This window comes from Ascaphus truei, chromosome 3 (assembly GCF_040206685.1).
Source record: "Ascaphus truei isolate aAscTru1 chromosome 3, aAscTru1.hap1, whole genome shotgun sequence".
Classification (NCBI taxonomy): Eukaryota; Metazoa; Chordata; class Amphibia; order Anura; family Ascaphidae; genus Ascaphus; species Ascaphus truei.
The window spans coordinates 321,692,411-321,764,499 of NC_134485.1; the positions used below are offsets into that span (position 1 = coordinate 321,692,411).

At 42.8% G+C, this 72,089-nt stretch overlaps 2 protein-coding genes and 1 long non-coding RNA gene across 7 annotated transcripts in view; 2 read left to right on the forward strand and 1 right to left on the reverse strand.

Moving 5' to 3' along the window:
* The first annotated feature begins 1,892 nt into the window (after positions 1–1,892).
* On the forward strand, positions 1,893–22,408 carry SPMIP11 (sperm microtubule inner protein 11). Its single transcript, XM_075591210.1, has 4 exons — positions 1,893–2,097; positions 5,493–5,609; positions 7,507–7,651; positions 22,141–22,408. The coding sequence occupies exons 1-4, from the start codon at positions 1,995–1,997 to the stop codon at positions 22,187–22,189; spliced, it is 414 nt and encodes a 137-aa protein (XP_075447325.1). The 5' UTR covers positions 1,893–1,994; the 3' UTR covers positions 22,190–22,408.
* Positions 22,409–39,654: 17,246 nt separating this feature from the next.
* Positions 39,655–45,321, forward strand: LOC142489799 (uncharacterized). The gene is made up of 2 exons (XR_012799950.1): positions 39,655–40,496; positions 42,517–45,321. It is a non-coding gene; the product is annotated as an uncharacterized LOC142489799 (long non-coding RNA).
* Positions 45,322–66,660: 21,339 nt separating this feature from the next.
* ADCY6 (adenylate cyclase 6) overlaps positions 66,661–72,089 on the reverse strand; it is a 153,073-nt gene continuing 147,644 nt past the window's right edge. For all 5 annotated transcript variants that reach the window (XM_075591215.1, XM_075591216.1, XM_075591212.1 and 2 more), the window contains exon 23: positions 66,661–72,089. This exon is cut by the window's right edge and continues 2,443 nt beyond it. The gene's annotated coding sequence lies outside the window, so the exon portion shown is untranslated.

The window sequence follows — 72,089 nt, forward strand, 5'->3', positions numbered from 1 at the left end:
TAAGCCCTGGTACAAGCAGGCCTTGCTAGTTGTTGATATGGGGTTTTCCCCCTCCGAGGTGCTGCACTTGAGTGACAGAGGGAGGCAGTGACATCAGGCCTGGGCATGACCAATCCTGACATATACCTGGTACCCTCTTCCTGGCTGTACTTAAGGGCAGGTACCGTCCAAATTCAGTAGTGCCTTCCCCCACTTGAGGAAGGCAGGTCACACATTGGAGGGTATTGGGCATTTTCCAGTCCTCTTCCCTCCGGGGATTAGTGAGTGTGGACCATACCTCTGCCAGGGAGGCAGGGAAGAGCTAGGACGGCTTCGGGTGCCCTTGGCCTGTGTTGACAGTCCAGGGACCATCCTTCAGTGGTAGCTGAGTTACTGAATCGGCAGAAGCCTGCCTTGTGACTGTGCTGTACAGAAGAGATAATAAACTGTTCCTGTTATACCTCCTGTCTGGTGCGTGACCTTACTGGGGGGAGAGGTAATTGTTCAACGTGGGAGATCACCTTCAGTTCCTGGAGCCTACGGCAGATGGAGGCGCTGCACTACTAAATAGATATGTAGGGTATGAACCCCAGAAGCCTAGTCCTGTGTCCCCACTACCACCGGCGGATGTCTCAGACCTCCTGTTACCAGCAGGTATCATGCACCACACGATCCGTAATGGCCAAATCTCCCACTGGGTGGGGGAAACACTGTTACACATATATTGTTTTTATCCTAGAAAAGCTCCATAGCATCCAGTGAGATTTCTTATTTCGATAGATCTGGTGCTATTTGTCGCACCCTAAATGGACTCCGTTTTGCACCTGGGAGAGTTTGATACATAAAGAGCCATATAAAAACACAAAAGTATTTTTACAGCATAAGTTACTAAATGATTTCCCATTATTTTTTAACGCACACTCTGTGCAAGACTCTGATAAATAAACATAAGGGAGTGTTTTAAGCAAAGTGAAAAGCGCTCTACTCATAAACACAAAAGCGTGAGATTTGTCCTTAAGAGGGTTCGGATGCTTTGTATCACAAGGTATAAGATGGTCTACAAAGCAGTGCAAACGTCTCCGGATGCTTCATTTAAGATCAAGATGGCAAATCAAATCTTTAAACAAAACTTAAAAAAATAAATAAAAATTATATACAAGAGAAATGGCTTTTTTAAGCACAGGTTTAGTATATGTGCACCTGCTAATCTTTAAAAAAAAATAATGGAAAAATCTACATTACGGTGTTAAGAGGCACATAAATTACTACAATCCTAGAGCCTCATCTACTCAACACCAGACCCCTGCAGATCCTGCCTCCATTAACCCCATCAACGCCAGACCCCTGCAGATCCTCCCTCCATTAACCCCATCAACACCAGACCCCTGCAGATCCTCCCTCCATGAACCCCATCAACACCAGACCCCTGCAGATCCTCCCTTCATTAACCCCATCAACACCAGACCCCTGCAGATCCTCCCTCCATGAACCCTCTCAACACCAGTCCCCTGCAGATTCTCCCTTAACCTTCTCAACAAAGACCACTGCAGATCCTCCCTCCATTAACCCCATCAACACCAGATCCCTGCAGATCCCCCTCCATTAACACCAGACCCCTGCAGATCCCCCTCCATTAACACCAGACCCCTGCAGATCCTCCCTCCATTAACCCTCTCAACACCAGACCCCTGCAGATCCTCCCTCCATTAACCCTCTCAACACCAGACCCCTGCAGATCCTCTCTCCATTAACCCTCTCAACACCAGACCCCTGCAGATCCTCCCTCCATTAACCCTCTCAACACCAGACCCCTGCAGATCCTCCCTTCCTTGGTCCCTTCTAAGCTGACCACGTGCAATGGGCGGGGCTTTTATGTCGTTTCGACCACGACCTCTCTTTCACGTTTCAGCCCCACCCCTTTGCGGTCTCCATGGTAACGGCGCTCCCGTTAACTAGCGATGGGTTGTGTGAGCTTCCTATCCCCGTTTCCGTGGTAACCGAGGGACACACCACACATGACTTTTTTCGGGATCACATGCCTCGGGTATCAGGACCCCTTCCAGGCCGCCCGGATACAGGGGCAGCGGGGTGACCGCGGGGCAGCGGCAGGGGGCAGGGGCAAGTAATACATTAGCTGCCGATGAGGGAGGCCTGCAACAATAGACAAAGCAAAGTGTATCTGTATGCACAGCAGTGTGTGGGTATATGGGATTGGGTACTGTATGTGTATAACTGTATGTGTATATATGCATGTATATGTGTATGTATACTGTATCTGTATGCACAGCAGTGTGTGTGGCTATGTGTATATGTGTATGTATACTGTATCTGTATGCAAAGCAGTGTGTGTGGGTATGTGTATATCTATGTGTATATGTGTATGTATACGGTATCTGTATGCGCAGCAGTGTGTGTGGGTATATGGGATTGGGTACTGTATGTGTATATCTGCATGTATATGTGTATGTATACTGTATCTGTATGCGCAGCAGTGTGTGTGGGTATATGGGATTGGGTACTGTATGTGTATATCTGCATGTATATGTGTATGTATACTGTATCTGTATGCACAGCAATGTGTGTGGGTATATGGGATTGGGTATGTGTATACAGTAATGTATGTGTATATCTGCATGTATATGTGCATGTGCATATCTGTATGTGTACATATGTATGGGTGTACCTATATGTGTATGTATACTGTATCTGTATGTGCATATCTGTATATGTAAGTGTATATCTGTATGTATATCTGCATGTATATGTGTATACTGTATCTGTATGTGTATGTGTATATCTGTATGCACAGCAGTGTGTGTGTGTGTGTGTGTGTGTGTGTGTGTGTTATATGGGATTGGGTATGCGTATATCTGCATGTATATGTATATCTGTATGCACAGCAGTGTGTGTGAGTATATGGGATTGGGTATGTGTATACTGTATGTGTATATCTGTATGGGTGTACCTATATGTGTATGTATACTGTATCTGTATGTGCATATCTGTATATGTAAGGGTGTAGCTGTGTGTGTATGTGTACATCTGTATGTGTATATCTGCGTGTGTGTGTATATGTATGTGTATATCTGCTTATGTATATGTGTGCATGTGTATGTGTGTATATCTAGGCTGTGGTAGAAGTGTTATAGTACAGGAGGGGAGGGTATGGAGTACCCGTACTTTTATTTACAGACATGTACATTAATGTCCTGCTCCGTTTTTCTCTCCCTTTCTGCTTTCTAAGCAGAAATGCTGTATACATATCTCTAAATGATGGTGTAAAAAAAACAACTGCTTTTTTAAGCTATTGTCACTGATGTGTGCAGGGCTGCGAGTGCTAGAGCTGCATGTGTTTATTTATAAAATATTTTACCAGGAAGTAATACATTGAGAGTTACCTCTCGTTTTCAAGTATGTCCTGGGCACAGAGTTAAGACAAATAATACATGGTTACAAATACAGTTACATAAGTGAACAGGGTATACATTATATACACGACATTGCATGCACAGGTCAAGATAATATATATTATAGGCATATGTAACAGTTACAGACCAGATTAAAATGTGAGACAGCCTTAGTTTTGAAAGAACTTAAACTGGTGGTGGCTGTGAGAGTCTCCGGTAGGTTGTTCCAGTTTTGGGGTGCACGGTAAGAGGAGGAGGAGCAGCCGGATACTTTGTTGAGCCTTGGGACCAAGAACAGTCTTTTGGAGTCAGATCCCAGATAAGTGCTGCATGTGGTAGGGGTGAGGAGCTTGTTCAGATAGATGGGGAGCTTGCCCAGAAAGTATTTGAAAGCAAGACAGGAAAGGTGAACTTTGCGCCTAGACTCAAGTGATGACCAATCTAGTTCTTTGAGCATTTCGCAGTGATGTGTGTTGTAGTTGCATTGGAGAACAAAACGGCATATTGAATTGTAGAGGGTGTCAAGTTGGCTAAGGTGGGTTTGAGGTGCCGAGCCATATACTATGTCTCCATAGTCGATAATTGGCATTAGCATCTGCTGTGCGATACGCCTTCTGACCAGCAGACTTAGGGAGGATTTGTTCCTGTAAAGTACACATGGTTTGGCATAGGTTTTGGATGTCAGGGTATCAATGTGCATCCCGAATGTTAAGTGTGAGTCAAACCATATGCTCAGGTATTTAAAACTAGTAACAGGAGTTAGGGTGGTGTTAGCATTGGTTCCACATATATATATATATGTGTGTGTGTGTGTGATTTATATATATATATATATATATGTAAATACAACTGTATGCTCATCTGCATGTCTTAGGCAGGTCTGCAACCCCGCCTTTCACCATTATCACCCAGCACACAGCACTTCCACTGCAGCAAGGGATTCTGGGAAATGACATGCAAATGAGCACACAGTGCCACTTTTTGCTTCAAAAACCATTTTTAACATGGTTCCCTATAGGCTTAAGCCTGGCTGTGCTCAAAGCTGTGACCATGCAGCAAGCGTAAGCCTATAGGGAACCATGTTAAAAATGTTTTTTGAAGCAAAAAGTGGCACTGTGTGCTCATTTGCATGTCATTTCCCAGAATCCCTTGCTGCAGTGGAAGTGCTGTGTGCTGGGTGATAATGGTGAAAGGCGGGGTTGCCTTTTATATATATACCATAACTTAACTAAGTGTGTGTGGTGAAACCTATCCTAAGCTTCAGTTTGCAAAGCCAGAATAACTAACCCCACACTGATGAGACCCATTAAGGTCGAAACGGCTGTCTGCGGGTGGGTTTACTGGCTATGCATCTTAACCCAGTCTGTGCTCAAAGCTGTGAAATGCAGCAAGCATAAGCTTACAGGGGACCATGTTATATGGTTTTGAAGCAAAAGGTGGCACTGTGTGCTCATTTGCATGTCATTTTCCAGAATGCCTTGCTGCAGTGGAAGCACTGCTGGGTGATAATGATGAAAGGCAGGGTTGCAGACCGGTCTAAGACATGCAAATGAACATACAGTAATATTTCCATTTGATATATATATACACACATACATGTATGTCTTTATTTATATAGCGCCATTAATGTACATAGTGGTTCACAGCAGTAATACACGTGACAATCATAAATAATAAATAATATAATAACACATAAAGGGGAGAAGTGCTCCAGTCATAAGTAACATTTTGGAAAAGGAGTCCCTGCTCCAAAGAGCTTACAATCTAATTGTGGTATACACACACACATCTGTGTGTGTGTTCCTGTTTATACCTCTCTCCCTTTACCGTGCACCACGAACGCCATTTTTTGGGCATTTTACCCGGTGTGTGCTGCCATTTTTTGTGTATATATATATATACAGTGGTCGACAAATCACCAAAAAATCTACTCGCCGAACAGTAGTTCTGCTGTGCTGCTTGGGCCAATAGGAGCTCGCCACGATGTTAAATCCAATCGCCCCTGGGCCTGTAAATGTATAGGTTTGTCGAACACTGTATATATATATTGCAGTGACTTCAGTTTCCTCTGGGATAGTAACATTGCTCTTTTTATGGTTTCTTTAGGAGAAAATGAGGAAAGTTATGTAGGTCAGATAAGGCTTCCTGCGCTTGTCCCGCCACCTCTGTACATCAGCCACGAGAAATATAAGGAGAGTGTGAGGAGGATTCAGATCACGACAAGTAAGTAAATCCTTCGGGCGTGGTGTATGAAGGACCTCGTAGCCAGGAAACAGCCCAGCGTTGAAATAATGGGCGTAATTACATCAGTGAGTACTAATTACCTGCTGTGTTAAAAGGGATTCACTCCAAAAAGATTATGCTTACTGGAGTTTTTATATTTATTTTTGCTACAACAAGTTATTTTTTTTATTATTCCTAGGTCCAACTTTGTCTATCACCTCCTCGCGGCCACATTTTCTCAGTAACTTTTTGATGAACACCCTGAAAAGCCTACACGCCGAGAACTATGGCCCATAATCAATAAGGTGTGAAGGTGCTTCTCCGCGTCCGGGAAGTCTCTGAGCTCAAATGCATAGGGCTCAGAGGCGCTTCCCTTTATGTGGAGAAGGAGCTTCACAGCATATCGAATAAGGCCTATGTCCCGAGCTGCTGATATGTAGACCATTTCCTGTAATGTCACTGTGCCACGGCTTTCTACATTTGACACAGGTCTCTTACGCACAAAGGTTAACGCCACCTTGGCCCCAGGCTGTTGAGTCAATGAAGAGATTAACTGCATTGGTTGGAGGCACATACTTGAATTCGTCTAATTAGAATCGTGTTCTCTGTTGTTCCTCTGTTTTAATTGATATCTAATTTGTCATTAAATCAGATAACATGAATGAGCATCGTTCATTAGACATCAACAGCCATTTTGCTGACCATCTGTAAAAGTTTCACACATCCAAGCTGATCTCTAAACAGTTCGAGCGTAAATAGGTTACAATTTCCAAAAAAAACATAGACTAAAAGAGCTGGTTAAAAGCTGATATAAACACGATATATGTAGGGCTGAAGGAGTAACTCACTAGTAGTGGGAACACTGCCTGTTGATGTGGAGGAACTTGTCTGAAATCCCACTGTCCGCTTCTTGCCATTCATTTTATCTCCTTGTGCGTCTGACACCAAAATTAGATTGTAAGCTCTTCGGGGCAAATACTTATTCAACTAAGCGCCAATAAAGGTGTTGGAGCTCGATCCGGCGTTAGTGGAGAGGAACTTATATGGCAGTTAATGTCAGATCGAGATCCCATACCCCGTACTGGAGCTTAGAAAATAACCCCATTGTCCCTGAAAATTTCAATGTATATCCCTGCGCTATATAATTACAACAACATATACTCTTGATAAATAACATTATATGTAGTATTTTCTTTGCTGGTAATGATCTGCATAACTTAACTGGATAACATGATATAGTGCAGAGATGCTCCTCTCCAGTCTTCATCCCACCCAACAGGTCAGGTTTTCACAATATCCCAGCTTCAGCACAGGTGGCTCAATCAGTCCCTGCTTCATCAAAGGTAGCTCAGTCAGTGGCTCAGTCTTTGACCGAGCCACTGATTGAGCCACCTGTGCTGAAGCAGGCATATCCTTATAACCTGACCTGTTGGGGGGGGCTTGAGGACTGGAGTTGAGCACCCCTGACATAGTGATGGCTGCTTTAAGCTTCATTCACATCAGCTCAAGGTTTGAAGCTGAAGCCAAGTTCCCACAGCGTGTAAAATCAGCTCTTAAAGACCTTCAGTGCAAACTGAAAATGATAGGAGTGCGGAGAACTTGTTGTGGAGAGAGAAGAGGGCAGATAGGTACGGGGACAAGGGAAGAACAACTTCACATTAGTATGGCTGGTGAGAACAATGCCTCTGAAGCGGATGCACCCGTTTCAAAATAGTATCACCTCTCAGCAAGTCACTATATCTCCCTGTACCACAGACACCAACAATTGTATTTTAAAATGTTTCTGCACAGCGCTGCGTACAATTGCCAGTGCAGATTATTATTAGACACATTCAGGGAGATAGGGCAGCCGGGAGGAATAGTTGAATGGTACATTATGTGTACGTTGCCTTTCCAGCTCCCAAGCAGACGCAGCGCATTCCCCTGACTGCAGGCCAGCTCTATGGCTGGTGGTTGCCACAGGACCCGAAGGTCAAAGCAGAATGTGCCTATCCCTGGATGCAAGGCCCACGTCACCCGATGATACGCAGTCCTATGACTAGGTGAGTATTTGTATCTCCTACAAGGAGGAAGAGTCAGTGGCAACCTCGCGCACAATTCTCCTGGTTCTTTTCACGAAAAGAGTTCACGCTGAATTGTTAGGAAATTAACATGGTGACCAAAGGTTATTAATAAATTCAATGTCACAAAAGTGTTGTCTACATTTTTTTGTTCTTTTTTTTACCACAGGTAGACTTTCACTTTCTTTTTTTTGTTGTAAGTAACTTTGCAAGGTTGCTGCGTAGATTATGCAAATTTTGCAGAATTTGGCAAAGACCTGCAAACCTCTGCACACGTATGAGTGAATTTTTATAACGGAGTATGGTATTGGCACTTGCCAATTGTTTTGTTTCTTTATACATACTGTGATGCAATCACTGTGTCTAGGTGTTGGAATAGGGCAGCTAGGGGACTTTCCAGCGTACATGCAGTTAATTTCCCCTGGATAAGCTACCCTCAAGTGCAGCTAATCAGCCTGGTCTGAATGAACAAGGAAGTGTTTTAAGGCAGACACAGGGAGCTGCTATGCTGAGTGAGAGAGACTGATTTTTTCCCCAGAGAACTGGGGAGGTAGAAAGTACTACCCAGCTAAAGAAGAGACTGGCACAGTTCCTTAGACCCACTGGACGGTGGTCGTAGAGTCTACTGGGACTGCCTGGGTTTGAATCCCAGAAGGAAGAATGAAGGAAGCGAGACCGTGCTGAAGCAGGGATGTCCTATCCATAATGTTGGAACTATAGAGGAGGGATTCTCTGAACTCTCGCAGGGTCCAGAAGCAACTACCTGGAGCCCCAGCAGAAACAGATAAGATAAACACTATATTGTGGTTGTTCAGCTATAACAGTACCTGTTTTGGGGTAGTAACTAGCTTAGCTGTCCATCCAGTTAGCAAGGGCTGATGCTGCATGTATAGTTAGTCTCTTAAGAGGAGTAGGCGTTTATTTTATGATTTGTTTTGACTTAAAGGGACGTTGGGCCTGTTAGTGTATAATTTAACCCTGTATAGAGAAATACTACGTTTCTTGCCTAAATCTGGGACTAAAAGAGACTGCAACGTGATGTGGGCATCACAATACCTATCGTTAATCCCACTGACCTGGTTTACTCCCGCTTCTGCTCTGTCTCTAACTCCTCTGACATGCCCTTTCCTCTCTCTGATCATCACCTCCTAACCTTTAACCTCACTCTACCTTATGCACATTCCATAACACCTACTTCTACGCACAGACAGAAATCTAAATACCCCAGACCCCCTCCAATTTTAAACATGTCTACAACCTCTCTTCTCTCCCATCTCTACCCTTTCCTGTTCCAACCTAGCAACCTCCCTATACAACAGTAAAACTCTTATCAGCTTTAGACAAGACTGCTCTCGCCATCACACGTCGCCGCTGACAATCCAAGCCACAACCGTGGCACACACCTTTCACCCGCTACTTCCAAAAGTGCTCACGCTCTGCGGAACGTTACTGGAAGAAATCCCGCTCTAAAGCAGACTTCCTCCGCTATAAATTTATACTCTCTTCCTATAACACTGCCCCCTCCCTTGCCAAGCAAACCTACTTCTTTTCACTTATACAAACTGTATCAGACTTGCCATCTCTTCATGTAAAGCTCCACATGCATCACCTATCGCCCCTCGCACACCTAAATCCACACTCAGCTCATTTTCCCCTGTGACTGAGGATGAGGTCTCCCTGCTCCTCATCATCATCTCACTCTACAACCTGTCCCCTTGATCCTTTTCCCCCACTTCTCCTTCGCTCCCTCTCTGGTACACTAAGTCGTAGCCTTGCTCACCTTTATAACCTCTCTTTCACCTTTATAACCTCTCTCTCACCTCTGGCACACTCCCATCTTCTTTCAAACATGTACACATCACTTGACTCGTCCTCCCCCTCTAACTACCGCCCTATCTCTCTTCTCTCCAAGCTACATGAGTGACTTGTATACAACAGCCTAACTCACTTTTTCTCCTCAATCTCCCTGCTTGACTCTTTTCAATCTGGTTTCCATCGTCTACACTCCACCGAGACAGCACTAACAAAAGTGACCCATGACCTACTCACAGCTAAGGGTAATTTCTCCATACTAATTCTCCTTGATCTCTCTGCTGCCTCCGACACTGTTGATCACCCCCTTCTCCTAAACACTCTCCACTCCATTGGCCTCCGTGACGCAGCCTTCTCCTGGCTCACGTTCTACCTTTCCACCCGCTCCTTCAGTGTTTCCTTCTCTTCACTCCCTTTTTCTGTTGCAGTCTTACAAGGTCCTATCCTTGGCCCCCTGCTCTTCTCACTCTACACCTCTTCTCTTGGTGAACTAATACAATCTTTAGGCTTTCAGTGTAATCTTTATACCGATGACACCCAAATCTATCTCTCCTCCCCTGACCTCACCCCTCTCTCCTGTCCCTTGTCTCCAACTGTCTCTCTGCAATCTCCTCCTAGATGTCTCACCGCTACCTCAAGCTTAACATGTCCAAAACAGAATTAATACTATTTCCTCCTTCCACTGCCACTGCGACACCAACACTCTCCCTCACTGCCAATAATACCACAATCTCCTCAAGCCCGCTGTCTAGAGGTTATCTTTGCCTCTGATTTCTCCTTCATTCCTCACATTCAGTCCCTCTCGAAGTCCTGCCATCTCCACCCCCGAAATATCACCAAGATAGGCCATTTTCTCACTCATGATGCAACTACAATGCAACCTTCCATTAGTTGCCATTCCCTTTATCCTCCTCTTCCAACTCCAATCCATCCAAAATGCTGCATACTAGATTTCTCTACCTCACTCACTGCTCCACTTCTGCTGCTCCGCATATCCCCATACTGGCTTGCCATAACCTCTAGAATTAAATGTAAAACCCTATTCATGACTTACAAAGGTCTCAGCGGCACTGCTCCCCTTACATCTCAGCCCTCATCCACAAATACATACCTAAATGCCCCCTATGTTCTGCCCACGACATCAGCCTTTCCTCCCACCTTATTACCTCCTCTCACTCCCGCCTGCAAGACTTCTCCCGTGCTGCCCACTCTCTCTTGAATTACCTACCACGTAACATCAGACTCTCCCCCAGCTTTCAGATGTTCAAAAACTCACCTTTTCAAGGAAGCCTACTCTCCATACCTCTAACATCCAACTCTCCTCCCCCTCCAACCCCATAGGGACCAGCTGTGTGGCTGGACCACTCTCCACCCTACGTAACATTCCTTTCCCCCACCTCCAAAAAAATACCTTAATGGCTTCAGCTGTCAGACTGGGCCATATCCTAACCTGAGTCACACCTTATCCTACAATGAGCAGCCACCTTACCTTCTTGTTTCAACATTGTCCCTCATTCCCTCTAAGCTCTCACGGGCAGGGCCCTCATTACCTCTCTGTATCTGCTTGTGTAGGTTTGTCCTTACTTGCATGTAACGGTTTTATGTTTCTGCAATACAAGAAGTGGTACTCCAGCGGCCTTCACAGAAAGAGAACATTTATTCCCTGAAGATCTACATTTGGAGTACCACTTCTCGTTTGCTTTTCTGTCGGCGGCATGCGTGTTTGTACAGGACCGCTGTTGCTGAGCACCTGTCTCAGCTTTTTCAGTACCGTGAGTTCACCATTCCCTGGACTATCTGTTTGTAATATACATAATTCTGTACCCCACTGTGGCATATGTTGGCGCTACATAAATAAACGATAATAATAATAGTTTGAATCTCCCACATTTACTAATTTTCCATGTGTGTAATGTTTTGTTCAATCGCTAAAACCTAACTCTGATCTTGGCGTTTGTATGTTTTTACTTTGGACTCAAAGCCTTTGGCGAATGTAAGCCAGTTACCGAGAGTGAACCCTTCCACTAAAATTCCCCATGGCCTTTGTCTAGCGCTCAGCATCTGCAAATTTCATCCAAAACGGGATGTTTAGGAGAGGGATGTCATTTTCCTCCCCTAATGAGGCAAACCACATCCTGAAGATTTCTCGCTCTCTAAAAGTATGCAGCAGGTTCCCAGGAACTTGGGGTGAGGTTAAATATGTTCTGAAGCCGCGTCCTTGCGTTGGAGAAATGTTAGCCCCATTCATGTAAATGGAGTTGAACGCTTCTGCAACACTGGAATCCAACTGCACAACATATTGCATAAGGGACACAGGCCCAGATCCACAAAACTGGGCTAAGCTTAAGCACACATTTACTCTCATTCATACGAGTTTAGCACCCTTTTGTGTATTTTGGTCATGTTAGGCTAAGGCCCCGCTCCCAGAGTCAGCGCACCCGCACTGCTGACAGGCGGTGCGCTGAGATACACAGACCGCGATATGCGGTCTGTAGGGAGCGGGAGCCGGAGAGGGAGGTGGGCGGGAGTGGGAGGTTTGACAGGGAGGGGGGGCGTGGCTTGAGCGGAGGGACCCGCTACTCTCCCCCCCCCCCCCCTCCACGGACTGCAGGAGGGAGCTGCTACTCACCCCCCCCTCCCTCCACGGGCTGCAGGAGGGACCCGCTACTCTCCCCCCCCTCCCTCCACGGGCTGCAGGAGGGAGCTGCTACGAACCCCCCCCCCCTCCCTCCACGGGCTGCAGGAGGGACCCGCTACTCTCCCCCCCCTCCCTCCACGGGCTGCAGGAGGGATCCGCTACTCTCCCCCCCCCCCTCCCTCCACGGGCTGCAGGAGGGAGCTGCTACTCACCCCCCCCCTCCCTCCACGGGCTGCAGGAGGGACCCGCTACTCTCCCCCCCCCTCCCTCCACGGACTCGGGCTGGAGCTGCTACACACACACACGCAGGCACTCATACATACACACATACACACACAGGCACTCACGCACTCATACACACACAAGCGCGCACACACATGCAGGCACTCACGCACTCACACACACACACAGACAGAGGCAGGCACTCAGGCACACACATACACACACAGACACAGACAGGCACGCACGCACTCAGACACACACACAGACAGGCACTCACCTGCTTTCACTCCACACTCCTCCCCGCTCCCCGAAGCCTCTCCTCCTCCCGAAGCCTCCCCTCCCCATTGGCTCACAGCCACACCACGTGACGCGTCAACGCTAGGAAACACCATTCTCTTGTGTCTCCTAGCGGCTGACGCGCCACAGCGTGTAGTCAGCTGTGCCGCCAGGGGGGACCGGGACCGGCTCGCGAGGATTCCCCTGCTGGTGGGGAACTTGCGACTTAGCCGCCCGCGCCAACGAGCGCAGCGGGACCGAGGCCTTACAGCTGCTCTATTGCTTCTGAAACGCACCAACCCTCCCTTCCCGTGTAACCAATATCACTTTACTCTGCCTATAGATTGTAAGCTTCTTGAGGCAGGGCCTCTTCTAACACAATTTTAATCCGGTCTATAACTCAGGCTCTACCTATGTCTCTTGTGTAACAAAATAATTGTATTTCATTTGTAGTTGTTCTCAAATTGGCTATAAAGTATTGCAATAGCCCCTTAAGCAGGGGCCTGTATTTACTTAAAAAATAAATGATGATGATTTGGGCCATAGTTTCCTATAACGAAAGAACAAAATGTTGGTGAACTTAGTCCGGCAGTGAAGAGGTTAATGTTTCCGCATACATTCTTGCACAAGATGTATTAATTAACGGTTTACCAGGGCGCTCAGCGGACAGCTCGGCCAGTGATCTGATGCCCAGAAGACTAAATAATTCATAAGAAGCCAACCACATTCAGGAATTATGAAACAAAACTGTGGATCATCGCCTTCTGTAGGAATTCAAGCGAGTAGTAAGAAGGATTGTTAAACATAACGCTTCCCCCTCTGAGATCCTTTCATCCGGAACCCCAAAATTTAAAACGGAGATATTATATATATATATATATATATATATATATATATATATATATACATATATATATATATATATATATATACACATACACACCACACTTAGTTAAGTTATGGTGGGTAACAAAAGTGACAAAATCCCTCCACAGTAAAGCATATAGCAAATGGAAATATTACTGTATGCTCATTTGCGTGTGTGTGTGTGTGTGTGTGTGTGTGTGTGTGTATATAGAGGTATCTGTGCCGCGTTAGCCGAGTTTAATAATCATAAACGAATAGACGATACTGTTCTGTGGCTAACGAAATGCTTTTATTTGTGCAAGCTTTTGAGATACACTGATCTCTTCTTGTTACACCGCCGGAAGAAGAGATCAGTGTATCTCACACAAATAAAAGCATTTTGTTAGCCACAGAACGGTATCGTCTATTCATTATATATATATATCTATATATATAGATATATATATCTATATATATAGATATATATATATATATCTCAACATATCAATTATATCAACATATCAATATATCAACAGTCTTTTGGAGTCAAATCTCAGATTGTATTGTATTGTATTGTATTGTATGTCTTTATTTATATAGCGCCATTAGTGTACATAGCGCTTCACAGTAGTAATACATGTGGTAATCAAATAAATAACAGATAATATAAATAACAGATCATGGGAATAAGTGCTTTAGACATAAAAGTAACATTTCGGAAGAGGAGTCCCTGCTCCGAGGAGCTTACAGTCTAATTGGTAGGTAGGGAGAACGTACAGAGACAGTAGGAGGGAGTTCTGGTAAGTGCGTCTGCAGGGGGCCAAGCATTATGTATCGTGTTTAGAATATCCACAGTGCTATTCATATGCTTCTTTAAGCAAGTGTGTCTTAAGGTGGGTCTTAAAGGTGGATAGAGAGGGTACTAGTCGGGTACTGAGGGGAAGGGCATTCCAGAGGTGTGGGGCAGAAAGTGAGAAAGGTTTAAGGCGGGAGAGGGCTTTAGATACAAAGGGGGTAGAAAGAAGACATCCTTGAGAAGAACGCAAGAGTCTGGATGGTGCATACCGAGAAATTAGGGATGAGATGTAAGGAGGGGCAGAAGAATGTAAAGCTTTAAAAGTGAGGAGAAGAATGGAGTGTGAGATGCGGGATTTGATCGGAAGCCAGGAGAGGGATTTCATGAGGGGAGATGCTGAGACAGATCTAGGAAAGAGTAGAGTGATTCTGGCAGCAGCATTTAGGATAGATTGTAGGGGAGACAGGTGAGAGGCAGGAAGGCCGGACAGCAGGAGGTTACAGTAATCAAGACGGGAGAGAATGAGGGCCTGAGTCAGAGTTTTAGCAGTCGAACAACAGAGGAAAGGGCGTATCTTAGTTATATTGCGGAGGAAAAAGCGACAAGTTTTAGAAATGTTTTGAATGTGAGGGGCGAATGTGAGAGAGGAGTCGAATGTGACCCCTAGGCAGCGTGCTTGGGCTACTGGGTGAATGATTGTAGTTCCAACAGTAATGTGGAAGGAGGTAGTAGGGCCAGGTTTGGGAGGAAGTATGAGGAGCTCTGTTTTAGCCATGTTGAGTTTAAGGCGTCGGAGGGCCATCCAGGATGATGTAGCAGAGAGACATTCAGAAACTTTGGTTTGTACAGCAGGTGTAAGGTCAGGTGTTGAAAAGTATATTTGTGTGTCGTCGGCATAGAGGTGATAATTAAACCCAAAAGATGTTATTAGGTCACCTAGAGAGAGTGTGTACAGAGAAAAGAGAAGAGGTCCCAGGACAGAGCCCTGGGGTACCCCCACAGAGAGATCAATAGAGGAGGAGGAGGTGTTAGCAGAAGAGACACTAAAAGTACGATGGGAGAGGTAGGATGAGATCCAGGATAGAGCTTTGTTCCGAATACCAAGAGTATGGAGAATGTGGAGGAGAAGAGGGTGGTCCACGGTGTCAAATGCTGCAGAGAGGTCGAGTAATATGAGCAGTGTGTAATGACCTCTGTCTTTGGCAGCATGGAGGTCGTCAGTTATTTTAGTGAGGGCTGTTTCGGTGGAGTGAGCAGTGCGGAAGCCAGATTGTAGATGGTCTAGGAGAGAATAGGTGTTGAGAAAATGGAGCAAGCGAGAGAATACAAGACGTTCAAGGAGTTTAGAGGCAAAAGGCAGGAGGGAGACAGGTCGATAGTTAGAAAGACAGGTAGGGTCAAGCTTGCTGTTTTTGAGTAATGGTATGACTGTTGCATGTTTGAAGGAGGATGGAAAGGTTCCAGAGCAGAGGGAGGAGTTAAAGTGCTGCATGTGGTGTGTATATATATATATATATATATATATATACAGTGGTTGACAAATCACCAAAAAATCTACTCGCCACACAAAAAAATCTACTCGCCACCTAATACCAAACGTGTGCTGCTTGGGCCAATATTTACTCGCCCGGGGGTTAAATCCACTCGCCCGGGGCGAGCAAATGTATAGGTTTGTCGAACACTGTTATATATATATATGTATATATATATATATATATATATATATATATATATATATATATATATATATATATATACGCAAAGTTCATCTTTCCTGTCTTTCCTTCAAATACTTTCTGGGAAAGCTACCCGTCTATCTGAACAAGCTCCTCACCCCTACCACATGCAGCACTTATCATCTGAGATCTGACTCCAAAAGACTGTTCATGGTCCCAAGGCTCAACAAAGTATCCGGCCGCTCCTCCTTCTCTTACCGTGCACCCCAAAACTGGGACAGTCTACTAGAGACTCTGACTGCCGCCATCAAAACTAAGGCTGTCTCACATTTTAATCTGATCTGTAACTGTTATATACGCCCATAATATATATTATCTCTAACTGTGCATGCAATGTCTTGTATATAATGTATACCCTGTTCACTTATGTAACTGTATTTGTAACCATGTATTATTTGTCTTAACTCTATGCCCAGGACATACTTGAAAACGAGAGGTAACTCTCAATGTATTACTTCCTGGTAAAACATTTTATAAAAACAATAAAATAATAATTTTAGGGAGAGGGAGTGGCTCAGTGAGTAAAAGACACTGACTGGCACTGAGAGTTTGAAGCAGGGGAACCTGGTTCAATTCCCAGTGTCAGCTCCTTGTGACCTTGGGCAAGTCACTTTATCTCCCTGTGCCTCAGGCACCAAAACATAGATTGTAAGCTCCACAGGGCTGGGACCTGTGCCTGCAAAAAGTCTCTGTAAAGCGCTACGTATAACTATCAGCGCTATACAAAAACATGCTATTATTATTATTATTATTATTATTATTATTATTATCATCCAGAACGTTGTTTCATCTTTCTTTTCTATCATTTCTCTCAGTTCACAAAGTATGTGGAAATAAAACCAGTTTATTAATTAATTAATTATTAATTATTTCCTCTGGCAGAGGGGTTAAGCAGATGTCTAATAAGGAAAGAGCAGTTCCCGCTCAGCCGGTAGAGATGAGTGGTGCACTTAGAAATAAGGGACTGACTTGGAAATAACAAAAAGTATTTCTAAGAAATGAGTGCACTCAACCTCCAATAAAATAAGAGAACTCGTGTAATTTACTGGAAAGGGATGGTTTCCCATCCCCACTAATACAATGAATTTTATTACCAAGAAATAAGGTACTACTTAAAACCTAAATGAAATAGCGCTGCTTAACAGATATGAAAAACAAATGACAGGCAGGCGCACTGAGGGATAGTACACTTTATTGTTAAAATGGGTAATAAGACAGTGGACAAACAAGCTCCACTGATAAGGGAAAATAACTCCTGTGGAGTTTTGCAGTCGGTGGGAGCGGGTCTTCACGCTTCAAACGGGGTATGTACTCAGACTGGTCCGGACCCTTTCTGTAGTGCTAGTGTGATTTAGTGTTGACCCGGTGCCACCCCCCGATCGTACTGGTGTATGAACCAGTTATTCTAACACTTTTTACTTTCGTTTTGTTATTTTCCCTTATCAGTGGAGCTTGTTTGTCCACTGTCTTACTACCCATTTTAACAATAAAGTGTACTACCCCTCAGTGCGCCTGCCTGTCATTTGTTTTTCTTGTTTGTGAGCCCCCCTTGTGGGAGCTCACTTTTACAGGGGATGTGTGGAACCCCCCCAGACTAACGGCTGCAAGAGGGACTATTTACAGTGACATCCTTAGCGCGGAGCAACATATCTGCTTTATGCTTAACAGATATGTATATTTAAACAGATCTGTTGATGCTGCTGATAATGCTGTAGAATAATTATGCTAAGAGGCAATGGGAATAGCAGCCTGTCATGTAAGCACAAGTCTAAATCGCTTCACTATTGGTGAAAGGTGATACCTATCAATTCTACCTAATCTCTGTATAACCTAATTAAAATAAAATAAAGTGAATATTTAAATAAAACTTAGTGCACATATATTAATTATTTATAGCGATATTAGGTGGTTGATCAACAGGATAGTATTCCTTTATGATAGCCTTGGATTTCTATATTGAATCCAAGGATAACAAACGTGTAGTGTAGGGGTTAATAGCCCTACAGTCAGCTGTAGAGATTGTGTGCTGGTGGTGGTAAGATTGACAGTTGCTAATGAGGCAAATGGTTAGGTTGATATATCAAACCAACCATGTCTCTATTGAATGTTGCTTATAATGTAGTTATCATGTATCCATGCAAACATAATTGCCGATTACTGCAATAAGTTGTGGGCAATTTTACTGCACTGTTAATGATCAGTGTAGATCTCATAAATACCAAGAAGTTTCCTCTAATATTGCATCTCATCAAGCAATTTAAATATTCTCACCAACAAAAAATCCTTCCAGCCGATTTATATACCTCTTCTATCCACCTCATATGGTTGTAAGCCAGTGAGGTCTGATACAATGGCACTCCATGCTACGGGGTTAACTACTCAAAGGGTTAACTGCAGGGTTAACAATTGCACTCTATGCTGCGGGGTTAACTGCCCAGTGTATCGTGGTACCCATATGATAGTGTAGGGTTGATGTTACAGTCTGATTAAATCCCGTTAGCTAACGTAGCAAATATATCCCTGCTGCCTAGAGTCAAAAAGCCCCGTGTGAGCCAAATGTTTTCATAAGGGCATATCAACTTTAAAGAGTGGGCTAGGAATGTCGCATCCTAAACTTCTAGTGGAAGCTTCTTTCAGCCCACATCGTAGTTATCTGTCTAAATGTAGCCAGAAAATCGCAGCAAGTAATTCAAAAGAGCCACAACCTTCGCTGGGCTCGCGCTATACACTTGATGACTCTGACGTCATCAACACCCGATGGGCGTTTCATTCCACCAGGAACTTCGTCGCCTGAAAAACTGTGATGGAAATATACCAATGTGCCGTTAGTAATGAGCTCGGTATGTGATTACATAGTGCAGCCTCTTTGTTGCAGGTTACCTGTTCCGCAGCCCGGGTGCGAGAGCGGAGTCCTGTTAAGAACACTGCCCTTTAAAGCAGTGGTTCCGCCCAGCCCAGGGGCGGCCAACCCCAGTCCTCGAGAGCTACCAACAGGTCCGGTTTTAAGGATATCCCTGCTTCAGCACAGGTGGCTCAATCAATCAGTGGTTCACTCTTTGACTACACCACCTGTGCTAAGGCAGGGATATCCTGAAAACCTGACCTGTTGGCAGTCCTTGAGAACTGGAGTTGTCAACCCCTGGCCTATGCTGTTTATTTTTTTTGCCCCCTTTTTGTTATTGTTGTATACGAAGCATGGGGTCTCCAAATTCTGAACTGTGTTAATTTCAGCTCTGGGGACCCCTTGCTTCCAGAGATACTTACCTCTGCAGGTGCCCTTGTGCTGACCCCTTCAGTGGAAAGAAAATGGAAGTTTAAGCTCCCATGTCACGCGGGCCAGTAGGAAGCTTTTCAAGGGGCCTGCACAATCCTACACACAGCACTGCATACTGTATATCAGCGGTGCGCAAACTGGGGGGCGCGAGACTGCCGACGGGGGGGCGCGGGGTTTACAGAGGCCCCGCGCGCTTCCCGAAGGCACTTAAATTAAGTGCCGGGGGAGCTGCAGGGCGTCTGTAAACCTAACTTACCGTGTCTCCGGCGGCTTCCTCCCTGCGTCGCCATGGCAACGCGCCGTCAAAATGACGCTGAGAGGTCATGTGACATCACGCTGCTATGGCAACGTGACGTAATGACGCCGGAGCGCGGGTAAGTAGGGGTTGGAGGGGGGCGCAGGAGTGAGGGGACCGCCGGCAGGGGGGCGCAGGGAAAAAGGTTTGCGCCCCCCCTGCTGTATATTATCAGCTCTATAGAAGAAAAGGCATTATTATTATTATTACAATTCTCCAAAGGCAACAGTCACTCAGCACATTAAAAAGGGCTTGTTTTGAAATGTAATATTATTATTGCATCTTAAAATGTGTACATGGAATTGTCCTAAGGGAGGTTATGCTGTAAAAAAAAACAAAAAGGCCCACTTGGACCCGTTAATTGCAACATTTGATCACTGAAATAAGGCAATATGCATAGTTGTCATGTCAATGGATCCCAGTGAAAAAAAATGGGGTCATAAATAATACTGTGATAGGACAGTTCTGGCTTCAAAGAGTGCTCAGCTCAGATCTGACCTCGTGTATCCTGTTAGTGGAGGGAATTCCCCCCCCCCATCTTTGTAATTATCACTGGTTTTGTCACTCTTTTTACCCACCATAACTTAAGTATGTATATGTAGCCCTTTTTCTGACGCCTTCCAGGGGGACTACTGGTACTGTACTCAACCTGCGGCTCCAGGAGATCTGAGCCTCCGCTAGCTGGGAGCCTGGGGTAATGGTTCTAGCGCAGCGCCTCCACTTGCCCAGGATCCCCGTTATGTAAGATTGCCCTGGGCAAGAAACATACCAACAGTGCGTGCAACCAAGTTTACTATGCATAGGCAACCATATCTTATTCTCTATATAACATCACACATAACTTGCATATATATGTATATTATAACGTTAGAGTCCTTATACTACCGTGGCTCAGCCACATCCCTAGAGAATTTGTCCAGTATAACAGTGGCTCCGCCACGCTCTTATAGAGTGTTGTCCTTGTAAGGTATTAGGTAATATGCTCAGTCCGCTAGCCACTTGCTAGTGTCACTACAAAGTTATTCCTAAGGCGGGATCAGCGCCTGATGACCGGTGTTGGTGCACTTGCTTTTACAATTGTACCTTCCGGTCACGGCGGTGACCGGTGCCTCTTCGCAAAGGGTCCGTTGCCTCCGCCCTTGACCTCCAGATGTCGCGGTGTCCAGCCGTCTGATCCCAGATGACTGTGACCGTCCACAACTCTGTGCGCTGTCCCTAACTAAGGTGACAATTCCTTCCACTATCGGGCGTCCCTGCAGTACAGCAGCCTACTGTGACTCAGGGAAACCTCCTATGGGCCTGAGGGTAATAGCTGGCCTATGCAGGCGGGTCACGGACCCCCTGCACTCACACTACCTCCTCTCGCTCTGTCCCGATCTCCTCTGCCTAGCGTGGTCTCTCCCCCACGCTTCCTGTTCCTCCTTCCTTAATTCCCGCCCTTTCATTGGCTCCTAGCGTCAGGTGACTGTTCCAGAGCTCGCGGGAGTTGTGGTCCATTATCAGAGCCTTTCCCTTATTGGCCTGTCGTTCGCGCGCTCCCATTGCGCATGCGCGACCTCTTCACCCCGTCAGTGTCCTTTGCAATATTGCGCAACAACATGGCGGCACCCTGTACTACCGTGCCGTCGCGGAACCTGCCGTACTCCCTCCGCGCGCACACACATGGTATCTAACACACCCTTACATATATATATATATATATAGAAAAAAGAATAAAGAGGCGCGTGCCTCGTAGCATAAATCTGTGTTGACATTTATTATCAAAAATAGAGAATCTAAAATAGCACACTCACAAGTGTAGCTAGAAATAGCGCATTGAGAGAGATATTATCTCAGCAGGATAGTACTCATCTGGGGCCTCGATGTTCCGTGATGGTGATGAGGAATCCTAGCACCAATATGAATATTAGAGTTCAACAAGAAAGTGGAAATGGGAAATATAAAAGAGAAAATCTCTAAGGGGGGTAATGTCACCAAGTGGTGGTCCTGATCCAAAGCCGCACAGCTGGGCACATTTCTAGCTACACTTGTGAGTGTGATATTTTACATTCTCTATTTTTGATAATAAATGTCAACACAGATTTATGCTACAAGCCACGCGCCTCTTATTTCAATAGATTCCTGTGGATGTGGTTCATCCTTGCAGAAACGTCACAGCACTTTCTATCCTTTAAATTAATTTGTTTATTTACGGACATTATTACGGACACTTTAAATTATTACTGTATTTCAGTTTATTCATATTTGAAACATCTTAATTGTTACATTCACATGTGCACTTATGTTTATGTTTGTCATTGGTTTATAAGATTGTCATTGATTACACATTTGTAATTTGTCACATTTACACCGTACTTTTATCAATATTGTATCATTGTATGGTTATTACTGGTATTTATTAGCGCTTGCTTCTGCAGATACATATATATCTACATCAGCTTGAGGCAGAGCAGGAGTTGATGTAGCTGATGTTCAACGTTTAGCAGAGTTGTGGGGGGAGGAGATAAGGATTGAAGTGGTCGCTGTAGCATCAGCAACTCATTGTAACACACACCCCTGTTTTTATCCCCTTAAAGGTTCGTGGATCTGATGACTCTGACCCACAAAGACTTCAGCTTGTTTTGACTGCCTCTGAGAAGCATGGATGACAGCAGCAGTCCATCTTGGCATAGTGTAACCTTCTCCCAACCTAACCAACTCCCCATGTAGTTTTGCCAACTTGTCTGTCACACGCTCACCCTCTCAGTACATTGCTCTGCAGGTCTCTCCTGTGCTAGGAGGTGTAATAGGCAAACAGTCTTTTTTCCACTGGCTGAGCAGATAAATAAAACACAGTTGATGTAACACATTTGTTTGACACTGATTATTGTTTGTAAAATAGAGTTGTTAACAGGCTTTAAAAGGCCAAGAATCTGTTCACAGCCCCTTCTGAGTAACACTTTGAAGAGAAACAACTTTAAACTACACGTACAGTATGAGACACCGGAGCACAAAAATGGGGCACACCTCAAATACCTGGGATATATGCTAATCTAACTAATTTAATATACTCTGCATATCCATATTGGCATAGGTGTGTTTGGGATATCTATATATAAAGAATATCACGTGTGAGCACATTCACATGTCTTAGGTCTGCAACCCTGCCTGTCAACCATTATCACCTATACAGTGCTCCCACTGCAGCAAGGGATTCTGGGAAATGACATGCAAATGAGCACACAATGTGTCGTCACCTTTTGCCTGGAATATCCATTCACATGGAGCCCATTTAAGCAGATGCATCGCTGTTCACACAGCTTTTAAACACAGCATGGGACTAGCAAAGCAAATCAAACCACTCAGACATGTTTCAACCTTGATGGGTATCATTAGTGTGAGGTTGGTTTATACTTACAATGCAATATTTCTAGGCTGGGTAGGTTTACCATTACATTTTAAGTTATGGTGGGTGAAAAGGGCAACAAAAAACCTCCACCGTTAGCATATATACATACATAACACTTGGGACACTGATAAAATGTCGCTCTCTTTCATGAGCCCTCAATTAAGTGTTATTTATCTGGACCAAAGTGTACTATCGGCAGTGACATATTTAGGAGTTATATGTGGGTGGGTAATGCATTTTTTGTGCCACAATCTGACTCCTACGTATATTAAAATATTTGTTTAAAGTTACTTTGTAGACTAGAGAAGCCGAAACAGTGAAAGGGTTTAATGTTCTCTGGCTGCTGCTTTTTCTGTGAGAACACAAAGAGAACAAGAGTTTGCACAGGCAGAGCCTCTATCTCATCCTATCTTTATTGGTTCTCTGATAAGGACAGGGTGACCTGCAGGTAAAGAAAACACATGATTGACAAACGCGTCACCATTCAGAAGCCACTAAAAATGCAATTTGTAATTCATTTCCTAAGAAAACAGAAGTACCCAAATATTTGCTTTTAGCACAGTTAGATTTGTTTATAGATGCCAGTTGGTGTCACGTACAGCCCACCTAGTAGCACGTGACCTGCATACGGGACAAGGGTTAATACTCCGCTCGCAAGCGCTCCCACTCTTCACCTCTGCAGAGGTCCCTCAAATGGACAATATCTCCTCTACAAGACAAGGGTTAATAGACAGCTTGCAAGTTGCCCCACACTTCACCTTCACAAAAGGTCCCTCAAATGTGTTATATCTCTCCATAATCCTTTCCTATATAACACCTGTCAGGAACAGCGCACAAGTGAGCACGTGACTTAGATATGCAATAAGGGTTAATACACACGGCTACTGTAGCCAACTCACCTTTCTCCTGCGCAAGGTACATCCGATGAGTTAATATTAATCCCTTACTCCATTGCAATCATATCTATACACTGCCACCACCTGGGATATGCAAATAAGATGTAAAATTAATATTTGCCAGGGCCCCAGGTCCCTGTGTATTATAGAAAAAACTGCACTTAAACACACAAAAATCAGTTGTAGCAAAATGTGTCCGAAAACGTAAATACTCTCCCCAGAGCGTACAAGAGTTCATTCAGAGCCCGAAGCATTACTTATTAAATGTTTTAATACGGTATATATAAAAATACAGTGCGTAGATTACAAAAACATACAAATACAATAAATGCAGAACAGTTTCTCAAAATAAAAGGATAAAACACCAAATAGAAATCCCTATACTGTACATTACCAAAAATGAGATAGATGAGATATCACGTATTTGGTCCCAAATACACCTCTGGTGAAATCTGACATTCCTAATACATTGTTAAGACTTAAATATTCATTTTCCCCATGGAAACAACATAAGCCCACCCCCTGTAGTAAATCGGCTGTGAGATCGACAGTTTTACGACAGAGTAAAAAACCTCCTACAAAATGACGTTTAAACTAACCCCAATATCTAAACACTCTCTTAACTAATACTTTGACACAGGTGAGTCACATCAGTACATTCTGGCGCTAATGGCAGACGCGACCAGACTAAATATGATCACATTTTTACGTAGAGTTATTTAGGAATGCCATGGGTTTTTCCATTTCTAGAACATGCTGAACTTGTTCCTGAAAGATCTGATAGGATGGTATATTTGTCTGCTTCCATTGAAGTGCTATGGTACAGCTTGCTGCTGTCAGAAGATGTGCAATTCATTTGTTCGTAGCATATGATACATTTGGTACAGGTTTCGCCAAAATCATTATTACAGGATCCATTGGTACAACACCACCAAGCGCTTTGGTGACTGCTCTCTTAATTTTTCTCCAGAAAGGACCAGCCTTTGAGCATGTCCAGAAAATATGGTATAATGTACCTCAATGTCCACAATTTCTCCAGCACAGAGCACTTGCTCCTTTATAAATATGTGCTAATCTGTCTGGTGTTAAATACCATCTCATCATAATCTGTATCTTCCGGCGCCTTCGTCAAGGTGTTTATTGGCGCTTTTAAAGCTACCAGTTCATGGTCGGTGACATTTTGGGCTGAGATCATTTCGTCTGCCACTCCTAGAGATTCAGTTCTTGTAAATCACGTCCAGGACATACTTGAAAACGAGAGGTAACTCTCAATGTATTACTTCCTGGTAAAACATCTTATAAATAAATAAATAGTTCAGACACTACCTTGGTCATTTCTATTTGCATTTCCTGCACCATACTTTTTAATAGGTTATCTAGATCACCTTTGGTAGTAGGTCTGGCACTGTCATCAATTCCTCCTGCTGCTCCTGCTTCAGCCTCAGAGTCAGCGTTGCCACCTCCTACTGAAGGCAAACCTGGAGAAAATATATTTTAAAAATTCCCTTATTGGTGTGGTGGCGGCGTCTCCTGGCATCCTGCTGCAACTCCCCCTCCAACTACAGTAAACATGGCTGCGCGGCGTCAAATGACGCTACGTGACATCATGACGATCACGTTGCCAAGTTGCTCGCTTTGAAATTTTGCTTCTTACTTTGCCCAGGGCAGACGCAGCTCCTCACTCAAGCGGCCATCTTGTTGGCTTGCCGTGCATACGCCGGCCTTCCTGTCTGTTTCTTCTGTGCAATTGTGATTAAAAACTATTGTTGTGTATATTGGTATTTCTTTTATAGGCAAAAGTGGGTCTGTGTTCGCTCTAATGACCATATATATTTCTATTTTGGAAGCTCCTCCTCTCTGGAACTTCCAACCAATCTTGTCCTCTCTGTGTGGGAAATCACCGCTTCTGCATTCCTCCATCCTGTTACTCGACTGTATCCTTTCCTTGGAATAATTATCCTGCCACATACAGTATTTTTTTGGTTGTGTAGTAGGTCTAGCACTCCCCCATTTTCTTATATTTCTATAGTTCCCCATGTCATAGTCTTTTTTTTGTCCCTTATATTTGCTGTTTTGTTTCTATAATTTCTTTTTCTATTTTGTCCAGTTTTTCCTTCAATTTTATCTCCAATAATCGTATTTCATCTGAATATGCCATTTTTTTTCTAGTCTATTTTTAATTTCAGATATTTCCTTATCGATTCTATTTAAAGACGGTCTTTGGTGTGATATAAGGAACTGCATCATTTGAAAAGAGCATTATCTAGGGTTCAGTTCAATTAATTAATAAACACATTGTTAAGATCAAAAGTTGGAGACTTAAAAATATGAAGCCCCCTAGGCCCTCTAGCTACTCATGTTGTTCCAGTGTGGTCATGTCCCACCATTGTTTAACTTCCGCTATCAATTGTTTCTAAATATAAAAATTCTCCTTGTATGGTTTTAGAATTTTGTAAAGTGCATTCACTGATTACTTCCTCCGTGCAAAACGTTTTCCTATATTTAATCCTCTAACATTCGTATTTTTAAAGAAGGCAAAATGACTACTCTCCATTATTCAAAATATTGGTCATGCAAACTAACAAGGTATTGATAACAACTTAACAGTGTAGAACTGTACAAATACTGTGCAAAATATACAATCGTGCAAACAAGTGAACAGTGCAAAGTGATGGAAGCTGCTATCCTATAGGAACATACAAATTGATAAACAAAAACCAAAGGATTTCTAGATACCTAAATTCACTACAAAATGTAGTTAAAGCTGCAGTTCAGCCCCGTTTGGTCAGCCCTACAAAAGAAATTTAAATACAAATGGAATAGTTCCCATATCAAGTACCTTGGAATTAAAATAGCGAGCTCATATAACTCATTATACCAAATTAACTACCCCCCCCTCTTCCGCCAAATCTTAAAAGATCTAGAGACCTGGCTAACCCACCAGATCTCCTGGTTCGGAAGAATAGTATCCACCAAAATGAATATCCTACCCCGTTTACTCTATTTCTTTCAGACCCTCCCCGTCCCTGTACCATTAGCAGAACTGAGGAATATCCAGGCCCATATCCTAAGGTTTATCTGGCAACAACGGAGAGCCAGGGCCCCACGGTCAGTACTCTTGGCCTCGAGGACGAGAGGGGGCCTGGGGGCACCGGACATACTCCGATACTACCAATCAGCCCAATTGAGGCAGGCGGTAGTATGGAACAGCCCCCCCGCCTCCAATTGTTGGCTGGAGATAGAGACACACCACGCGTCCCCGAACACCCTCCCAACTCTATTGTGGTCCCCATCCCACAAAAACAAGAAATCGTTGAGACTTGGCCTCGGGGCTATGAGATGCACGTGGTCGACATGGTTAAAAACCAAAGGGAAATACGGCCTAGCTTCAACCCCCTCTCAATTGACCCCCTTATTCGGAAACCCGGACTTCCCACCCGGGTGTGCCCGAACCCAATTCAGCCAATTTCAAGGCTTAAATATCAGAGTGGTTGCGGATTTGCTGGAAAAAGACGAGGCCATGCCCCTCCTGGAACTAAGAGCTAAATTTTCGTCCCCCGATTTACCCACATTCCAATACCTACAGTTTCGACACTTCCTTAGAACCCAGTCCCCTACCCTAAAGTTCCCGCCGCGCTCCAGATTCGAGACCCTCTGCCTCAAAGGCGAATACCAAAAGGGCCTCATATCAGAGATATATAAAACGCTCGAGGCATCCCAGCCCCCCCCCCAATCATCTGTATATGCAGAAATGGAACGAAGCTCTAAATACCAACTTGGACCTTGAGGACTGGGAGGATATCTGGGAGGCAGCCACCAAAACATCAATTTGTTCCGTCACAAAAGAAAACATCTATAAAATATTATTTCACTGGTACCTGACCCCGAGTAGACTGAGCCAAATCTACCCAGGCACTTCAGATGAATGCTGGAGAGGTTGTGGTCAAAGGGGGGACATGTCCCATATTTGGTGGACATGCCCGGAGATCCAAAGATTCTGGTCCCGGATCCAGGGCCTCCTGACCGAGACCCTGGATATAGATATACCCCTGTACCCGCTGACCTACGTGCTGGGAAAACCAATCGACAACCTCCCTGCCCCTGCTGCCAGACTCACAGCGGCAATATTGACGGCTGCGAGATGCTGTGTTGCGGCGGCGTGGAAGAAAATTAAAGCCCCCTCTAGAAGGACAGTGATCTCCAGGATAGACGGAATTATGACTATGGAAAAACTGACGGCAATGTTGAAACAAAAAACCCCACAATTTTATTCAGTCTGGGAACCTTGGCCAGGACTACCAACCCCCACATAAACCTTACAGTAACACCCATCCCCCCCCTCCCCCCCCCCCGACCAACGAATCTCAAAATCCTTCCCCCCCCCCCATACCCCCCCCGTCCTCCCCCTCTCTTTTCCCAAAGTCGTTCCCAACTATCCACCCTTCCTTTGTCTCCCCCTCTTCTTTTCATCTCTGAAAAAAGGAAAAGGGATTATTGTGTGTCGCTTACCTCCCCTATGTAATGTACATGTACTGCGCCGTATATACAAGTTGGCTTGCTAACCAGTTTCTGTAACATGTACCTACCCGCTGTATGACACCAATAAAGGAAAGATATTTAAAAAAAAAAAAGCTGCAGTCCAGGCTCCCGTTTTTTTTTAGTTTTTTTTTTTAACTTCAATAGTTTCATGTGGGCAATTTCTACTTACCTAAAAAAAACTGCCTAGCTGCCAGTCAATTCGTTCTCCGTCTATTGACCGGCAAAGTTTGGCGACATCTTTAAATATGGGGAATGTAAATCGTTGCTATAGGAACAAGCATGCTTGTTAAAATAGAATACAAGAAAATTGGTCTTTCAAAGTTGTTTTTTTTAAAACAGAAAATGCTAAAAGTATTTTTTCTTACTACAGAACTGATTTATTAAAAAAAACACACATGCAGGATATTGCATGAACTGCAACTTTAAAGCTTTAGACTAGCAATATCCTACATGTGTGTGTTTTTTTTTTTAAAGTAAATCAGTTCTGCACTATGAGAAAATACTTGTAGCATTTTTTTTTAGGGTGCACCACATCTTTCCAGCATACATGAGTACAGGTCCTTGCATACATCTCCCACTACCCCCATGTGTAGGACTGAACTGCAGATCTGTCCCCCTCCCCCCCCCCCTCACCCTGGGGGAAACTCCCAGTCCTTAGGAAGAGTCTTCATCCCTTATGGTAGGGATGAACTACACCCTTACCCCCTAATGGGTAAAGCAGAGAAGACTGCCCCCACTCCCTACGGAGCACTGCACTGAGCCCTATCCCATGGCTAGAACTGGAAAGCACCAGACTCACCCCCTAACGGGTAAGGCAGGAATCCCTTAATTTGGAGGAACCCACATCTTTATACAGTAGGAGGGGCCAAGCTATTCTGTCCCAGTAACTGGGCAAAATCAAATGTAGCAAGGCCCTCATCCTGTCATGTGGTCCCAGCAGCTCACAGGCCCAGACATGTGCCTGTAAGTTGCTACTGTAGCGGTCATGTAAAATGGCTACAGTCATCTCTCCTGCTGACAGTAAGGCCTGGTAAGTTGTGGGCATGCCAGCAGTAATTATGGAGGTTTGCCCTCACACCCTGGTGAGGTGCCCTATGTATGGATGGGAGTGGTCACAGGCTCTGACTCCATGGTTAGTGATGTCAGAGGTGTGTCAGCTTCCAGAGTGTACATAAGGCACAGCACTGTGTCTAAGAGTTAGTTCTGAGAAGAGTTATGTTATAGTAGCTGAATAAGAAGACTGTGTCCAGGGACCTGGCACAGAGTAAAGACATCCCGCTGGGATAGGGAATCCCTATTTAAGGAGAACTACACCTTGTAAAGGGAAGTGCTGTAACAATGGAGGGCTAATACACCCCATTGTGGAGGGCAGCATGGCCCACAGTCCAATAAAGATGCTCTTAATTACAAACCCTCTCGTGTACATGTGTGGAGTGATTGTACAGAGAGGAGCACCACAGAGGAGTTCCTCGCCAGGACCATCCCCAAGTGACCGAAGGGACCCTGATGAGGTGGAGGCGCTGCACTGGAAATAGGTAGGACTCAGCACACTACCTCAGCTGCCTGTCTGGACGGGTCCTCCCCATACACCCTCATGCGGGAGACTCAGGAGTCCTGTTGCCAACAGGTGCACCACCAGACACTATCACACTGTAATGGGGACAGGTTAGACCACACGGGCCAATGTGAGATTGGGTGGGTCAGGCCGGTTCACAAAAACCGTTACACTACATTGAGACATGCAGGGGGAGGGGGGGTGATCTCACCAGGTTGCAACCTATTAACCCTAGCACTGCCTGCTATTACCAGGATTTATATGCCAGGCTATGGAAATATAGCAGGGTGCTACACACAGCTACCATTTACAAAGTCGCATCCCCTTCCTCTTCTGAAACGGGCTCTGGTACACCCCTTTTTGAGCCCTGCCCTCTCTCTAGCAATGCACCAATTGTATCTAGTGACTGCCTGGTCACATGATCTTCCCCACAGAACTATGTCAGTGCAGCAGAAGAGGACCAAAGATGCAATCATTTAGTGAATCCCCAAGCCGAATCTTCGCCGATCGATATGCAACTTAGCAAATTACTTATCATTGTGTAATTTGTATTGCTGCACATCTTAAAGGGGGAAAAAAATTAAATGTTAAAAAAAATACGGCAGCTTGGACTGCTGCTTTAAGAAGAAATTGAATTTTGGGACTTGTGTATATAGATCGAAAATCAAGTCATACAAACTAAAACATTCATCAAGAAAGTTGACTGTAACAGCAATATTTTTTCTTCCAGTAATCATCATTATAGACGGATAAAAAACATTCCCTTTGGAGAATTCAAACGCATTAGACGAAATTATACTGACACAAAGGACTTTATTGAAGAATCAAAGATACTCATGGAAAAGTTTGAAGAAAGCCACTATGAAAATTAGATTACAGATTTAGCACAAAAACTGACATTCGAAACAAATAGAAAACAACTATTGGAATACAAAGAAAAAAACAATAAGGATAATAAGGTCTCATTTCTAACTTAATAGAATAGTGAATATAGAAAAATAGAAGCAATCCTAAAAAAAAAAACCTCATATTTTACAACAAAATCCTTTGTTAAAGGAAGTTATTAGACAAACTAAGACATTTTTTTCCACAAGAGCAGAAAACATTAAAAAATATATAAAAATCAATATGAATAGCACCAAGTATTCCCAAAAACAAAAGAAGCTAAAATAAAACTGGCTAACAAATAAAATACCATCAGATTTTTTGAAATGTGGAAAATGTAGATATTGCAAATATGGAACTACAACAAAAGATTTCAAATCTAATTAAACAGGTGAAAAATGTGATGTAAAAAAAATCATCAATTATAATAGTAAATATGTAATATATCTGTTACTTTGTCCATGCGGAATACAATATGTAAGCCACACAAAAAGATGTCTAAAACAACGGATTAGTGAACTCTGTAGAAACATCTTGGGCTGGAGACACGATGTCTCTAGCCATTTCCAGAAATGTCATCCCAGTGATCAACAGGGTCTTTCATTCACGGGAATTAATAGAGTAGAGATAAAGATAAGGAGAGGCTATAATACAAACAATCTCACAAAGAAAAACCATGTGGATTTACAGGCTAAAGATATTACCACACCCCCAAACCCCTCCCACCCTCTCTCCTCTCCCTCTCTCCCCCCCCTCTTTCCCCCCCACCCCCACACTCCGCAGGTCTTAATATCAAAATCCATCTGGGATAGTTACATAGTTACATAGTTACATAGTATATGAGGTTGAAAAAAGACTTCCGTCCATCAAGTTCAACCTATGCTAAATTTAGACAACAGATACTTTATCCTATATCTATACTTACTTATTGATCCAGAGGAAGGCAAACAAAAAAAACCCCATTAAGGGAAAAAATTAATTTCTTCCTGACTCCAAGAATTGGCAATCGGATTAATCCCTGGATTAACATCCTTCCCATGTATACTTATTTGGTATATCCCTGTATACCTTTCCCATCTAAAACAAATTTTTTGAACAAATCTATTGTATCTGCCATCACAGTCTCCATGGGTAATGAATTCCACATTTTAACTCACCTTACTGTAAAGAACCCTTTCCTTTGTTGCTGGTGAAATTTCCTTTCCTCCAACCTTAAGGGATGTCCCGAGTCCTTTGTACTGCCCGTGGGATGAATAGTTTTTTTGAAAGCTCCTTGTATTGTCCCTGAGTATATTTGTATATAGTTATCATATCCCCTCTTAGACGCCTCTTTTCTAATGTAAATAAATCTAATTTAGCTAGCCTCTCCTCATAAGTTAGATTGTCCGTCCCCTTTATTAATTGTGTGGCTCTTCTCTGCACTCTCTCTAGTTCCATAATGTATTTTCTTAGGATTGGTGCCCAAAATTGTACTCCATATTCAAGGTGTGGTCTTACTAATGCTTTGTAAAGGGGCATAATTATGTTTACTTCCCTTCCATCCATTGCCCGTTTGATGCAAGATAAGATCTTGTTCGCCTGTGCAGCTACTGCACGACATTGGGCACTATTGCTAAGCCTGCTATCTACAAGCACTCCTAAATCTTTCTCCATCAAGGATTCCCCCAATATATCTCCATTTAATTTGTAAGTCGCCTTTTTATTCTTGTATCCCAAATGCATAACCTTACATTTATCTGTATTAAACCTCATCTGCCATTTACCTGCCCACGTTTCCAGCCTCTCCAAGTCCTTCTGAAGAGAAATTACATCCTGCTCTGATTCTATTACCTTACACAATTTAGTATCATCAGCAAAGATGGAGACTTTGCTCTCGGTCCCAACCTCAAGGTCATTTATAAACAAGTTAAAAAGCAGGGGTCCCAGTACCAATCCCTGAGGTACTCCACTCACGACTTTAGCCCAACCTGAAAAAGTTCCATTTATGACAACCCTCTGTTGTCTGTCCTTTAACCAGTTTTCAGTCCAGGTGCATATATTATTACTGAGTCCAACTTTCTTTATTTTGTACAACAACCTCTTGTGTGAAACCGTATCAAAAGCCTTTGCAAAATCTAAGTAGACCACATCAACTGCATTACCCTGGTCTAAATTCCTACTTACCTCCTCAAAGAAACAAATAAGGTTAGTTTGGCAAGATCTATCCTTCATAAATCCATGCTGACTATTACTAATAATTTTGTTTTCCATTAGGTATTCCTGAATATTATCCCATATTAAACCTTCAAGTAGTTTCCCTACTATTGAAGTCAGGCTTACAGGTCTGTAATTTCCCGGTTGTGATCTAGCTCCCTTCTTAAATATAGGCACCACATCTGCTTTACGCCAATCTTGTGGTACTGAGCCTGTGGAAATTGAGTCCTTGAATATTAAATATAATGGTTTTGCTATTACTGAGCTTAACTATTTGAGAACTCTTGGATGTATGCCATCGGGGCCAGGTGCCTTATTTACTTTAATTTTTTCAAGTCGCTTATGATCTTCTTCCTCAGTTAACCAATTGTTCATTAATATGGAGGTTGTGGCTTCCTCCTGCGGCCCTACTATTGAAATTGATTCTTCCCTGGTAAACACAGAGGCAAAGAATTTGTTTAATACCTCAGCTTTTTCCTTATCTCCAATAATCTGCCTACCCATCTCACACTGAAAGGGTCCTATATTTTCTTTTCTCATTATTTTGTTATTAAGGTACTTAAAGAACTTTTTAGGGTTGACCTTACTTTCTATTGCAATCCTTTTTTCATTATCCATTTTTGCTAATTTGATTGCCCTTTTGCAATTTTTGTTACATTCCTTATAATTCTGATACGAAGTCTCTGTCCCTTCTGACTTAAAGAATCTAAACGCCTTCCTCTTCTTGTCCATTTCCTCCCCTGTACAATGGAACGGAACCAGGGGAGCGTCAATATCTGATAAAATACATACAAACTACCATAGTGTATACTGTATATAAAGCAACATATAAACGGTAGGGCTCCAAGGAGCAACAGAGTGCTGGATTAAGGAATATAGTCCATAAACAGCATATAATTAGGGAGAATAATATCCCAGAAGAGAGACAACAGAGCCAAGAATAAAAAAGCCAAATCAAATTTATCCGGAAATGGTAAAATTCAAGGCTTACAAGATACCAGATTCAAACAGGCGTGGGTAACAGGTTTAAAGATGGAACGCCGAGTCGCGACCTCGTGGACCTCCTGCACGTCTGACTTCTCCACCGGTATCTCCTGTACTGCAGACTGGATGCCGATACGTCACTTCCGGGTTTCACGGAACAGTTGGCGCCAACGGAACATCAGCTGGAGACTGTCTCCCTCAGGATGGTACGTTGAGGGTTACGCTCTACGCGTTTCGCCGTATAGGGTGGACGGCTTCGTCAGGAGTGACGTAGACCCATGGGAGGATACATGAATCACCCCCTAGGGTCTCCTCAATCAGCGCTGCTCCCTTCCTCCGTTAACACACGAGAACACTGATCTGCTCCCGGGATCACAATCCTAGGGATCCCGGGAGCAGATCAGTGTTCTCGTGTGTTAACGGAGGAAGGGAGCAGCGCTGATTGAGGAGACCCTAGGGGGTGATTCATGTATCCTCCCATGGGTCTACGTCACTCCTGACGAAGCCGTCCACCCTATACGGCGAAACGCGTAGAGCGTAACCCTCAACGTACCATCCTGAGGGAGACAGTCTCCAGCTGATGTTCCGTTGGCGCCAACTGTTCCGTGAAACCCGGAAGTGACGTATCGGCATCCAGTCTGCAGTACAGGAGATACCGGTGGAGAAGTCAGACGTGCAGGAGGTCCACGAGGTCGCGACTCGGCGTTCCATCTTTAAACCTGTTACCCACGCCTGTTTGAATCTGGTATCTTGTAAGCCTTGAATTTTACCATTTCCGGATAAATTTGATTTGGCTTTTTTATTCTTGGCTCTGTTGTCTCTCTTCTGGGATATTATTCTCCCTAATTATATGCTGTTTATGGACTATATTCCTTAATCCAGCACTCTGTTGCTCCTTGGAGCCCTACCGTTTATATGTTGCTTTATATACAGTATACACTATGGTAGTTTGTATGTATTTTTTCAGATATTGACGCTCCCCTGGTTCCGTTCCATTGTACTTTGAGTGTGGACCCTGAAACAGTCCTACAAGGGTTTGAGTGTTTTTATCTTTATTTATTGCACGGTGAAGTTTATATATAATTTGTTTTATTTTAATTGATTGTTTATTTCACTGTTATTTGCACATAGGTATAGTGTTTGAGCGCCATCTAGTGTCCTTTATATGCCATTTCCTCCCCTACCTGTTTATTTAGCCACATTGCTTTTGACTTATTTCTTTTATACAGCTAAACCCCGTTATAACGCGCCTCGTTATACCGCGATTCGGTTATAACGCGGTTTTCCCGTGGCTCCCGTTTTAAAAAAAAAAAAAAAAATTTTAAATTTTTTTTTTTTTTACATTTTTTTTGCACACTGCACACACTGCACACACTGCACACACTGCACACACTGCACACACTGCACACACTCACTGCACACACTCACTGCACACACACTGCTCATTGCTCACACTGCCCACACACTGCTCATTGCTCACACTGACACACTGCACACACACTGCACACTGCACACACACTGCTCATTGCTCACACTGCACATACTGACACACTGCACACACACTGCACACTGCACACACTGACATTGCACACACACTGCACACACACTGCTCATTGCTCACACTGCACACACTGACACACTGCACACTGCACACACACTGCTCATTGCTCACACTGACACACTGCACACACACTGCACACTGCACACACACTGCTCATTGCTCACACTGCACACACTGACACACTGCACACACACTGCACACTGCACACTGCTCACACTGCACACACACTGCAAACTGCACACACACTGCTCATTGCTCACACTGCACACACTGACACTGCACACACACTGCACACACTGCTCATTGGACACACTGCACACACACTACACACTGCACACACACTGCTCATTGCTCACACTGCACACACACTGCACACTGCTCATTGCTCACACTGCACACACACTACACACACACTGCACACACACTGCTCATTGGACACACTGCACACACACTGCACACTGCACACACACTGCTCATTGCTCACACTGCACACACTGACACACTGCACACACACTGCTCATTGCTCACACTGCACACACTGACACACTGCACACACACTGTACACTGCACACACACTCCTCATTGCTCACACTGCACACACTGACACATTGCACACACACTGCACACACTGCACACTGCACACAATTATTATATAGAAATAAACAGACAACTGCACTTTAACAGATGTATTTTGCCTGTACACTTACGCACACACACTCACAGACACTCACAGACACTCACACACACTCACACACACTCACACACACTTACAGACACACACACACTCACACACACTTACACTCACAGACACTCACACACACTTACACACACTCACACACACACACTCACAGACACTCACAGACACTCACAGACACTCACACACACTTACACACACACTCAGACACTTACACACACTCACAGACACTTACACACACTCACACCCACATACACACACCCATATACACACACACACTTTCTCTCCCATATATACAAACACACACACACTCTCTCACTCTACACAGACGGGGGGTGGGGTCGGAGCAGAGGAAAGGCCGCGACCAGCACCACCACCCGCTCCCCCCCTCCTCCCGCGCAGGCAGCGGGAGCGCCAGGGACAGCGGTGGGGAGAAGAAACCCCCCGCTACCACCTCCATGCAGGCAGCGGGATCTGAGGTAAGCGGCGACCTGAGGGACATCCCCGCTCCCATCTCCTGCCCCGCGGGCTGTCACACGGTGACAGGGGGAAGCGGGGACAGGAGGGACATCCCCGCTCCCATCTCCTGCCCCGCGGTGACAGGGGGAAGCGGGGACAGGAGGGACATCCCCGCTCCCATCTCCTGCCCCGCGGCCTGTCCCGCGGTGACAGGGGGAAGCGGGGACAGGAGGGACATCCCCGCTCCCATCTCCTGCCCCGCGGGCTGTCCCGCGGTGACAGGAGGAAGCGGGGAGCGGAGGGACATGCCCGCTCCCATCTCCTGTCCCGCGGGATGAATATGCGCTAAAGCGCGGCGGCCATTTTTTTCCCCGCGACCCCGTTAGTAACGCGGTGGTCTCGGGGTGGACCCCGAGACCCGCGTTATAACGGGGTTTAGCTGTACTTATTACCCAAGGGTATACACTGATAAGTGTGCTTTTCTAACAATGTTTTAAAGACTGCCCATTTATCTTCTACATTTTTCCCTGGAAAAACATCATCCCATTGTATTACTACTAGATTAGACCTCAGTTTATTAAAATCTGCCTTTCTAAAGTTTAAAGTCTTTGTTGAACCCAAGTAATCTGTTTTTTGATCATTTATTTCAAATGAGACCATGTTATGAACACTGTTACCCAAATGTTCCAGGACTTGAATATTTGTTATTACTTCTACATTGTTTGATAATGTCGCGGCCGAGTTTATTCGAGCATTTGCCCGGTCTCGGCCGCGACAATAACCGGGCGCGCGCCGGGATGTCCCGGGCGCGCGCCGAAGCCTCGGAGGAGCGGTCCTCCGATCGGGGCTTCCCCTTCCCCTCTCCGGGTCCGCCGGGTCCCCCGGAACCCCCCACCGCCGTCCCCCACATCGCGGGACACCAGGGCTCCCTCGGGGAGCCCTGTGCACGCGTGCAGGGGGCGCAGGCACCCGATGACACGTGACCGCGCATCGGTGATGCGCGGCACGCCGAGGGGCTGCGGCTCGCAAGCCGGGACATATCCTGGCTTGCGGAACGAGCCGCAGTCAAATAAAGTGTGCCGCCTCTGTATGACCAAATCCAGAACTGCCCCTCTCCTGGTTTGTTCCTCAATAATTTGGGTCATATAATTGTCTTTAAGCACCCCCAAAAACCTGTTCCCTTTAGTTGTAACGATAATCTCATTGCCCCAGTCTATGTCTGGATAATTAAAATCTCCCATTATGCAAATATGACCCAGTTTTGATGCCTTCTCAAATTGCAAAAGTATTTTAGCTTCCTCAATCTCACAGATATTTGGTGGTTTATAGCATATCCTTACAAACATTTTCTTTATACTTTTACCTCCACTGCTAATTTCTATCCACAAGGTCTCTACATAAACATATTCCCTTATACAGTAATAAGTTTTAGATCCGGTTTAACATATAAACATACTCTCCCTCCCCTTCTATTTGTTCGATCCTTCCGAAAAAGGGAATAACCCTCTAAATTAACTGTCCAGTCATGAGTTTCATCCCACCATGTTTCAGTAATGCCTATGATATCATACTGCTCCCTTGCAGCTATTAATTCAAGCTCCCCCATTTTATCTGTCAGGCTTCTTGCATTAGCAAGCATGCATTTCAGTTTTTTTTCAGCCTGTACTATTATCTTATCTGCTCCTTCCTTTCTGCTCCCACTTGGTTTAGTCTTTAGAAGTTTTCTAGTATTATCTGTATTTACTATGGGTGTCTCACTGCTTGTCAAACTTGCACTTGCCCCCATTCTACCTCCATACCACCTTGTAACCTCATCTATTCCATTTAGTTCATTATCTATTTCATTCCCCTCCCCCCTCCATCATAGTTTAAAATCTCCTCCAACCTTTTTAGCATTCTCCCCCCTAGCACAGAAGATCCCTCTTCATTGAGGTGCAATCCGTTCCTAGAATATAGATGGCACCTCTCAGAAAAGGAGTCCCAGTGCTCTAAAAACCCAAACCCCTCCTTCCTGCACCACTTTCTCAGCCATGCATTAAACTCTCTGATCTCTGACTGTCGCCCTGCGGTAGCGCATGGCACTGGTAGTATTTCAGAAAATACTACCTTGGAGGTCCTTGCCTTAAGCTTTTGGCCTAGATCCCTGTAATAATTTTTTAGGACCCTCCATCTTTCTCTAACTTTGTCATTGGTGCCAACGTGTACCAAGATCGCCGGGTCAATACAAGCCCCCCACAACAATCTGTCTACCCGATCCGCAATGTGCCGAACCCGAGCACCCGGGAGACAACAAACTGTTCGGTTCATGCGGTCCTGGCAACAGATTGCCCTATCTACCTTCCTAATAATGGAGTCCCCTACCACCACAATCTTTCTTTGTATCTGAGCATCCTGAGTCCCCACTGTGCTGGAGGAACTATTCCCCTTGCTGCTAGAGGAATTAGTCTCCCCCAGCCTTGCCATTTCTGCCCCAACATTCCCAATATCTTCACTCAACATGGCAAATCTATAGGGATGTGTCAGCTCAGAAACGACCTGCCTCTCCCTATTGCCCCTGCTTCCCCTTCTAAATGTCACCCTGCTACCTACCTGCTCCTCACTAAAAGAAACCAAGCTACCTACCTGCTCCTCACTAACAGCGCCACCATCTGCACCACTAGTCGAAGCAAGGGCCTGCTCAGTGAGCTTTAATTCCCTTTCAAGATTGCCAATGTCCCTCAATATTGCAAGTTGCCTCTTCAGATCAGCAATCTCTGACTCTAAAGAGACCACCCGCTCACACTTTTCACAGCGGTATGCTCCTTGGAACAGCTTCTCCAAGTGCACATACATGTGGCAAGATGTGCATTGAGTGGTGTTAGGACCAGTATGTCAGGCCAGAGTCTGCACTCATGTTAAGCTTCCATTTTGTCTGGTCATAACTAGTTAAGATTCTGTAGTCAGCCTTTTTGCTGAAATATAGTTCATAAATGCACTCAGTTTCTCTGCTAAATTGCATTTCATTCTTCCTGGCCAGGATATCACTAGATACTTTTGTAAGGTCAATTTCCTGGTGTTTTAGTAGAATATAATAGCATAGTTCTCTGCAAGAAGCAAGGTAATGAAATAAAGTTGCTAAGACTCAAGGTCTCTTTTGATAACAGACAATGAATAAGCTATGTATTCAGAACATTGCTTGTATTGAAAAGGGACACGTCTCAAAAGTCACGCCACTAATATGTCCTGCCCCTAAATCACGCCTCTAATTAAAGCTACGCCCAAGACACACCTAGTATACGCCTATGTCACGCCTATGATACGCCTATGTTACGCCTCTAACTAATATCTTTTTTCTTTCTGTATAAAAATCATTACCCTATGAGTAATAAATTGAGACAAAGGATTTGAAACCTGGCGTGCGTTACGTTTCATTTGGTTCGTCTCCCAGGCCTGAAAAGTTCACCGTAGACCGGAGATAACAGTTGCAGGGCGTGAAGCTTCCTGGGAAGTCTGCTGCAAAACGGTTGCAGATAGTGTATCCAGTCACAAGGCTTCAGTGTACCTGGCAGGAGAAAGGTTCCTCTCGGTGCTGAAGCCAGGGGAGGAAATAACGGATTTTCCTTTCAGTTTTGGTGTCAGAAGTTATACCATGACTAAATAAACAGCAAGCTTGACCCTACCTGTCTTGTATGGCTTCTACACTGCTTATTTAACGGAGACAATACAGTTTAAAGAATGCGAAGCATTCACATTAAAATTAACTAGCTCTATGCATAAGCAGTTTAATCATGAGAACAAGGTAATGTAGAACTGTCTTCTTTTCCGTAAAGCAGTAAGATAACACATTTCAATTTTATTTCTACAGGATTAAGATGTTTTTGTTTAAAATGCTGGTAAGAGCTCATAAGCACTGTTTGAATTAATATATTGTATTATATATGTATATAACGCCATTAATGTACATAGCGCTTCAAAAGGAGGGTGTCCGTGGTGTGAGCGGCGTGTGATGATATCTGCCTTTAGCAGCATGGAGGTCAGTTATTTTAGCGAGAATTGTCTCCGTTAAATAAGCAGTGTAGAAGCCATACAAGACAGGTAGGGTCAAGCTTGCTGTTTATTTAGTCATGGTATAACTGTTGCATGTTTGAAGATATTTTGTTTAGCTTAAAAGAGGGCATAGTTAAAACGGGATAGCAATTGTATTGATGGAAGTTTGCAGGAATATGAGATTTCTTGCAGAAGGCATTCAGGTGAATGAGTGAAAGAATGTTGCATGCTCCTGTAGACATAGACTTGGTGTTTATAAGTAATTTGAAATATTCCCGTTATTTAATTTTTGAAAGACCATACAAAATGCAGTTTTAGGACAGCGTGGAAAGCTTCATATTTAACATTAAACTAACGTTAGAATCCCCTGCGTGAGGATTAATCCAGCAGTTAATATGAATTAGACAGCGAAACCCGTTATCTGTACTGTGAAATTCCTGGCTGTTTTCCCAGAAAGAAAAAAAAAAAAAAGGCGCTTTGAAAATTATTTTTTTTTTCTTTTTAAAGTCAGAGTGTCTTTTAAAGTTAATGCTGGCCGTGTGCTCAGCACTTTGCAAAGAGTTCAAAATTATTTGTCTATTTTAAAAGGAAATCTTTTGTTCAGGATTTCAGGATTTTTTCTTATATTGTAAATGCCACAGTTGTTAAAAGACCTACTGCAGGCTTTTTCTTTTAACACAAGCAGTAAATAATTTTGTAGTCACAACACATACAAATCTATTTACCAGTTTAATATTGCTATATATCAAAGCAACCTGTTTTCATAATTTTTTTTTGTATTTTTGTTCACATATATAGATAATATATGAACAAAAGAGGGGAGACACATATATAGGTTATTGAATTTATTATAACAATGTTAACTCCAAGAGCTGACAGGCCCCTGGTAAATAATAATACCTTTGCAGATGTCACAGCAAAGCAGGTAGCAAGCCGTCCCTATGTTGAGGGATATATAATATCTGCCAAATTTATAATTTTGTAACCATTTATTTGTTTTTGGGTATGTCCTGGAAATAGAGTTAAAGGACAGGGGATATATTATTGCAAGTGTAATTGCATAAGTGTACAGGGTATATATATTATATACAGGGCATTTCACATTTTTTTTAGCAGAATAGTTACAGTGGAGTGTTTGAGGTGAAAGCCAGGAGTGACTGTGGGTGTGGGACAATAGCCATGAGTGCAGGCTGTTGGGATGCTTGACTTGTGGGGCGAGTTTTAAGGTTAGTTAGTATTAAATGACTAAAAGGTTGACACCATTTGCATCAGAAAAAATGGCAGATGGCAGTTAGGTATGAATGAGAGTAAGTGTGTATTGGGAGAAGAGAGATTGATTTGTAGTTTGAGACAGTATTTTTGTCCCCATTTTTGAAGATTGGGATAACTCTAGCAGTTTTCCAGGTCTTAGGGATATGGCCTGCAGACAGGATAGAGTTGATTATGGAAGCAATTGGTTTGGCAAAGGCTGAGGTACCAAGTTTTAGGAACTTGGATTGTAGCAAAGTCAAGTCCATATTAGTTGCTTAATTTAAAATTTGAGGAGCGTTAATAGGGAATATCTCTGTTTAATATTGCGGATGCTAATAATAGTAGTAACCATATTAATACAAGAATTTATTTCTAGGTATAAATTCTCTCCCTATGAGACACTTATGGGATGAGTTATGACCATCAGTAGTTCAAAGTAACTAATTAAGGACCATGTTATTGGTAATAAAACAATTAATAAGTATTGCATGCAACTAATATATATTTTTGTGTCTTTCTAGGCACAGGTTAAAGTTGAAAGTGCACCAACGCAAGACGAGTTAATGGTCAAGCATTTTCTACGCAAGCACGCTCTTCATCCCAGATGAAAAGGCCATTTAGATGCTACTCATCACCAGCATTGCAGTAAAAATTTCTTATCATCATGGATACACATCAAGCACGTCAAAATAGTGCCAGCCTAGGCACAAACAGCTAATAAAGACAAAGACACAGCGCCTGCAAATAAGTGTTTTGATGGACACAATACTCTCTGACCACTAATCAAGGGAGAAAGGTTATAGGCAAAAATGTCCAGGCCTCAACACACGAACTTTGAACTTTTTATTTTTACAGGTTTTTATTATTTTTCAGTTACAATGTATGCTCCATTATGTTTGTGTACGTGGCGTCCCATAAGGATGACAAAATAGTATAAGGTATTATTTGTTTAACTTTGTTTATTTTGTTTGGATTTCTAGGTTAATAGAATCTCCCTGCAGAATGATATCCCGGTGGGAGAATGCTTTATCAGTCAAACACACGGTTATGTTAATTGCTCACAGGTAGAGTTAGAAACAGAAGAGATGCACCCAATACACAAGTGCTAAAAAGTAGTCTATGGGAAGAATAAGTTTCAAGGAATTTATTCCCAAATGTAGGAGTTGGGTTACTGTATGACAGGTTTACAGGGATATCCTAAATCATACAGCCACAGACATTTACTCACTTAACCAAGAATAGGTTTAGTTTAAATTAATGACCCCGCAGAATAAAAATAGCTCTAGACTATATTTTAGCCTCAAAAGGAGGGGCATGTATGCGCCCTAGTTAAAGCGCAATGTTATGTATTTTATCCAGGATTTAGGGACCATGGGGACTTGGTGGTTGGATTGATTTGCTTTGAGCGAAGCTAGCGAATGTTTTTGTATGTGTGTGTTTGTCCTACTCATTGCTCTCTATGTATTAAGTACAGCAAAACTCTGATCCAGAAGTGCGTTGCAACCCCCACCGACGCTATGCCTCTCTGCGGTGATGATGTCGCCAGTCCCCCAGAAGAAGAGACCGAAGAAGAAATCAACTGGGCTGATATAATGGCCAGAAAAGAAAGGAATGAAGTTATGCACAACTTGGACATCTTGGTCCATCAGGACTATGAAATGGTTAACTGTTTTGTTCCTTAAATAGACTGTCTCTTAAGGATATGGGGGACTGAGAAGACTGGATATGAGGAAGGTGGGAGGTCACAAAGGGAAGTGAGTCAACCACAAGGAAAGGATCACGTCAGCCATTGTGACCAAAGCAGCCATCTTGGTCCGTTTTGCCATTCTGAGTAAATGCAGTATGAAAGATGTGTGCAAGAAGAATGTTTGTGCAGTCGCTCTTAGCAGAAATTAGCCCACACCAATTCTCACAAATAGCTGACCCTTAGATTATGTGATATATTGAGATGTAAGCCATTTTCTAATCTATAGAAATATTTAATGATATATATATCTCTCTATTGGTTGTGTGGCATGTGGGCCACTAAGATTGTACCCTGCAATCACACTGCCCTTTGTTATCTGGGTTTCATCCTTCCCACTTTCTATGTATCTGACACATTACCCCAAGGAAGGCTGAGAAATCGAAAAGATCTGACCAGGACCATTAGTTCAGCCCGCATTGCAGCTGGGGTTTTTATACCTAGTTTAGGTGTTCTGGATCTCTATTCTAAATTAAGTGAGCTGATGGTAAATATTGATGATGCTCTTAATCAGACAAGTGATGCTATTATCCGTCTGACTAATGAACAAGAGCAGATCCGAACAGTATTATTACAGAATAGAATGGCTCTTGATTATCTGCTAGCCTCACAAGGAGGTGTTTGTAAACTTGTAGGACAGAAGTGCTGTGCCTATATTGAAGATGAGTCTGGCGCTATTCATAAAGATATGGATAAGTTACAGGAAATTCAGGCAAGGATGCGTAAAGAATCCTCAGGCCTTAACTTAAATTGGATGTCAGGACTCACTAGTTGGATTGGAGAATTGGGTATGAAAATTCTCTATGGTTTTATTGTAGTGATTAGTATAATCGCAGCAATTTTTGTTATTTTTCACTGTGCTAAGTGTGCAATGCTTTCATTTGTCTCAAGGAAACCTTCAGTTTCATCTCACGCCATGTATGCAACTAATAATTCATATGTGGCCATGAACAGAGTCTATGATACTATTGGTCCCCATAAGGCCATAGTCATAGAGAAGTGTACCTAGTAAGGGTATTTGTTCTTTTAGAGAACAAAAAGGAGGGATTGTTAGGACCAGTATGTCAGGCCAGAGTCTGCACTCATGTTAAGCTTCCATTTTGTCTGGTCATAACTAGTTAAGATTCTGTAGTCAGCCTTTTTGCTGAAATATAATTCATAAATGCACTCAGTTTCTCTGCTAAATTGCATTTCATTCTTCCTGGCCAGGATATCACTAGATACTTTTGTAAGGTCAATTTCCTGGTGTTTTAGTAGAATATAATAGCATAGTTCTCTGCAAGAAGCAAGGTAGTGAAATAAAGTTGCTAAGACTCAAGGTCTCTTTTGATAACAGACAATGAATAAGCTATGTATTCAGAACATTGCTTGTATTGAAAAGGGACACGTCTCAAAAGTCACGCCACTAATATGTCCTGCCCCTAAATCACGCCTCTAATTAAAGCTACGCCCAAGACACACCTAGTATACGCCTATGTCACGCCTATGATACGCCTATGTTACGCCTCTAACTAATATCTTTTTTCTTTCTGTATAAAAATCATTACCCTATGAGTAATAAATTGAGACAAAGGATTTGAAACCTGGCGTGCGTTACGTTTCATTTGGTTCGTCTCCCAGGCCTGAAAAGTTCACCGAAGACCGGAGATAACAGTTGCAGGGCGTGAAGCTTCCTGGGAAGTCTGCTGCAAAACGGTTGCAGATAGTGTATCCAGTCACAAGGCTTCAGTGTACCTGGCAGGGGAAAGGTTCCTCTCGGTGCTGAAGCCAGGGGAGGAAATAACGGATTTTCCTTTCAAGTGGCATTTTCAATCCTGCTCATTCTAGCAACTATGAAGTTTAGAAGTACTAACAGTAAACTGTAGTTCAATAACTATACTTTGTTTACCCGCTTCCTGGTTCAAACTGCTTGTGGTTCTAACTGCAAACACTTTAAACAACCAGCACTTGAAATCAACCACACAGATCACAGATCAGTCAGTACATGCAAGCTGTGTGTTTCCAAGTATGTAGAGGGAGAGGGGGGTTGGCCCGGTATTAAAGGGGTTGCACCACATATGGCCACCCCCTGACCTCACCAGGGAGGCAACTGGTTAACTGGACTGCGGTCCAGGAATGTGGCTTACACCTTGTCATGTCAGGAAAATGTATGTTCCCCTGTTCCCATGTTTCATTATAATCCTGTATTTTAAAAATGTTTTAAAGTGCATTTCTGTATCTCCGGTTCTGGAGGTCGCAGAGAGTTGAAATTTGGCCAATATGTAGAGTCACTGTAGGCATTAAAAACTGGCAATTTTCGACCCACTGGGCCCACCAGAACGGAACGTATTAATATGTGAAGATATTAAAGTTTATATGGTATTTTGGATCTGCTCTGAAAATGCAGACTCCATCTGCTATGCTAATAGGGCAGGAAGGGCAGCCGGATGATTTAGCATAAGCCCTGTGATCAAAAGTTAACTGTCCTGATTGTTTACGCTAGGAACCAAGTACTGATCAAAAGACTGCCAATCTAACTGTTTACCTGAGGGCAGAGAAGCATCAAACTGGAGTGGTTTGTAAGTGTTATATCTACACCTACAAACAATGAAGATCCTGCCAGATACTTCATCTGGTAGACTGGTCGTCGCCCCTGATTTAATTATGGGGCTACAGAAATAAGACCCTCAGAGTCCCAGTACGCATGGGCTAACTAGCTGGGGGGCATGGGTTAAACTGTGTTTCCACGTTAGGGATTGGATACAGATAATTGTTCACCAATAGTCTGTGTTCAATGTTAAGAATAGGGTTACAAAGGTATATAAACTGTTTCAACCCTACAGTTCTTGTTCTGATTTCACCTTGAATGTCACCGGATTGCTGGAGAATTGCTAGCTGATACTTTTCCATTCCCCAACCCTAAGTAAGTGTTACCTTCTTGCCTGTTAATTGTACTATATTGCTGTGTTCACCTTTTTAAGGAATAAATATATTTTATTATATCTAAGCCTCGTTCAGTTTAACCCAGATATTTGGTGTTTGTTATATCTTGTCATATGTTACTGTGACAAAGTATAATCAGAAAATATTAAGAGACATTTTTTCGTCACTCCGGTGATATGTATTTTCTTGAAGACGTGGGTCTGTGTGTGATTTCACTTCACTGGAGATGCGTTTCCCAATGTTTATGTATTTCAAATAAAATCATATCCTTTTTGTCCTCCAGTGAATGTAATTTGTCTTCTTGAGTTTCATCTAAATATAAGATAAAAAATATATAGATAGATCTTTAAGGAAACACAGTATTAATAATAATAGCATGTTCTTGTATAGCGCTGTTGGTTTTACACAGCGCTTTACAGAGACATTTTGCAGGCACAGGTCCCTGCCCCGTGGAGCTTACAATCTATGTTCTCCCCATTATGCTGGTAACATTAGAGAAAGTGATAGCGTAGATAGAGCTAATAGAAAGATGAATAGGGTATCAGAAATATCCATAAAAATCACATTGATAAGTAAATATTGAGTTTATAGGTTCATTTGCAATATTATGAGTTTATAGGTTCATTTGCAATATTATGAGTTTATAGGTTCATTTTCAATATTATGAATTTATATGTTATTTTCATATTAGTTTAACATATATCTACTGTAACAATAATATTAAACAAAACATACTCTGGCAACCACCATCATGTTGGTAGCATTAAAGCAAAATATTGTACTGTATTACGCAATAAAAATAGAGTAGATAGGGTTGATAGAGAGGGCTAGAAGTACTAGCATGCATGGACAGGAACTACAAACCCCTGAGGAAGCAGGAACTCTGTGTGAAACGTGTAGGGTGATGGAGGACTGAAATCAGGGACGGACGGCAAATCCCGGAAGTGACATCAGACACCGGCGGAGTAGAGTAGAGTAGATAGGGTTGATAGAGAGGGCTAGAAGTACTAGCATGCATGTATTCATTAAGATCCTTGGTAGTGCCAGTTACTTTGTAGCTTCTCCACAAATGGTAAAGCTAATAATGCCGGTTGTAACCCGCGGAAGGTGGGACCCGTACTCTTATTCTGCATAGCATAGTATGGGTATTGTCACGATGGAACCAAGCTTATTACAACTTTTAATTACCGGGATCATTGATTGAGCAAGCAGAGAGATAAAAAATAAATTGCGTTTATTCACCTAATGAACGCACACAACTATGTTACACAAAAATACAGTAAAAAGATACTTACTTTGGGAACTGGGGTGACAAAACTAATCTTTCCTAATTGCAAACACACAGCATAATAATTCCTGGCCACTTTTCCTTCCTGTGGCCTCTAGCTGTTGAATTCGGGTCAATTATCCTCTGAGAAATGTAGACGATTTACTCAGAGCTGGAACTTCTCCAATGGGACCGAATCTCAGGGGAATCACACAAGATGGAACTGATGGACTCATGAAAAACTTAGATGGATCTCTTAGAACTGATGAATCTTGAGCGGGGTTCAAATCTGTGATGGTGATAAAACTCCTCTTCACCCCCACCCCCCTCCTTCTTGATGTTACAGCAGAGAACAACTTCCCCATGGCCTGCACCAGCTTATAATACCACCTGGCCAAACCCCCTTTGCTCAGTGACAGCATATCTGCTTCTGGTCAAAGAATCCCCCCAGTTGTTGGCCAGCTGTTTAACCCCTTTGAAGCTCTAACTTTTGTATAGATCCTGGAGGGCTTCTCCCCAGGGTCCCCTATAAGGCAGGCCTTCGGTTATGCTTAATTGCCCCCTGGAATGGTGGGTCATAAACTAGCCTCATTCCTGGTACACATTAGAAAAATACTTTTAAACATTTAAAACACTGAAAAACCTGCTCAGCTTCATAACCTTAGCGTGAGCACCTTCCTGAACCCCTACTCTAGGCTCAGGATATCTGGGCATGTACAGTATGTGGGTACCACTGCTATACTGGGGAGCCACAGATACCCAGCAAGCTCAAACTCCCACACCCACCACAAAGTGAATATATATTTATGTCAACCAGAGAGCTACTGAGCGTGGCAATTGTATATAACAAGAGACAGGGGGTGCCCAATGCTGCATCCAATTGACAAAACATATAAAGTAAAATACTTCAATAATAATAATTGGTTATTTAGTTAACCCTTTGGCCAAAGGCATCATAAGCCTGCATACCAACGTCAAGGTATAACCAAAATAATGCAGGTCCTACACACCACTGCGAACCCTTCCTTTTACCTCTGTGAGAGGGGAAAAACCCTCTCACAGAGGTAAAAGGAAGGGTTCGCAGTGTAGTGTAGGACCTGCATTATTTTGGTTATACCTTGACGTTGGTATGCAGGCTTATGACGCCTTTGGCCAAAGGGTATACTGGGGAGCCCCTTGCTATACTAAGGACTCTGTGTATACCTGCAGATATCTTTTAACCCCTTCATACCCATTTCTACCTTTTCCTGCACTGTGCTGAAGCAGGGCGTCCCAGGACCTCTGGAAACAGTAAAACACAAACGGCAATTGTCTCATATTTTGCACACAGTCACAGTAATGCATACACAATGCCCGGGCCCAAGAGCTGACACTCTAGGACCCCAAAACATGAGTCAGGGGTAACCAAGTGGGCTTGACCTTTATTATAAGCCTGGTTCTCCCTTCCCCCGCCACATGTATGGCAGAGTTTTAAGAACTCTATTTGGAAATAAACTAGCGCAGAATCAGGGTCCGGTGTAAAGATGATTATACCAAGGGCAGTTGGTAAGGTCAGCCAGAAATTGTAGTGGGTTAAAATTTCTAAATGTTCTAGTGAGGAGAACTTTAGGGCTTGATTGGGGTGGTCTGATTTTCCTTACACAGTACACTATTGCATGGTCAATGTATGTATGTCTTTATTTATATAGCGCCATTAGTGTACATAGCGCTTCACATTAGTAATAGGCCAGGTAGGATACCAGAGAATTAGATTCTGTTGGATCAAGAGGATAAGATCCAAACTATCAAGGAATGGTTGCCAGATTTTAGGTTTGTCCATGTGGATTGGGAAAGTAATTGGGTTAAATTTAGTGACTTGAATTGTGTCTAGATCATGTTGTTTTTAGAACGAACAGCTCACTTTTCCCATTCAGAGAGGAGATTGTGCCCAGCAAATGAGTGATATCCGTCAAGTATTGTAGTGGGGCTTTAAGGGAGCAGTAGATGTCAGCAATAAGAATAGGCCTAGGGGAGGGGAGGCAGATTTTACTAACTAGGATTTCTAAAAAGAATCGTCTTGGGGGGGTGGGGGGTGGCAATTTAGCAGCATAATTTGTCAGGAGTCTTCGATATACAATATACCGAAGGTTAACGCCTTGCATACCTCATTGTTTAGTAGGGCATTGACTTGCTACCCTTTTAGGCATGCAAACTGTGGTAGGTAAGCTAGTGTTAGGGTTACCAATAGCTTACCAGCCATGGTGGTTATGACAGCATGATACCTTCATAGCCACTGTGGCAATGCATTAATAATTGATACATTGCATGTATTTAGTGTATTATTATAATTTCGTCACCTTGTGCAGGCAAGCCATATGGCGTGCTTAGATATCTATATAATGGGCATTATAGTCCAATAGCCCTTTGCTACAGCCTGGAGTAGGCTGTGCCGTAAACCTCTTATTGCAGCCCTTCAGAATTGAATAAATAGCAAGTGAATATGTAACTGGAAGCAAAAAGAATTCATTTACATGCTTATTTTCATAGAAGAAAGAAAAGCACAAGAGTGCTGTATGTATTAGACAATACAATAAAAATGCAAGTAGTAACTTACATGTACAAAGTTAGTAGTCAAGTGGATATCTGAGAGATCACGTGTCTGTGCTGCCACACCAGTTGGTCTAGAGTCTGGAGAGAGTGCTGTACTCAGACTGATCGAGACCACGAGCTGGGATCAACCGGTATCTCCGCGATACTACGCTACGTCCGGGTTCACGTGTCACAGTGTAGCCCGTATGTAGCAAGCTGCCGCGTCTCCTGGACTTACAAAACTTCAATAAAACTGGCTGAGTACACATAATATGCACAGGGCGGTTTACAATTGCACAGAAACTGATGTAGATGATAACTCTACCACTACGCGTTTCACACACGTATGGGCTTCGTCAGGCGGTGGTTTGGTGCACTTACTAAAGGCTTCATATGCCCTCTCTAGCAGCAGACATCAATTAGTCTAATTGTTTTGCTAATGGGTGATACGTAAAAAACGGAAAGGGGAATCCCACAGAAACCTTATGATGATAACTTCACAGTATATACAGTACTGAGATCAAACATAGGCAAAATGAATATTGATGGTGTTCATCAATAAGTTCATACAGTGTTTGAGATATGACTGCTGTAAGTGCTATAAACCTATAGAGCTATAAAACATGAATAGTAATACAATGTAAACATAACAGTACCAATAAAAATACATAGATACAAAACACACACAGATGGAACAATTGGGAAAGGGGATGTGGTGCAAGCAACCACAAGGGGAAACCGCAGAATATTATTATATTATTGTTACAGTAGATATGTTAAACTAATATGAAAATAACATATAAATTCATAATATTGCAAATGAACCTATAAACTCAATTTTTACTTATCAATGTGATTTTTAATGATACCCTATTCATCTTTCTATTAGCTCTATCTTCCCCCCACCCCTTTTTTTCAGTTTTCTTTCCGCATCTTTCCCTTGCTCTCCTTACCATATCGTGGATTCTGAGGTTTTTATTGTATTGTCGAATACATACTTCTTCACCCTTGGTGCACTCTTCTTTCTTCTATGACTGGTTCGCCAGTGGAGTTTCTCTACAGTGGACACTAGTGGAGGAGGGGATTACCTCCACACATAAGAGCTGCAAGAAGGGGGAGCTGATCTACTTCAAGATTTTCTTAGGAAGCATGAGCGCGGATTGAAACCATCTGAATGCTTATTTTAATATCAAAGTTTCTCCACTGATTTTAACCATTTTTTAAATAGGGCAAAAAAAAAATGCACTGACATTTCAAAATATTTTTGAAAAATACTATATGCTCTACAAGTAGAAATTAAATGAAACAATGCTGAAAATTATTATAAAAGAGGTAACCTTTCATTACTTAATGTTTTCTTATGGCAGGGTTGGTGGGGTGGAATTGAACAATTCTGTGCGTGTGATGCCTCAAGGTAGAAATGAATAATTGTGCCCGTTTATCAAAATGTGTGATCTTTTGGGGGAGGTGGAAGACCAAATGGCAAAAAATATATTAATAAGCGTCTTTAAAGCTGCAGTTCAAGCTGTTTAAAAATAAAAATTGTTCATCAATACAATCAGCACCCTGACAAGTGATTAGTTAAGTTGCTGATCGATCCGTTATCCTGTAAAATCGATCACTGAAGATTCGGCTCAGGGTTCACTAAATGCATCCTGGGTAATCTTCTGCTGCACTGACAGACAAAGTTCTGTGAGGAAGATCATGTGACCAGGCAGGCACTAGATTCAATTGGTTCACTGCTACAGTGCAGGGATCAAGGTGATGCTGTTTCGGAAGGGGAAGGGGATGTGACTTTGTATATGGTTGCTATAGGAACAAAAATATCTGTTAATTATAATACATACAAAAATATCTTGACAAGTTTTTTTTTTTTTTTTTTTTTTTAAATGCTACAAATATTTTCTCATAGTACAGAACGGATTTATAAAAACAAAAACACATGTAGGATATTGCTTGAACTGCAGCTTTAATTCTCAACAAAAGCAGTGTATTGCTTCACTTACAAGAATTTTGTCTGTGTCCGTGAGAATGTTAGTCAGAAGTGCGCTGATGTCTTGAGCCGTCTAGGACGTGACCTAATCGCTGCCAGTGTTTAGCTGCTACTCAACTCGCCGTCGGGACTGCTCCCTGCCAAGGCCGTAACCTTACTTCTCTTACCCTACAGTATAATCCCAATCGTAACCCCTAATACTAACCCTACCACCCACCTTACAAACCTTAACCCCTTACCCTAACCGCTAAATTAACCCTTAAATGAATTTACCTTGGCAAAGCAGGCAGCAGCTGAGTTTCCAGTGGAGGAGCGGCTGATGGACCCTGTGCCACCAAACGCTGGTGAAGACTTGGTCGCGGCCATACGGCTGTGACCAAATGTCCCGATTCCGTGTCTTGAGTGCCAAACGCCATAGAACATGCTCTTGGTGCAAGCTTGCAGGACTTGATTCAGCCACTACATGTGGGCCCTTACTCTGTAATGTGCCATATATAGAAATCCCAGAATGCTTTGAGAAAATACCAGTGCGGTTGAAGAAGTCCTCTCGAGCCCGGTGGCCACTTCGGAGCACAAACCATCCTTAAAACCCTTTGCCTCTGGAGGGCTACTTACAGCACTGACCGCGTGAAAAGCGAAAGCGCCAAGGATCAAGCACGAGGTAGCATTCTTACAAATATTTCCATTTTTATTGATATTTAAATATATTAAATATTTCAATGAAATACATGGTGATTTGTCTTTTTTTTTTTTTTTTTTTAGTGGTTATATTACAAAAAAAAAAGTTCAGATTTTATAGAAAGTTATTTTTTTATTATTTTAAATCGCAAAAAAACACATGAGCAGTCTTTCCCCCCCCCCCCCCTGTTCAGCTGACAGGGAAAAAAAAGTGAGCCCAGGCTGTTCTGAGATGACAGAAAGCCAAACCCAGAAGTAATACTTTTCCTCTTGTGAAATAAAACATAGGTACATAGAGCTGGTGTTAAAAATGCACACTGACATCACAGGCGCAATCATTTTTTGCAGGTGTTTTGTTTCTTATATATCTATATATATCTAAATGTAAATACAACTGTATGCTCATCTGCATGTCTTAGGCAGGTCTGCAACCCCGCCTTTCCCCATTATCACCCAGCACACAGCACTTCCACTGCAGCAAGGGATTCTGGGAAATGACATGCAAATGAGCACACAGTGCCACTTTTTGCTTCAAAAACCATTTTTAACATGGTTCCCTATAGGCTTAAGCTTGCTGCATGGTCACAGCTTTGAGCACAGCCAGGACCTTCCCGAGAGTTTGAGTTATCAGAAACAATCTCTGATTATTTTTACCCAAAGACATTCCAAATCACCAGACTCACTGAGCCAAACCTCAGGGCCTTATTCTATCAAATGCAGCATCTCTGATCTAGTACTACTGCACAGAAAGCTTCATTGAAGTCAGTGGGGCTCTTCGTGCAGTAGTTCTGGATCGGTGCTATCGCACTTTACGGAATAAGGCCATTAGGGGATAAATCTAAATAACCCCCACTGATGTCAGAGCCTTTAGTCTCTTGTGACCAGACATCATATTTGATGAGCAACCAGTGAAGATAACATAGAAGTCTCGCAGAGCACTGGGGCTTACACCAGTCTCTCCAATATCATACAGCATGGCAAATACAACGAGCAAGATTCTGCATGTGAACATGCAGACAAGCGCCTTCGGGAAGACCCCTTTCGCTTCCTACCTCATTACAGATTGCCCAAAAGCTTTAAACCAATGAATTACCCCACCGCACACGGCTTGACTGAATTTTATGTGAATGGGATTATTGGTTGCCCTCACCCAAAGCACAATCTGGGTTGTCCCGATGAGAAGTTTATAAAGCCACTGATGTGGGACATATAAAAACGTAACTGTCCGAGTCAGTCCTCGGGCATACATAGACGTATCACAGCCATTCTCTGTAGGAGGTTGGGAAGGTGTCCAGGGGCATACTGCACAGCAAAACCCTCAAAGATAGACCTGTGTTCGAACAAGGCAGATGAACCGGGCAAGGGTCTGTTTTCTGGGGGTATGTTACATTTCCTCTAGCAGGCCTGGGGCTGTATGTAGCGTTACAATCATTGCACAATGCAGCATTTGTATTTATAAAGGATGGAGGGTTGAAAAAAAGGAAAATAACTTCATAAAAATGAAGTGCTGCATTAAAGGTAGAGTCCCACTTATAGAGGGATGAACACATTCAATCTTGTCGTCTCCCTCCCACCATTTAATATACGCTTACTAGCTGTGCAAACTGAAGGCAGAAAGCACTACAAACACAGGATATGCAGCGCAGCTTGTGTGGTGAATGAAGGAAGAATTAGCATTGGGTCCAGTCACTTGTAATCAGGATCAATTTACAAAGCCGTTTGTAGAACAACAATATGGGGGCTAGAAAAATTACAAAAGCAACTAAAGAATTTCACAACAAAGTATATCATTAGTAGAAGATATATTATGGTAAAAATAAAAAGGGAAAATAAATTCAACATGGAGATTCCCAATAAGTGCAGCTGCACCTTTAACCTCCTCACCACTACATGTCTTTCGAATTGTAGTTGGATTAGGTACAGTAGAGTCTTGCCAGAGGGAGAGACAGCACAAGGTTATATCAATGTGTAGCTAAGAAGCTAAACTCATACATTCATGTAAGAACACCTTGTTAAACGTCTCATGTGTGTAACTTTCCACCCTGCTCCTTGTGAGGATTCATTTTTGTTACGTGTCTGAAGAATGTACTGGTTAGGGACATGCCCATTACAATATGGCCCATATTTACTAAGCAGTGCTATTCTATAAGACATCTTCCAGTGCCAAATGTTACCATATGGCCCATGTACTTGAATAGACTAAAGTGCCTTATGGAATAACACTGCTTTGTAAATATGGCCTATATGTCATCCTGACCTAACAGCCATGCTTAGAAAAGCCAATCTACTACAGCCACACACTAGTCCCAGGGCTACTGTACATCTTCAAAGCAGGAGAGCTGTGTGTTACCTCAGCTAAAGAAGCAGGGGCCAGTGTCTAGCACCTCCAGACAGCCAGATCCATGACATTTTGGCAGTCAACTGTGGTAAGGCGAGAGATGCCAACCCCCCAAAGATGAAAATGATCAAGATTTGGGGGTTCTGTGCCTACAATAGCATTTTAGTGGAAAATGGGTACAATATATCAGTGAGACTACATTGAAGAAGTCTCAGACTGTAAAAGTAAAATATCAGAACGAATCCAAGTCAGTGAAAGTTGATATCACTGGAAATGATGCATTCAAGGTTTAAAAAGGCCCATGCCTCAATAAAGTCCACACACTTTCTAAAGTCCCTTGAAACCATCTGCAGGTCTTGCAATGTTCTGGAAAATTGCAGCATTCAACATTAGGCACTGAAAACACACTAGTGATGATCAATACACTAAACCGAAGCTAGTCCTGGTATCTGACCTTCTGAGAATAAGAATTCTGGGATTTTAAATCCTGCTTCACAAAAATATGAGGAGCAAGACTGTCGCTGCTCACACATCAAAGGGTCCACGTTTAAGAAATAGGACTTCATTAGCTAGCAGCTGTTAGAAGATGGGGCAATTATCCACCAACTACATGAATGAAGAGGAAACCAGCACTCTAGTCAGTTGTTGCTTAGCGCTCTCTTTGTTGAATCCCTTCTAGCACCATAAGCGACCATTCCATGTTATGGGGACAGGTACGAGAAATAAGATATTCATAAGATTGAATTTATTCATGGGGTATTCTTCTTTGGTTATTCCATTAAGGTGAATACTGTGAAAAGTGAGTGCAAAGATGCCCCAGCAATAGTGTAATATTAATTGATGAAACTTGGTTAAAAAGAGATAAAGTGTTTTTTAAATTTTTTTTTTTAATCTAAGCCATTGGCATCTTTAGAACAGCAAAGCACTCTCAGTGCTGGATAGTGAGTTGCTGGGTAGGGACGCCGGTGACCATGAACTTTCTTAGGGCATGCGGCCTGTCCGACTTGCACAGCTATTGCAAATAGAGCAATGGCTGCATGCCCCAAGAAAGTTCACGTTCACCGGTGCTCTAACGCAGCAATTCACTGTCCAGCACGGAGCGTGCTTTGCTGTGCTAAAGATGCCCAGTTGTGTAAAACATATCTTTGATATTGGGTGCGTAGGCTTTTGCGCTTGGTTACACTGTATCCATTCTAATACACTGAAACGAGACACAGAAAAAGCTTAAAGGATTGTGAAAGAGATACATTTTCTGGATTAAAATATACGTGCATTTTCTAGCAAGTGTCACCATGAGAGGTAAATAAAGTACCTATGCAAGACACTGTTTCTGAATGTGTAAAGTCTTTATAATCGCAAGTGGACTCATCTTAAAATGTGTGCAGGAGTTATAGCAGTGCAATGAAACCTATTCCATTGACCTTTTTCTTTTTAGGACGTCCTTTTTCTAACAAATATCAGAGTGACTTTGGAGTCACAGGATTACTCCTTCACATATTTCAATATGCATATTCAGAGGACGTGATGCTGCCTCCTCCCTCATCAAGTGGATGTGAAAACCCACAAAACCAGTTTGGACAGTTCTGCAGCTCACAGTTCTCAGCAGCCAGGTGCAGTTGAACGGTGTCCAAGTCGGGCAGGCTACATGCCCCGAGAAAGTGCCCGCTCCCTGGCATTCCAACGCAGTGATTCAACGTCCAGCCCTGAGAGTGCCTTGCTGTGCTAAAGATGCCTGATTGTGGGCTTAATAAAGTGCGCGTTTAATCAATCTCTTCTAGCTGAATGTCACCAAACCAGAATACGCTATTGCTGGGGCATCTGTGAGCTCGCTTTTAACATTCACATTTCTGCATCTGTGGTCTAAGGTAGTCTTGCCGAAATCAAGCTGCTCTGGACCACAATATTATCTACATACTCATGGGTCTACTAATTAGCCAAAACTTCAGTGGAATCAGCCAAGGCTGATTCTACTGAACTAAGTTGTTAAAAGTACATCCTTTATTATTTATTTTTAGTCATATTTTCCATTCTTACATTTTTATGCGCACTTCATCACCCTTTTTTATTCTGCACTTTTACCTTATATCTGTGCATCTTTTTTTTTTTTTTTTTAATCCCATTATTTTTTTGGCAGCTACATTTTAATATCTGCATTACTCTACAATTTGAAGTCATCCCATTTCCTTGGTGCTCGCAATAACAAATGTTTTCTATCCCGATAATGGGCCCAGAACCTAGACCATGTGGGTAGGTTGTAGGTAGATGCCTTAGGGAGAATCTGGTTTAAAGGCAATTGTGGAAGCTGAAGAGGGACAGGAACAGTAAACTCATTCGCCAGTCTATAGTCTATATTGTATGATGTTTTGGGGACTGGAACACACTGGGGAATCTAGTATGGGACTAGCAGATACTCTATAGAGCATAGCTTTGGGAACTCCTGATGTAAAGAGACAAACTTCCCATCTGATTACAGTATACTGTAAATTAACAGTGTGGTGGCTTTTTTAAATCCCAGAGACGTCAGATTACAATATTGATTTCAGTCATTTTAGAATAAATCATAATTTGTTATATAAACTGATTGGAGTGTTGCTCTTTCCTTCATTAAGCAATTATATCCCTGCCACTTAGTAGTTTGCAGTAATTTTTATGCTTGTATTTGAAATTCAAGTGCTTTTGCCCAACCCCCGCCATGTACCTTCAATTAAATGCTGCGGGGTTCACGGCTATAAACGAATGGCAGATCTCAATTATTGACGCAACATAAGTTTATACCGCCCTCCTACAGAGATGCCAACCGCCGGGGACCAAAATAGTTCAGGTTTGTGGGGTCCGAGCCTCATAAAATGTCATTTTTGTATGACAGATTTTTTTCAGCGAGACTTTACTGAGGTGCATGAGATGCTTATACTAAAAAGCAACGAGACGGACAGAAAATCAGTGAGAGTTGACGTGTGGTGGCCTTACCAGAAGCCCTGCTCCTCTAATCACTACATTATGTGATTGCACTACTGGTCTAGGAAAACCTGAGTCATAGATGCAGGGGAGGGGGATTAACAGGAGTTTAGTGTGGCTCCTTCTACCGATATATCAAGCAGAACATACTGGGAGAGACCAACAGCCATAACCCATGAAATGTTAAGATACATCCATAGATTATGTTACCACAGTCAGTCAGTTGAGATCCTATACGGGTACATAGCCATTTTCACCAATATTACACACAACCGGACATCACAAAAGCAGCACAGATTTCTAAATCAGTATCATGAGAGTGAAATAGGATAAGGGAATGAACCCAATAGACCTGATGCTGCTAAAGTCTGATATAACTAGAGATGGGAGTAAACCAACAGTCCACTAGAAAGTGTGTGTAGCAGATCACCGTAAGCATCAATCATAAAATAAGAAGCAGTATAAGAACTCACCCTGGGCGGGGGGCCCGTTGTGCAGACTCTGGCCGGGTGCGAAGGATGAAGCATCCAGGGACACTCCACTCGCAGACCTCTTTGCGCCACAGCTGCTGCCCTTGCCCGCCTGGTGTCACTGGTATCTCCGTGTGGTTAACAGTGAGTATGCCACGTTGCAATCTGGGTAACCCGCTGGGGTGCTGTCGGTGACGTCGTATCTGTCCTTGCGCGTGCAGTCTGGGTATCCTCCCTCCGTCTTAACGGCTTCACAGGATATTTGTGGGATCCCGCTGAGTAGTCGCGCTCACGCTGTATCCTGCTGATGGAGGAGTGCTGGTGCTGGTGCGTCTCTGCGAACACTGCAACCACTGCGCTCCGGCGTGTCCACGTGGGTGGGAAGGGAGTGATGACACAGTATCATGAGGGCAACATACCAAGCTCAAATCCATTCTAATGGTGAGAAATGGAATCTCGACTATTTGTACATACTGTAATGCCCACGGTTATTCTAACACAAACCAGTGGCAATCGCCAAAAAGACCCACGTACATGCTGGATACATGCCTTAAACTAGACCCAGCATTTCTGCATTGATTAATGGCCCATCAGATTAACAGCGGGGTCCCTGGCAGTCCCATTCAAACTGAATGGGACTGCCAGGGACCCGTGCTGTGTTAATCCTATGGGTCATACGTCAATGCAGAAATGCCTTAAACTAGCCAGGTTACACCCAGCATGTACCCAGCATGCAACCGGGCTAGTTTAAGGCAAGCTTTAGAATACTCGTGGTCTCGTCTGTATACAACACAGGCATAGATCCTGTTTGTGTTGAAACCTAACCTCTCACTTCAAGCGCAAGGAACTGCAGATAGTCAAAGAACTGCAATTACATTCCTAGCACAGTGAACTGCATGGTGAATGTTACCCTGTATATTTGGCAAGAAAACCATACCAAAATTGCATTTCAATGACATGATTGCAGGCTCTTCTGGCAACAAAGAATTCAAGCAGAAATATGTGATTGATGTTTTTTCTTTTTATCTTTTCTAACCAATTTTTGACCTGGATTTTTTGGCAACATTACTAATAAAAGAACAACAAATGCTTATTCTCTAGCTTGCTGGCCATTACTGTAGTTTGTAGTGGCCCTCCCCACATTCACCCCCCCCCCCAGCAATGCCAGGAGCAACAGGTAAAACGTTTCTTGGGCTCCATTGGGTGGTGAGGCTGGCGGACCCCACCACATCAGGTTTTATTTCGCTGGAACGCTGATTTGATCACTTCATTACCAAAGCGTCCGGGCATGGCTGTGGCAGAGAACGGGTTAAGGTGAGTTATGCTGCAATTTGGTAGCTGGTGACGAACTCTTCATCTGTTTCTAGGTGTGTTGCAGCTCGCACTGCTCAGGCCTGGGGAGTGGAGAGATTGAACTCAACACAATGTGTGTGTATGTATGTATGTTTGTGTGTGTATGTGATATATATATCTATGTATATATATCTATACACACACACACACACACACACATATATATATACACACACACTAAAAAAAATACTTGTGAGCTCATTCACATGATAGGTCTGCAACCCTGCTTTTCGCCATTATCACCTAGCATAGTGCTTCCACTGCGGCAAGGGATTCTGGGAAATTACATGCGAATGAGCACACAGTACCACCTTTTGTCTTAAAGCCATTATTACATGGCACCCTTAAGCCAATGCTCGCTGTTTTAAAACAGAGCTTTTAAACATAGCCTGTGATGAGATGCAAACCAAAGAACCCACTCACAGACAGACTGTTTCGACCATCAGTGTGAGGTTGGTTGTACTGGCTTTGCAATGTAAGGCCTCGGTCCCGCTGCGCTCGTTGGCGCGGGCGGCTATGTCGCGAGTTCCCCACCAGCAGGGGAATCCTCGCGAGCCGGTCCCGGTCCCCCCTTGCGGCACAGCTGACTACACGCTGTGGCACGTCAGCCGCTAGGAGACACAAGAGAATGGTGTTTCCTAGCGTTGACGCTTCACGTGGTGTGGCTGTGAGCCAATGGGGAGGGGAGGCTTCGGGAGGAGGAGAGGCTTCGGGGAGCGGGGAGGAGTGTGGAGTGAAAGCAGGTGAGTGCCTGTCTGTGTGTGTGTCTGAGTGCGTGCGTGCCTGTCTGTGTGTGCCTGAGTGCGAGTGCCTGCCTCTGTCTGTGTGTGTGTGTGTGTATGAGTGCCTGCGTGTGTGTGTGTGTATGTATGAGTGCCTGCCTGCCTGTGTGTGTGTGTATGAATGAGTGCATGCGTGTTTAATCTTTACCTTCAGCAGCTCCAGCCCGAGTCCGTGGAGGGGTGGAGGGGGGGGGGAGAGTAGCGTGTCCCTCCTGCAGCCCGTGGAGGGAGGGGGGGGGGGGAGAGTAGCGGGTCCCTCCGCTCAAGCCACGCCCCCCCTCCCTGTCAAACCTCCCACTCCCGCCCCCTACAGACCGCATATCGCGGTCTGTGTATCTCAGCGCACCGCCTGTCTGCAGTGCGGGTGCGCTGACTCTGGGAGCGGGGCCTTAGCCTAAGACTTTGGGTAGGTCTTCACCACACATTATTTAGGCTACGGTGGGTAAAAAGGTGACTAAAAATCCTCCACCGTATAGCATATAAACATATTACTTGTGAGCACATTCACATGTGTTAGTCAGGTCTGCGACCCTGCTTTCCGCCATTATCACCTAGCATACAGCGCTTCCACTGCAGCAAGGGATTCTGGGAAATTACATGCAAACGAGCACAGTGCCGCCACCTTTTGTCTTAAAGCCATTATTACATGGCACCCTTGAAAGGTGGCAAATCCCTTACTGCAGTGGAAGCACTGTATGCTAGGTGATAATGGCGAAAAGCCGGCCATAGCTTGGAAATGTTGAAAAACGCTCAGTCAGCAACAACACATGCAGCCTGGATACAGGGCCATATTTACAAAGACATAGGGTTCCTTAGAGCCCAGATGTCTAAATAGCTTAGCTAGGTGTATATATGCCCCAGAGCACTACTACCTGGCTTGATCTACAGTTTGTAAAAGAATACCAAGCAGCCATATTTTTTTTTGTTTTAATAAAAAAACAACCAAAAAAAAAAAAGTACGGTCAAAGTGATCCATTTAATGGCTAAGTGATGATTGAAAAATAAATAAAAAAAAGTACAAGATGTCAGAACCACTTTGGTCTCTTGTTCAGGCCTAAATGATTCAGGAATCCTGCCCTCTTTTTAAACATTAAAAGTATCACTTTTACCTTATCTTTGTTCTTTTTTTTAAAACTTATTACTAAACCCTTTTTTCTGTCTCCTCTACGGACGAACACGGTAACACCACCACAGCTCCCCAGATTGATCTCACACAGAGTTAAACTTTTGATGATTTCATAGTGCAGGGAATTCACCTTTGTCCTGTAACGATTAGATGTTGCTTATATAATGCAGGTGTTGGGGGAAAAAAAAGTGGTACACAAAAGAAAATGTATATATTGTGCAAACTGAAATATATTGTATACATATATCCAACATATTTACAGAAATATAGGAGTTATCCACATGATCTGTATGGGCATAGAATTCTAGGCACACCAAGATACATACGTGTGTATATATGTATATGTCTATATATCTATAAGGATCACAGATGTGACCCAGAATACCAGCACGGCACAGTAGTAGAAAAAATAAAAACTTTATTCAGTCCAACAAGCAAACTTTAAGCCTGACATTTTGTCCTCCAGGGCGACCTTCTTAAGGGGTTCCCATGTTTGCTTGTTGGACTGAACAAAGTCTTATTTTTTCTCCTACTGTGCCGTGCTGGTATTCTGGGTCACATCTGTGATCCTTATAGGCTTAGTTACCTCTTTACCTTGCACCACATCTGTCTGTACAAGCACTCTACCTGCTGTGTGCGGTCAATATAATATATATATATTCATATACACACACACACACACACACCCTCCCCTCCCCTCCTGTGGCCCTTCTACTCCTAATTCTTTTTCTGATCCAGGCCCTTTGGGAAACTGGTTGAGGAGCCCTGGGATTGTATCTCTTCTTTCAGGCTTGTGCTTACATAATATTATTCTATCATTTAAAATTCATAAACCTGGACAAATATATATATATATTTGTCCAGGTTTATGAATTTTAAATGATATATATACACACACACACATATATATATATATATATATATATATATATATACACACATATATATATATATACACACATACATACACATACATATATACACACACAATATAAAAATATTACGTGTGAGCACATTCACATGTCTTAGACATGTCTGCAACCCTGCTTTTCGCCATTATCACCGCCATACAGTGCTTCTACTGCAGCAAGGGATTCTGGGAAATGACATGCAAATGAGCACACAGTGCCACCTTTTGTCTCAAAACCATTATTACATGGAACTCTTAAGTCAATGCTTGCTGTTTTAAACACAGCTTTTAAACATAACCTGGGATGAGAATCCCTTGCTGCAGTGGAAGCACTGTATGCTAGGTGTATACTAGGTGATAATAGCGAAAAGCAGGGTTGTAAGACATGTGAATGTGCTCACAAGTAACATTGTTATATGCCATATGCTATAGGGTGGAGGGTTTTTAGTCTCCTTTTCACCCACCATAACCTAAATATTATATATCACGCATAATATCTATATGAACAGGCACGGAACTTGTTTTCGGGGAGACAAGAATCGAATTTCTTCAAGACCCCACCTTGTTCAGTATTGCATTGTTACAGGAGACATCGTTTCACACAAACACTCAATGATGCCCTTTCACTCCATGACTCCATCTTTTCGGGCACTGAATGAGGTACACATGCATGCACCATGCTTAATTGTGAACATGCAACTGGTAATTATCCCCACGACATGGCTTGGCCCCCTTAAGATTTGAGTTAATGGATCCAAACACCAACTCTGGCTCCACCTTGTCATCTAAAGACAATGTACATCTCACCAGGCAAGATCAGTTATGATAAGAAGTCAAGGGTCTAATTGGATCTGAGGTTTCACTACAGACAGCAGGTATCAGCTATGTCCAGGTTTTTGCAATGTACTGACTATGGGCATCTCTATTTTACGAGCAAATCAAGAAATCCAAACGACTGTATCTGTATTTGTACAGGCTTATTCATTTTAAAGAACATTATAATTCATGTTATATAAGCACGAGCCTAACAGAAGACGTACGAGTCCAGGGCTCCTCAACCAGTTTCCCAAAGGGCCGGATCACAACATTAATTAGGAGCAGGACCACAGGAGTATTGTAATGGAATTTAGACGTTGAAATGCTAGCAAAATGTTTAAGTCCAATAATATTTAACGTGTGTGTGTGTGTATATATATATATATATATATATATATACACTATATACACACACATATATATATATACATATATATATATATATGCACACGCACACACACACACACACACACACACACACACACACACACACACACACACACACACACACACACACACACACACACACTACCGTACAAGTGTGTTTGAGTGTGAACAGAACTGCACTTCGCTGTGTAAGCCTGGTCCATTTGCAGACTGCATTTGGCTTGCGGGCCACTAGCCAAAAGGCTCCGCTCAAAATATTTTGAGTCACTCACTCGGACATGATACGATAATTTCATTTAAGTTTAAAGTGCAATCTGTGATGAATGAAAAAATAATACACATTTTTTCCCCCTGATTTAGCCTTACGGTAGGTCATTTTAAGTTGTATTTTAACGGTATCACACTCCTGAAACATCTGCTTATTATACAATAATCCGAATATATTTAGGATTTCTGGGGCCGTCTCCTGCTGGAATTAATGTTTGTGCTGTATATACAGTAAAAATAAAATAATTAAAAAAAAAAAAAAATCACACAATTACACACAAAATACAGGCATACCCCGGTTTAAGGACACTCACTTTAAGTACACTTGCGAGTAAGGACATATTGCCTAATAGGCAAACGGCAGCTCACGCATGCGCCTGTCAGCATGTCCTGAACAGCAGTACCGGCTCCCTACGTGTACCGAAGCTGTGCGCAAGCGGGGAGACTATAGAGCCTGTTACAAATGCGTTATTTACATCAGTTATGCACGTATATGACGATTGCCGTACAGTACATGCATCAATAAGTGGAAAAAAGGTAGTGCTTCACATTAAGTACATTTTCGCTTTACATACATGCTCTGGACCCATTGCGTACATTAATGCGGGGTATGCCTCTATATTGTAAAACATCTAAGAAAAAAATTACTTTAAAAAAAAAGTGGTGAATTTTGTTTAGCAGAATTTTTACAGCACATAAAAAAAAATCCCTCCTGTTTTCCCGTAGGGATGGGAATACCAGATTTGAAGACACATTATTAATGGTTTGTGTATGATGCGTTTGTATCCGTATCCGTTCCTTTCTATGGAATTAGTTAGCAGTTTGTAGGTTGAGGTTGTGGTGACATTACTAATGTTGGAGAAGGTGTACACGAGGATTGTTTTTTTTGAGCAAGTTACGGATTTGAAGTTTGTGTCACAGATTTATGGAATATGCAGCTGCCTAGACTTTATTGGAGTTTCAATGATAACATAAAACACCCGAGTCACTTTCCATGAAAATACAATTTTTTTGTTGTTGTCCAGAACCCCTAAATCTCACAGATTATCAGTCCCTGAAGGCTGACATTTTACAGAAGGCCAAATAAAGATGGATTCATAGAAAAATTGGTCCTAGTTACCTAAAAAAAAGTAGCCAGTACCGTCTGATTTAAAATGCTATGGTGGAAAATCCTTTGGAGATAGTATTTATTTTAGAAAACAAAATACATTTTTGGCAAATACAGAAAAAAGAAAATCTAAAATGAAAAAAATAATAAAATGGACTGCCACTAGTAAAAAAAGATGAAAATTAAGCGTATCTCATGCCCCTGCATGAACCCATATTGAGCATATATAGCGTACTTAGTAGGTCACGGGCCTTAGGATGCTCATTTTTCAGGGGATGATTGGTCTAACTGCTCAAGTGGAGTGGTTTGCCTGATCAAAACACAAGCCCCCTCCACTTCAGTCTATCAGCTTGGTGGGGGGGGGGGGGGGTCTGTGTGATTGCTTTTGCAGCGATCACATGACCGCAAATTTCAGTGGTATTGTCTTGCATACTGTGGAGCGCTATGTACATTAATTAATGGCGCTATATAAATAAAGACATACATACATCCAGCACTGTAAAGGTTTTAAAGGTACAATCCTCCTCTTTAATATAGCATCAAAGTCAAAATAATACTCAATGTACAATGGCCATACAAAGGTTTTATTTCAACCTATACAATTTTAGATGGGTGCTATGGACTTGTTTTTAGTTGGATATAAACATTGATGGGTTAAATATGTCCAAAGTTTGTGTGAGCCTAAAGTATATGCAGATGTTGTTCAATTTAAGTGAATGGGTTATACGGTGCTTTAAACGTGGCAGTCTCACTTAGCAGGTGAAAAAGCACATATCATTGCAGTCCTCTTAAAAATATACAACTTCCTATTCTTTTTTTCTTTTCAAATCATTAGCAATCCTAAAATAAGCATTTATTGCTCTGGCTTCATCCCCTTGGCTTCTTTGGGGAAAATGGCAGCCATAACTTCAGTGACAAGTCTATGGTTGTGGAGGCGGTTGTCTCTAGTTTGCAACATCAAGAAAACAAAATACCACAGTAAAAAGCACAAAGAACTCTGTTTAATGGCTTCATTAACAAAACAGCACAAGTACCGGGGACGCCCCGCGTCTTGGAACCATTTAGTACAGGGCTGGCCAACTCCAGTCCTCAAGCAACAGGTCAGCTTTTCAGGATATCACTGCTTCAGCACAGGTGGTGCAGTCTTTGACTCAGCCACTGATTGAGCCATTGTCTGCTAAAGCAAGGCTATCCTGAAAACCTGACCTGTTGGTAGCTCTTGACTGGAGATGGCCACCCCAGGTTTAGTACATCTGTTCAATATGCTTTGAAGCAGCCCCCCCCGTACTGTAGACAAGCTGTGCCCTATTTGATTAAATGTAGTGGATCTTTTTTGCAGCATGGGGATAATGCTTCAACAACATATTGAATGAGGTCCTTCAAGTAAAATACTCAGATTGTGTCCTGTGGAAAGATAAATGGTTTTCTTTATCAACAGGAACACGGTCGTTTTCGATGCTACGTGTTGTCTGACACGGGTAGCTGTGTGTCATAATGGCATTATTACTTCCCAATTATTAACAACATTAAGGTGTAGAGGGCTAACGTTTACCCTTTGCAGAGCCCTAATAACTTACATCGTGGGCACGTTATGTAGGGGCTGATAAGGATGACTACTCAGGCAGCATCCGGGGCCTGGCCGTATCATGTGATCACTCCTAGAGCTGGGTCACATGACAAGGAAGTGATGTAGGCCTGGTGCCGTCAGACCTCCGACACTGCAAAGGTTAAACTCCACACACAGACTGAACAAATAGATTAAACAAAGAAAGGCCACTTGGCTCCACAAAATGTAGCATGTCCGCTATGTAACCCAAACATTGCACATACAGTAGCACCCAAAGTCTTCAGCTTCGTTTATAGTTAGTTCGCGCGGGTGACGTCACGCACGCCTATCGGTCACGTGATTTCTGTGTATAGTGGTTGCGTGGCACTTGATGTCACAGCCTCATTGGCTGAACCGCGCACGTGACCTGGCCGACGCGCGGCAAAGACTAAATGTAAAGTTTGCTGGAGGTCGGCTCCAGCGCGTGCACGCGAGCTCTATGGCCTGCCTCAGAGGTAAGGTCTTTAGTTCGCTGCGGGCGCGCACCAACTATAAACGCGGCCTTAATCGTGGAATGAGAGACAGATAGAAATCCTGGGCTAAAATGTGCCAATAGCTGTATGAACTTAGAAAACTATTACATTAGAGCTTTATTAGGAGATAAAGTTATTAACCCTTTGCTGTACAGCTTGCAAGCTCCTCTGTCAGCGAAAATGTTTAAGGTAATGCTTAATGCTTTAAGGTAAGTCCAATGTTGCAGAATCAGAAGCAAATTTAACAAGCTATGGATGACGGAGTCCCATCATAAATCAGGAACATGATGCTACCCATGTCACTGCCAGGGGGACCTGCATAGCAAAGAGTGTTAACCAGTCAAAACACTCTGCTCATCAATATAAAGATCTTATTATTTAGCCCCGTGCACAACTTTCACATATGTGCCCTCTGATTGGCCTGAGGTCGTGGTCGCATGCAATGTCTCTCTCCACTCGCAACACGCAACAGTCTCTCTCCACTCGCCAGTCAGAACCACGCGGGAGTGTGTTCCATTCACCCACAAGTGTTACATTTGCCTTCCGGTTTATTTTCCAACCAAAACCCTGAAAAGTGAATTAATACATTGCAGCGCCGCCCCCAGCAGTGAATTGATTTAATGGATTAGTAGATCCGTGATCTCTGGTTAAAATAGTAGTTGAAGTGACGTAGAAAATATAGTGGTACTGCGCCTGACGAAGACACTTTCAACATCACAAGCACGGATGTACAGTAATAACTCTTTGGATCATACTTGAATATAGAAAGGGAGATTAGGAATAGCATTAAACAGGGAGAGAGCGTTTTTCTTAAATAAATATATTTCTGTTTAAAAAGAAAATTAAATTACGTGTTTTTAAATAAAAAGGAATCCCACTCTGGGTTTTTTTTAAAATAAATTAAAAAAAAAAAAGTAGTTTTACAGCGTAGCCTTTCGTACCATCACACACACTGTCCTGATAAGACAGTGACATGAAAGAATTAGACGTTAAAATGGCCAAGCAGCTCATTACCTAGAACTTCACTAGGCAGCAGGAAGATGGATTTGTGGATCTTCGCAGCAGCACATAACTGGTTCCCATGAATAACTAATTGTTTCTATTGATTCTGTAATTCGGTACCGTGACTTTTTCTTATGTACTGTACACACATGGGAATTACAGCTGTAGGGAAAAAAAAAAGGATTTCCAAGAAATTTTTTACACATGCATTTGATTTAACTGTGGCTCACAACCATATAAAAACACAGTTACTGCACCTTTTTCTTTGCTTGTAACTTTTCTTTTTGCTAATTCAGTTAATACATAAAATATATATATATTTTATCGGTCTCGCTCTTCCTGTTTGCGAGTATATATTTAAACTTATTTTTCCTGTAGACTTAGCAGAAGCTTAGTAATTTGGCTTCTGCTACAGATTTCATCCCACACAGCCTGCACATTTTCATTTAACTCTTCACAAATGTCTTTCCTTTTTATCCTGGTATACATGTGATCTTATTACACACAGGCTTATACCGGGGTGGAGATAAAGCATCTTCATTCAAGATGTGCAAGTGTGTCACGAGCTGACGGGGTGCGTACAGCGAGAGGAAGCAGATGTAATTACATTAGTACTTCCATAGCACAGGTGTCAATTGTTGGTATTGGGAATATGGTTAGTGTAAATGGTGGACTTTATATGGGGTGAAAATGTTTTGTGGGAAGATGCAGGTTAAGGTTCAAGTTCTTCCTGGCTGGCTTACACACACCGTGAGTTTGGACAAACCTTGTATGTTCCCGTTCTTTCACAGGACATACTTGAAACAAAATGTCAATATATAATTCCTAAAAATATATATTTTAGTAACAGGAAGACAATTTTTTTTTTAAATGCCACCCGGCTGTAATTTCTTTAATGTTAACTGGGTAGTACACAGAATTAGTTTGGTGTTACTTTCCTTTCAAAACATTGTATTTCTTCTACCTAGAGTTTATTTTTTTTCCTGAATACTAAGCAACACTGAAATTAAACAGAAACCCTTGAAGTCGATCTAAAGGATAACATTGTTTTTTCCGTTACTCTCGAGTGCCGGTCTAAATCCGTAAATATATATTTTCCCTGAATTAAAGTTCCCCGCAATAAGGGCACAAAACCAGAGCACCAGTAATCAGCATCTGGGATGAAATACTGAAAGAAGGGTTGGTGAGTGCAAGAGATTATAATATTATATGACACACACACACACACACACACACACACACACACACACACACACACACACACACACACACACACACACACACACACACACACACACACACACACACACACACACACACACACACACACACACACACACACACACACACACACACCTGTATGTATACAAATATATAGTGTGTATACTGTGCACTATTCAGATATATATCTAGATCTAGATATATATCTATCTAGATCTATATATATATATATGTATGTATATAGATATATATCTATCTATATATAAACATATACACACACATACATACAAACACACATATTTCTTCTATATAAAAACATCTCTGCCTACACACACACACAATGCTGTTGTATAAATATATATAAATTATGTTTTTTTTTTTTGTTGGATGTATTTGATTTTAACTAGATCCCAAAGTCAGTGGGTAAGCCCAGGTCAAGGTATAAAGGAAAACAAACTGTATAGGATAAAATGCCAAGAACGTATTCCACACGTGTAACTGGGTATTTGTTTAGTCTGTTTGTAAGTTGCTTTGGTTTCGGTTGTTTTATTCCTCAGTCGGCTATCAAGAGTGGAATCTTAGCAACTTGACCCAACTGCTTGTCCCTTAGCTCCTATTGGCTAAAGCAGCAATCCTCTCTTTTTTACCCACAATCCAAACCAGAGGATCCAGGGGAGCTGGTCCGTGCTACTTCTAGCTCGGCTAACCTCCCAATTCCCGGGATACATAGGAGAAATTGCTGCTTTCATGCAGAGAATTGTCTGCCAATCAAAATTTTGTCTCACTAACCTGTATTTACTTACTTCTCCCAATATGTGATGAAACTAATTTGTACATGAAGTACTACTGAATGTTTTTTCAACAACTTTAAAATTATATACATGTACATTCATAACCTAACCCAACACAATTCTAACTTTTCTTTATATGTGGAATCCTGAATCAAACAAAGCAATAATAAAACATAAAAAAACTATTTGAGAATTGTACGCAAATGATGATTCAGACTTCTATAAGGGCAGTCTTTGTATCAAATTATTTTTTCCCCCAGTCAAGCCGTATAACAATATGTTGGCCTAAATCCGACTACAGTTTAAGCAAATCAATACAAACCTCTAGACTTTAGAGTTACTAATTAGTTTTCAAACTCTAAAATAGTCCATGTATAAAGTACCAAAAGGTTAAAAAAAAAAAAGAAACTTCATATTTCTCTCTCTTTAAAGAAAGCAGTCAGTCCCTGCACACCCCTCACATCTTGGAGCTTAGGTCTCTCTCGTCATGTAGAACTCCCTTTTCTGGAATATGTGGCAACTTGTGTTGGCTCTTGCACCCAAGTGGCTGTACAAGAAGGTCTATGTTCCTCTGCTACCCAGCCCCACTGGCAGCTAAGTTGTTAATGTGAAGGGCTCCCTCCCTACTTCCCAAAAATAAACACACTGCACTATATATACATCAATACACACTTCCAACCACCTAAGACCATGTAAACTAAAGATCCATCAAACAATAAACTCACTTCAGGGACACGCAAATGCTGTTGACCCTAATGAGTCAATTGAATGGGAACACTAATAAAAACTCCACTGTAAGGAAAGATGGTTTAGTATTTGGGCAGGAAGTGGTGGATACTCTGTGACACTATGGTGTGCAGCATGCTTATTTTGAGGAATTGAGAGGGAATAAATAACATGCTGGTTTATCCCCCTCGCTCCCAAAAAGCAGATTTTGAGGCAGGAATTTGCACATGATCTGTAACGCCACCCTGGGACCCGGACATGTCACATGTGGCTGGCATAGCAACAACTCGCTGCAGGGATTAGGCGACTAGTATATGTCCTGTTTTTACAGGGCCAACAGCCGTCCAACATCTGCAGCGCTCCAAGGCACTTCACCCTCTTGGTGACAAGTTGCTTTCACTGGGCCCCCAAAACACTAACCGTAGGGTAAATGAGCTCTGGCATAACAGAAGGCAGCTGCCCCCCCCCCCCAAGGTTCATGGCCTTAAACAAGCTGCACGCGAGGAAGGCATGCGTGCCGAGGTGATGTCCATAAGCAATAACGTCTGGGAAGTAAGAGGGGACACTTAGACAAGGCTTTTGCTAAATATA

Excerpts from the sequence above, each read along its gene's own strand:
- SPMIP11 (XM_075591210.1), top strand. The coding sequence starts at position 1,995 with ATGACTTTTTTCGGGATCACATGCCTCGGGTATCAGGACCCCTTCCAG. Across the intron at positions 5,610-7,506 it reads GAGGATTCAGATCACGACAA|CTCCCAAGCAGACGCAGCGC; the intron begins GTAAGTAAATCC and ends TTGCCTTTCCAG. Across the intron at positions 7,652-22,140 it reads ATACGCAGTCCTATGACTAG|GTTCGTGGATCTGATGACTC; the intron begins GTGAGTATTTGT and ends ATCCCCTTAAAG.